We start from the raw sequence: 72,089 nt of genomic DNA, 5'->3' as shown, positions 1-72,089 counted from the left end.
TGGGAATGGGAGTCGTGGGGAAGGGCTGCTCTTTGAGGAAGAAGCTCAGAAACTGCAACTCAGAGGAAAAGCTTTGTCCTTGAAGGCGGCGCGTGGTCCAACCAGACGTTTTGCACTGCTGAATGGTTGCCACAGGAGATGAAAGGATTTCTCAAACATACATGAAAGAACCAAAGCAAAACTCCAAGTTGCTTTGGTTTTACATGATACCGCCGGCCCTCTAACAGGCCAGTTTTGTGACTTATTTTGTACCAGTGGAATTAATACTGATTTGTTCTGGATGATATCTTCATCCCTCAGACATTAGACTAGAAAAACTTCTAAACAAAACAGAAATCTGGAATGGAAAGAAAGAAAGAAAAATCAGTTTTTGTGATGTGATCACTGGGGATGATCTCAGCAGTTACTGATGGAGGTAAAAGGTCGGAGTAGCACTTTCATTGAGCGGAAAAGACTCAAAGTTAGCCGATACCAGTGAGCTGCTTATCAGAGGAAGCAATTTAACTTTTTATGATGTTCATTGCAACTGCAAGTGATCGAGAGAGAGCAGGACTTTCTGAAGGTAACATGAAGTCTTATGAACAGAGTTCAGATATTTTACATGAACTATATTTACTTGCCTCCTGGAAACAAACACAAATAATGAAGTTGAATGGAAAACAACATTTCATTCCTGATAGTAATTACTGCAAATTTTTTTTAAAGTTTACAAATCTTTCATAAAATAAACTTAACAGCAAAAAGTTTTGGGCCAATGCTGTTCTGACTGTCTCTTGCAAACAGGAGTTTTTTTTAATGTAAAATAGATCAGAAAATGCATCTCCACCTGTTGGTGATGGAGCACAGGTGGGACCACCCAGAGGATTACTGTAAGATATTTTAGGGAAAAAAAACTCTTTTATAGTTTGTAAGTGATTCTTCCTCTTCCACGCCTCACTGAAGGCGTTTTAATAACACGTCACGTTGTTACTGCATGCTTTGCACGTTATATCCATTCTAATCTAATGTACAGCGAAGACATGAAACTCCATACTTATTATCCCATAATCCTCACCATATGGTGCGCTGTATTAAAGGTTTAGACAAACTGTACATGCAATAACCTTTATTATGTATTGTGAGCCGTGTTCGTGTCTGTTGAAGTGTTCGTTGCTCTGATAACTTTGCAGTTTGTTTAAAAAAATACACAAATAAATCATTTTGTGTAAGAAAATTAAATAATTACAAATTTCTTCTGTTTTAAAATGTAGAAGTAAGAACGACTCAGGAATAAATGATCGTATCGTTGTATTATATCTGTGTTATAAAACGCAGTGGGAAAGATAATCAGAACTTCAGCTAGAACTGGAATGATTAAAAGGATTAATCGATTTGGTAATTGATTAATAATAACCAAAAGTAAATCAATTCTTCAATAGACGAAGTACTGTTTGATACCATCTAGTTTCCTCAGACTTTGCTTTTTCATAAGTTTTTACAATAAAAAAGTGCCTACAATGCGTACATTTTTGTAAAAAAAATAAAAATAATAAAAACTATCAAACAAAACCAACTTGATTTGCAATGTAAGAAATAATTGAAAATTCCTTTTTAAGTAAGTAAATAACAGAGTGATTGCATTATTGCTTCATACACCTACATTTTATTTAATGCAAGGATCTCCTTAGAGTGGTAAAACTGCAATTAAGGAAGAAAAACACTCAAAAGTTCAACCAGTTAAGAAAACAAACCTCCAGTCACCACATGCCCCTACAATCGGCTCTAGAAGTCTTTTTTCCTGCTTGAGAGTTTTCTAACAACCTGGCCATGTGCTGAAGCAATTGAGCGCCTTTCGAGCAATTCCCTCCTTCCTCCACTACAAAAGCTGCAATCCATCATCCACTTCCTGTTTGTGCAGCGGCTCGTTTTACACCCTTTCCTGTATGATCCAGAGGACTTCCTTCTGGCCCCTCAGAGCTCACCGACTCCTTCAGCTCTCTGCTTATCTCCGCAGCACACCGTGACACAAACATGGACTCCAGAGTCTCTGGTTCACACAATCATTTAGTGAACAATCAGGCTGCGGCCCGGACCAGATAGGGAAGAGCTGGAAATTCAGAGTTTAAATTGTCTGACTGACTGTCATAATGGCTGGTTGAGAGTTTTATGGTTAAACTGGGATTTCCAGACGGTTTCGGTGTTTGTAGACCCCCTACGGTGGAGGGGAACAAGACAATTAAGGTGACAAGCTGAATTTCCATTGACCATATAATTGCACAAATTGGAATTACATAAATTTGCCAATTTCAAACAAATTCTTGTTTTTCTATAAAATGTTTTCGACTGTATCAAAATTATGCTGCGTTCAGACTGAATGTAAATCAATGCCTTAAGTTGGGTACTTGTGTAATTTGAAGCCAGGTGCTTAACATCAAGCTTCAAAATCGCTCTAGACCTGCTGCGTCTGAGCAAAGAGTGGAATGATGCAAATTGGGAGGAGCCTAAACTTTTAATTTTCCTCTTCCCGTCTCTTTGGACAATGGCAGATGAAATATTGAGAAAGTGTCTCGGCTTTATTTACTGAGCGGAGAGAATGTTGCCACTGGTCGCCTCCACACCATGTTTAACTTCACCAAATAATTCAGGGGTGTTGTGAGTTTGGTGAGTTTCAAAACCTAACTGCACGCTGACTTGGGTTAGCGTCAAACTGAGGTCATCAAAATGAGACTAGAGTCTCATTTTGACGACCTCAGTTTGATGATCTGCTGACCCACATTGGTACCAACAATCTCCAACTCTGGCATCTGCTGCTTTGGACATGCTTGACTATCGTTGAATGCTTGAAACGTTTCAACCACGCAGCACATCAATCACAGCGAGATTCTGGTCAAATCCCATACGGTCTGATCGCAGCATTAGTGTATTTCGTACATGAGCCACATGGTCAACAACCGAATGTTACTACTGGTGGAAAAGACGAAGAAGATGACAGGAAGTAGTTGGAGGATTACGGCACGGCATGTTTTTTAATCACTTAGTGTGTGTACAAATTTATTGACATGTTTTTAATTGTGTTTCTTATTTAAAGGAATTTTTAATGGCAAATTTGTGTTTTTTTGGTGTTAGCTGAACATTGACAAATTTTTTGTGCACATTTGTATTAAAATGGCAGCTAATGTTGGTCTTTTTAACACACTCCTTTCCCTCCTCTCACCACAGACTCAGAGGCAGCCTTTGTATCTGTTGACACCGACACATGATCCCAGTGCTGACAGCGGTTCATTCTCATGTTCAGTTACTGGAACCACCAGCAGAGCCAGCCAGGACCACCAGCAGCACCTCCGACACAGCCGATTCACGGCGCACCAAATTCTAAAGTTATGTGGGAATTTTAAAGACCAAAATGAAAATGGTTCACATAAGCCTTCAGTTCTTCATTCAGTGAAGTTACTCACAGTGGGTAGACCATCCAGACATTTTACTTCATAATAGGATTAAAAATAAAGTAAAAGTAAAAATTATAACAGTAAAAACACTCCTAAGTAAATTTTTTCCCCAAAAAGCTACTAAAGTAAATGTGACAAATTTGTGTTCATCTCAAGCAGTGACATCTTTAAGACCCCCAATGTGACACCATTAGCTCCACCCGATACCCCTTTAAAACTACAACTGAAGGGGGTCCAGCCATGGTGAGGTTCAACTGTATGGGCCGCTTTTAAAATGGAAACAGACCAATCATTGACCCAATCTGTATCACTCAGTGGAAACGAGGCTTTAGAGGGCATTAGAGAACCAACAGCATTTCATGAAGTCCAAGGAAAACATAAGACATGTTAGGAAGAAACAAAAGTTTAAAGCAGTGATGGATAACCTTTATAAACATGTTTTTAAAAAATATTTGTTAAAATTTTCACTATGTTCTGATTGTATAACATGAGACAGATAATCTGGGGAAAAAAATTTAACTCCTCTGGCTCCTCCCTGTAGTCCTATAGCCATCTGCAAAAATACACCGCTCAGTCAGAAACAACCAATCAGAGCCAGGAGGAGGGTCTTAGCGCTGCCAATGATGCTCATGTGCTAACGGCGGAGAAACAACGTTAATTTTCTCCACCATTAGCCTGTAGATAAACTGTTTATCCCATCCTTGGTTGCCATGCTAACTAGCCTTAGCATCTGTGGAACAGAAAGCTTTTATTTTCCATGTACTCCACAAATCTGGTATCAATCAACAGTGGCTAGAACAAAGTCATAATTGAAAGAATAACAAAAGAAGAAATGTTTACCTGGTTAAGATCTAATATTTAGGAGTTACTGGACGTCATCCAGTCAATCTCCAGCTGAACAACAATGGAATAAAGTCAAGAGTAAACTCAAGATTTAGATCAAATTAAGAACTTGACATTATTATTGCTTATCAATAAGATGATCTTTAACAATGACTTTAGAAAAATGAAAGTTTGTACAGTAATCAACGGTGGATCTACACCGCATTGCATCTCTTCTCAGATTTTCATCTAAAAAACATAAAATCCGTCTATCATTTACCTCCACTTCACAGTTATAAACCCCCAGACTCCTGCGTCTTTCTGTCAAATAAAATCGCAATAACTTATCGCAATTGAAGACCCAGTTGGCCTGCAAACTGCTGCAACGTAAGCCCTCTCCTGGCTGAGACGCAGAGATGTTTTATTCATGACGAGCTTACGACTCTCACCAACGCTATGGCGCTGGAGCGACTCCCTCACCACACGCCACAATGTGCCCGCCCTAAATTATTCACCACTGGACAGTGATGACACGAGCGTAAAAACAGAAAAAGAATGAAGTTAACGGCGGGGCGGTTTTATTTTTGCTGCATGAAAGGCCCTACTTGGCAGCTTCAGGCTCCCGTAAAAACGTACTCAGACATTCATAAAGGACTCATTAAATGTGATATATCCAAAACTCTGACATTAGCGAATTGGATCAACTGTAACTTTCATTAAATTTCATCACTTTTTCTTTTTTTAAAAAATAATGGCCCAATTTAAGCATTAACTTGTTACGGTCGGCGTCAAAAGGAGCAGAGGCAGAAAATCTGCTTTTATCTCCGAGTCTTTGAGCAGAACTGCAGCCTCTTTTAAGTCATTGTTTAGAGTGAGGAGATACATATTTATTTATGTTGTCAGTATTTCATAAATCTCTATAATAACAGTCTTAAATTATATATAATTCACATCAGAATCATAGAAAAACATTTTCTGCCTCATGGAATATATTATTTCACATTCTTTTCTGCAAACATACAGTATTTCCTGTAAAATCATAACAGATTCATGTTTTGCCCGTTTTCTATTTTATGACCAGTCTAACGGAATAACTTACCCAGTCATTTATATGACACTGACTGTGAAATATAAGCATCATAGGTTTGGAAATCAGTTAGCTGTTAGTTAACTGATGGTTAGCTGTTAACTGTTATTTAACTGTTAGTTAGCTTTTAGGGAAAAAATCTACTAGGAAACTTGGCAATAAGCATAAACGTATCAGCAAAAATTAATTACAAATAAAAAAAAAAAATTTAAAATTACAATTTACCAGTGGAACTTGAATGATTGCCATGGGAAATTAAAAGATTTCTCAAACACGTATAAAGCACTCAATGCTTATTGTAAGACTGGATGTTAAGTATTTTTGTGAGAATTTCTTTAGGAATAGTTAAATTGTTAATTATGTCTTTAAATATATCCTTAAAAACTTTTTTATCAGGACAGATTAAAAGAAAATCTTCCTGTTTCTATTGGTATTTCTCCACAGCTAATGGAGTCTTAAAGGTTTACATCATTTTTGTAAAACTGTTTTTTTTCTATAACACTAAAGATGAAGATTAAATGTGAAGACAGACGATGTGTCGCCCCACAGGACAAACCGCCCTGGGCGGTGAGCCACATTTCTCATATCAAGTTTTGCCACAACCCACAGAGACATGAAGACCGTCTGTATCCGGAGGTTAAATGCATCCATCAGCACAGGTCGAAGGTCGCGGGAGCTGTTTGACGTAAATCTGCTCCACGTCTGACACCTGATGTCGATTTCCAGCAGAAAATCAATCCTGTCAGCTGTACAGCAGACGATCATGAGGCACAGATCATTGTCTCTGGGTGGAGACAGCTGGAAGACACATGGTTGTTTCCCCTGACGACGCCATTTCCCGAAAGTTAGAGGAGCCGAAGCACAGCAGCAGCAGGGAGGAAAGGTATCCAGCTGAGGTTAAGGGTCACGACCCGCCCTGACAGTCGAACCACAGGCCCATCAGATGAAGACCTCCCAACTAAAGCTCTTCCCTCTATTCTGCTTCTTGTTTCTCAATTATGTTGATTTAGTTGTTGTTTTTTTTAGCAAATATATTTAAATCTAGATATGCAAATATGGCATTTTCTGTGAGAGGAGACGTTTGTGGTCACACGTGGAGGAATGAGTCAACTCCAACCTGTCATGCGTTGTGATTTTATCTACCACCGCTGAGCTCACCAGGTCAGCTCTCGGCCTTCCGACCTCGTGGGTTTTGTCCTCAGCTGTCAGAGGACAGACTTATGTCCCCCCCAAGGCCGCTGCGGCGGCGCTGCGCTAATTTCGCTGCACCTTTCCTACACGGTGATGGCGCCGTGCTATCTCTCTCAGGCACAGCAGGTTCCCTGCGGAGCTTCAGCAAGATTTTGTGTTTTTAAAACAAACTCGGCTCAGATGAGATGTTTCTTCTTTATCTGGAAGCACAGAACGTCTGCATAATGACAACAACAGAGGATCATTTAATCACTAACAAAACCAAAGATTATTTGAGTTGAATAAATATACGGAAATTTGCTGTTTAAAAAACAAAACTTTAAAAGTGTGACAAGATGATAAAAGTTTGTCACACTGGAGACTTTTACTCTCAGTCTCTGGTCTTTTTTTTTATAACACTGATTTGATAGTTTTTGTAGTCAGAAAGTGGTCATTATTTTTCTGTCAGATCTGCAGAGTTTAAAATTCTGCAGGTTAGTGCAGCAATCTTTAAAGCTCCAGTATGTGTTTTTTATTTAAAAAATGGGTTTAAAAAAAAAACAAAAACTGGCATTATGTCATGTCTGTATAATTTGAGAGATAATCTCCCTGTGGTCCCGCTGCCATCTGCAGAAACACACCGCTCAATCGGGAACAACTAATCAGAATGAGGAGGAGGGTCTCACCGCTGTCAATCATCCTTCTGTAAACACTGCTCAACCAGGAGCCTCTTGTGAATGCTAAGGCTAGTTAGCATAACCATCAGTGCCGATGGATAAACAGTTTTTAACAAGTAGTTTCTCCGCTGCAGCATGTACACCAGCATGACTTAGACTCTCCTCATCTATGTGACCTTCTAGAACAGTGTTTCCCAACCCTGGTCCTCAAGGCACACTGACCTGCATGTTTAAGATGTTCCCCTGCTTCAACACACCCCATTCAGATGATTGCAATGCAGCAAAACCCTGTTAATCAGCCAACAATTGAAATCATGTGTGCTTACATGTTACATGTTGGGAAACACTGGTCTAGACTCTAGAGGGTCACGTAAACAGAACCTTCAAGAAAACATTTGTGTACTTAAATATTATTTTATCAATCAAATCAAAGCTGTATTCTGCCAAATTACATCAATGTGAAAAGATGTTTGATATTTAATTTTAAGAAGTACTCACCAGTACTCCTTCAGTTACATCAACAACATGGCTTCCACCCCCTAGCTGAATCTGCTGGTATATTAAGGAACGCGCTGGGACCACGTGCGCTCCATGTTGACATGAACTTCCGGGAACACAGCCCCGTTACACGCTGTTCAGCCTCGGCTAGCGATAACACACCACTGTCTATTTTCAGCTGGCTGAACTGAGCAATCTGTCATTCTAGAGATGTGGCTGAGCTGACAGGAATGTGGCGATTGTTTGGACTGTTTGGATGCTGGGCTGATGAAAAGTCTTTTTTATTTTAAATCATTATCAATGCTAAACTTGTATACAGTATTTCTTAAAAATATGGAATAGTACTTTTCAGGCCATTCCTTGCATCCCCCATGACAGTATATGATGAGAAAAAAAAAGAGCAACGATCCTTTCTTTAACCTGCCTCATGGTTTAACCATTGAGGTCAACCCAATCGCACAATAATAAGAGTGAAGCCGTCAAAACGTACCACAGTATGGTCAGACCGCTGAGCCGCTCTGGCTTCCTCCAATTCACACCAATTAGCACACTGCTCTCTCACCCCCTACCCCTCAACGGTTCATTCATGTAAACAACATAGGTTACCTTCATCCACATCGTCCACATGGAATCTAATGACTGAGTGCGACATTTAGGCCAAGTTACACAAAATGACTGTCTGGAAACTGTATTTTCAGATGTTGGGGGGGAAAAAAACACGTTTAGACGAGACCACAAAGACACCGTGAGTCCGCTGCAGTAGTCTTGCCAGGCCACTAGATCTCCCTGTGATTTTATCATGTTGTCGAAAAGCGCTGTTTCCATGGAACGATGGCTCATGAAGTTCAAAAAGAAGTAGATGCCCTGTAGTTGGTTTGTTCCATGTTCACACCAGAAGCGAACCGGACCATAATTCGTTTGAAACCCGACTGAGACCACCTCAAAAAGTGTGTCTTAGACTGGTTGTTCAGTCCGTATCAGGGTTATCTTAAGTTTATTCACACCTGCTCAAAAGGTCCAGACCAAGAGGGGAAAGCAAACTGCAAAACCGCTCAAGTTCTGTCGGGTTGCTAGCCACAAATCTGCGACAAAAGGAGTTGAATATTCATGTAGTCACTTGTTTCATATTACATGTTTTTATTTCACTTTTCAGAAACCAGTTTCCACTTTGACATTAAACATGTTTTTGTACATGATCAGGATTGATCTGTAAAAACAATAAAAGGGGGACATATTCAAGTGAGTGAATACTTTTTATAGGCACCGTCTAGTGCTGCAGAATTTAGATTTTTTAAATAATTTTTAACATACATTGTGTACATTTCTAATTAAATAATTTCACTTTAAAGTATAATAGCATTTTTTTTTCATATTGATCCTGTTTGTTTTGGTCCATAAAAATCAGTGGTGAAATTGACTCACATTACTTTGTTGAAAATAAAGATTAATTAAAGTCATTGCATTTGGAAAAGTACAAGAAAACAATGTCCATTTGTCAAATTTCGCTTTATAAACCTAAGAATCTCTGGGAGAGATCAACCTGTTGCTGGGGTTGATGTAACTTTACAACAGGATGGAATAAAACAGTTTTATTAACCAAATTACCTTTTGATAAACAATCCTTTTCAGAAAAGATCAATTTGATTGATCAACAAATGCAGCTGAGAAGTATTGAATTTTCTGCTTGGATTTCTTTAATAGCGGTTTAGGTTAGGATGACCTTTGGGAAGCTGACTGACCTCAGCTTAAACTCACTGTATGTGGAGCCGGAGCGCTGCTTGAAAGCAGACACCCAGAGTCACACTCCGCCTGCCACCTTCCCTCCTCCTCCACCGGAGTTTCAGTCGAGCTGTCAGATGTGAATTTAAAGCTCAGAGATAAAAAGTGGGAGCGCTTCCAGCCTCACTGTGTCCAGGCCAAACCCTCTCTGAACTACAAAAAATAAAAAAAGTTATTTGGTTTCTGAACTGATAAATAGTTCTGTGTGTGGGTGAGCAATATAAACTGTTAATGGCACTGTTAATGTTTAATGTGAGTGAGTTTACCTTTGTGTGAATGGAATGTGTGAATCATGCCTCTGTTGAGGAACGGTGTTGTAATCACCACAGTTTATCATGAGCAAAAGTGCAAACAAAATAGAAACCGGAAGGTAAACTTTATCCAGCATTAAGATGGCCGACGCTCTTACCGTCGATATTTAATATAAATTACTGATGTGGTTGTGTTTGCAGAAGTCCTCATAAAAATTGTTTTTTCTTTGGGACAGAGATGTAAATACCAGAGTCAAATTATCCACCAAAAGAGAAAACTTGAAGTATGTTTTTTATTTATTTAATTTTTCGGCATAATGTTTCATAAAGAGAATCACTGTCTAAATCAGGAGTATTAAACTTTTTCTCATTTTGAGCCACATCAAGATCAAGAACGTTCTTAAAGTACGGTTGTGGCGCAATGTGTTGCTATGTTTTGTTATTTTTATGTTGCTATTTTAAGGCTATGTTGATACATAGCCTTAAAAAACTGTTAAAGTACAAATAAATAAATGTCTCTGAATTCGATGAATTAGATTTTTGTTGTTTAAGTTCAGCAACAAGGGCAGGACATTAGTGACTCTTCTAAAGAGCAAAACTTTGAACTGGCAGCACCTCTGACCCTCCCGGATGTGGACAGTTCACAGAGGTCAAACGTCCAAACTGGTGAAATGTTAGAGGAGATCAAAGGATCAACACCACATGTCCCAACAGGTTTTTGCTCTGGGATTTTTCTTGTAAATTTAGGACTTCTTAATCACCCACTGAATAAAAAACCCCTCAAAGTAAAGGTTGGATTTCAAACCAATTTATCAGTGTAACATCTTGTCCCGGCAACGGGATAAATTTAAGATTTCTCCACATCTACACATCAACACGTCAGGAGGGGTTTTGAATTTCATCGACATTCCTCGGTCTGATTTACGGCGGCGGCCTCGGCCTCAGTAAACAGCCGCGTCCTGCGACAACAGGTCTTGAACGTTCGCCGTGTTTACAGAGAAAACAAAGCATCCAGTGGGCAGGAAGTGGCGGGCAGGACGTCACCCCGCTGAAGTGCCACATCCAGGCTGGTTAATCCACTGGAACGGCACGGTGCCTGAGAGAGGAGCACGACGACACAATTAGAGCCGTAGGTGATGGAGGACTCCCAGGCGGCCCATCAGGATGACACACCACCGCCTGATGACTAAACTCATTACCCGGCTCAGCTGACACCTGCAGCCTGCCTAATAAAGCTTCCTGATGACGGACGAGGCAGCACTTAAACTGTCAGTCTGAAATAAAAACTACTCTGGTTTGTTTCTTTTTTTAATTTTATTTAGGTGTTTCTTTTGAAATGAAAAATGAGAAATTAATGTTCTGTACAAAGCAGCAACGTTCAAAGCAGAGCCTAAGGATAATTAAAGAGGAACGTTATGTCTTTTCCAGACACACAGTGCCATTTTACAGCGCAATCAAGTAACCGTTACCTTCTGTTGTAAAAATGTAAAAATGCTGTATATATAAAATATGACTTAAAAAGAAATTTGACATCACAATCTAATGCTTTGAAATTGGGCCTGTGGCTCTTTCAAAAGGCGGAGTTTCAGAGAGAAAACTCCGCCTTCAGGAAGTCATCACAGCATCGTTCCTCTATTAATCCTTTAACGAGTTCAACTGATGTTCCACCAGGTATTTGCTCATTTCTGCTGACTAGTCTGAAGGAGCAGAGTGAGGGAGTCATGAGGGAAAGTTGTAATCTCCAGCTCAAAGGAGGAGCTTCGTCCTCGAAGGCGTGGCTTGGGCCACCCAGGCGTTTTGCACAGCTGAATGGTTGTCACGGGAGACTAAAGGATTTCTCAAACATGCATGAAAGAACCAAGACAACACGTGATGAGGGAATAACATTAGAACATGATGTTAAAGCTAAAAAAAGTAGATTTTTAAAGCGCCATTTCACTACTTTTAAGGACTCTTGATTGTTTTCAGTCCAACAACGAATCTCAAACCTGAACTTCGACGTGGTTTATTCAACCTTGAACCAAGTACTGTTAATATAAAATGAATGTTTCAATAAACATTCATTTGGGGAAGCAGAATGAAAGGACATAAGTGTTATCTTTAATGTTTTTAATTTAGACCCCATCAGGCCTAAGCTCACCCAGATTGAGTTCTACAGCCTTCAGTGCTGGAGTTCTGGATCCAGTTCATCAGCCATGGAGACAGAGAAGAGGCTGTGGACTAGTTTACTGTGGGAAAAACTGAGCACAGAGTGATAAAAAAGTGACAGGGAAGGCTTCATACAAAGCACTGGTATTAGAAAGCAATAAAAGTAACAAAAAAACTTTTTATGAAAAGCATCAGACCACAGAGACTGGAGTTTCTCCCAGGACAGAGCAGTTTAGTGTCGGGGTGGAGGATGGAAAGATCCTCCACCCGTGCAGCACTAACGAGGAGCCGTTTGTGCTCCACGTCATTCCCGTGCAGGAAAACACGGATGTATGTTTTTTTCTTTGTTGTTGTTGTTGAGCCTATCCTTAACGAAAAAAAGACAAAGCACATCTGGAGTGGCCTCAGCCGTGGGGCCAAACGCAGCGCCAGTCCAAGAAGAGCCAACACCGCAAACACTCACACGGAAACACACACGCACAGAAACACACAAACCTCCTCTCTGTAGCACCCAAAAATGCTCCTGGATGGTGACATCAAAAGGGTTTCTTTTTTGTTTTACCCACTTCTAATTTATACAGAAGTACTCGAACTCCTAGAAGTACACTGAAGAAGTAATTCAAGTACTCGTACTTAGAGAAACTGCTTTATTTTTGACTCATCAATGCAGGAATTGAGTTGCTCCACTTCTTAAATAATCCCTTTCACTTAAGTGGAGCTCCTTAAATGAGTCCTGAGAAATGAACGTGTCATTCCTCCCTCGCCGAGAGAAGGCGGGCCCTCACACACGCTAATTGTTCTCAGCCTCTCTGACCCAGCCATGCGAAATCTGGACCTGGTCCAGCCGGTCTGTTTCTGATTAGCACTCATGTGACGACGGGATGCTGGAAAAATAACGGCCAAGGTGCACTTTTATCAGTTTTAGAGATTTAAAATTGTCATCATTAAAAAGGCAGTGTTATGTGTTTTCCACGTACATTGTGCCATAAAATTGCACAATCAGGAAACTATGTTAACTTCAGTTGTTCTAAAACTGTACATATATAAAATATGACTTAAAATAAATTTAACTTTGTAATTTAAGACCTTGAAATTGGGCCTCTGTCTCTTTAAAAACTCCTGCTCTTTCTGAATCGCCGCCTTCAGAAAGTTATCACAACATGGCTCCTCTATTAACCAACAACATTTTTACCACTAGTGCACGGAGAAGTAGCTCCTATAATGAGGTCAACAGATGTACAGTTCCACCAGGTGTTTGCTAATTGCTGCTGGCTAATCTGAAGGAGCTGAGTGAGAAAACGGAAGATCAGAAGCTTGGAAACTGCAACGCCAAGGAGGAGCTACCTCGTCACAGGCGGAGTTAAGTCCACCCAGGCGTTTTGCACAACTCAATGGTTGCCATGGAGATTAAAGAATTTCTCAAACTTACATCTTTACAAAAAGAATCAAGGCAATACTCCAGGTACATTTTTGATGAGAGAATGATATTATAACATGATGTAGAGCACAAATTTGTTACTTTTACATTATACTGCCCCTTTAATAGCTACCAGAAAAATCTCTCCCTCTGGCTGCTGATATTTGAAGATTTTAAATGTTGTCTTTTTTGTTTGTTTGTTTGTTTTTGTTACCTCCGTGGAAGTTTTTGCATTATTTAACAATCCCAGGTGTCTGTTGGGAAGGATTTACAATAAAAAGAAAATAAATTCCAAAACAAAATGATAGCTACATTTACAGTATTGAGTCGTGCCTTAACTCTTATTCAGTCCTAAATATTTTTGGTTTTTTTTTTTTTAACCACATTTACCTCATGCAGTTTCCTTTTCATCACCTCATAATCACTTTACTTAGATACGGGGAAAAATTCTGTAAAAGCTGCTGAGAGCATGAGTCAACGTTTTATCGACTGAAAGGGTCTGAATGTCTGGGAGCTTCATATTCTTCTGTTCAGTTGCAGATATTGGAAAATAACATCCTCATGTAATAAAAATGTAAAACTTTAACGAAAAGTTTGATGTGCAGTCTGAATTCAGCTGTATTCTTTGTCTTTTGTTTGGTAATTTGAATGCTAAGCTAATGTTTTCAACTTTTACAAAGCTTTCATTTGTCAATCATCCAACACATCCAGTTTTTATTTAACTGTTAAAGTGTTTCAGGAGCCATTAGAAGTTTGTCTAACTTTGTCTAAGTTTTGTCTAACTTGACAAAACTGGGAGTATAAACCACGTTGGTGATGGCAATGTTTAAAGCCAACATTTTGTTTAATTTGACCTCTTGTGACAGACACAAAGGAGCTGAGATGACATTTTTCTCAGCCCCTATTATATTTTTGCGCAGTTATGACTGGCTGAGAATACGTAAGGGTGGTGATTAGTGTAAATCGGGAAAATGTGGAATAAACAGAACTGCAACAAAAACACAAATTCACAAAACACCAACAAAAGGATAACTTAATCACAACAGTCAAAACACTAAAAACACACCACAGTAAGCTCATATACATAATCATATGCTAATATTTAGCAAAATATATTTTACCAAGTTACAGAAAAACATGTTTCTGTAGCCAACAAGCTTCTGGCATAACTGGCTGGACACTTAAGCACTCATCTTATTAGACGTTGACCACAAAATTTCCTTTTCTTCTTATTTTCAACAAATGATAGCTAGCTAACATATCTATCTAGCTAGCTCAAGACTAGTTTGCTAGCTAGCATATCTATCTAGCTAGCTCAAAATTAGCTAGCTCAAGATTAGCTACCCAGATAGCTAGCGAGATACCTAGATACACTTGGCTAAATTTAAAACTTTATTTTTTCTGCATACACACAAAAGTTTTCCTGTTCATACCCAGGTTATGAAGGCCATATCAAAAACTAAGGATACACTGAAGAAAATGAAATCTCCAAAGAGAAATGTGAGCTCATTGTTTTTCCATCTTCTTCATAAAGTTAATGCCCCACAGAAAACTCAGACAGAAAACACTTTATTAAAAACCGGGAGGATCTGTTTGCATGCATGGCTCAAACATAATAAAGCATCTGAGAAAAATGCACACGTCGGCGTGAGCCGACGTGTGCATTTTGGTCTGGATCGGTCGGCTCAAAACAGCAAATATTTTTACCCACCTGAATGGTGAGAAATTAGCATCACCACTCAAAAAGAGATGGAAATCAACATCTACGGTTCAGCATAAGTAAAAGCAAGTAGTTCAGTTGGTGCTGTGTTAATGACAAATGAACATTTTTATAGTTTTATTTTAGTTACTTATTTTTCTGCGGGTCCAGGAGGGTGAAGAAGAAAAACCCATCTAAAACAAAAACAGATACATTTATACAAGGAAACAGTTAACACGTTAAACATTAAAGCATATAAAAAAATTGTAGTTCTCTAATTCTGAGTGAGAGTGAACACAGTCACACGCCTTCTGTTTGTACGACAGGCTTTGACTTGCTATTTTACCCCTCCGGGGGCCTAGCCACCCTTTATGTGTCAGTAGCAAATTCCCATAAGAAACATGCCAGGTACCAACAGGATTGCTCTACAACCTGCGTCCCGACACACACGCACGGATGCATTTATTCGGCCTGAAGCGTCGCATTTAGTCAAGTTACACCCACAAACTTCAGCTGGGATTTTCTGTCATAGACAAACAAGATCAGAAAATAATGTATTTTTATTCTTTGAAAAATTGTGAAATTTTGATAAATATGACTTTTTTTCTCCAGTTCTCTTTGTTCAGTCTTAGTCAGACTGGATGGAGAACATCTATTACCAGCATTTTCTATTGCATTAGAATTTCACTATTATTTGATCTAAAGCAGTGGTCCCCAAGCTACGGCCCGCGGGCCGGATCCGGCCCGCCGCCACATTTGGTCCGGCCCCCTGAACAATACCAGAGAGCATTTAGATTTTTTTTTTTCATATATTGTATTTTCCGGTTTATATGTGGATTTTTCTTCAACCACCAGGGGGCTCTTTAGCAGGAAGTGTGTCCTGTAAACTGGGTGTTTTGTTTTGCATGGTGCATTGCTGCCATCTGTTGGACTTTTAGGGAACTGCTTGACTTTTATGTTATTTAATCAGTACGGTTGTTTGCTAGCGGTAGAGCAGATGAACACACGTGTTAGTTATGAACGCCGCATTCCAAGTTTCCCTCAATTAAATATATACTAGTCAGTCCCAGTGACCGTTTCACTAACGAGTTTTGCCCATGTGCTTTCTGGGTAAAAATGAATCGAGAAACGAATAGTTTCAACCTTCAAAATTTTGAGCACACCAAAATCACAAAAGGTCCAAATCACTAAAAAAAATTATACTATGATGCGATACTCCTCCAATATCATTTGGTTTAAAATCTGCTAAGAATAACTGTAAATAAAAAATAAAACTTGTGAAAAATAAAATATAATCTATTTAAAATGTTTTCTTGTTTACTTGACTTGCTAAGTATTTTATTTGGAGTCAAACAACATTTTAATGCAAGCAGTAACTGTTGCTGTGATTTATTAAAAGGAACATTTACATCTTACTGTAGATTTTCTGCTAATTTATCAAAACAAATTAAATTTATTTATCTAGCACATTTAAGAAAAGCTGCAGTTGGCCAAAGTGCCACACACAAAAACAACAAATAATATCAATTCCAACATAAATGAAAATATGTATTGAAATAGAAACATAAAAGTTCCAACAAATAAATCTCTTACACCGTATTAAAAGCCAGTGAGTATAAATGTGTTTTAAGGAGTGACTTAATAAGCCTGTCTGATATGAAGGAGCAGCTGGTTCCACAGTTTAGAAGAAACCAGGATTTATTGTGAAAATTAGATATGAAATGATTCACATTTATACACTCAAATAAAATCATCTCGTGAAAAAAGGAACTTTCTGAACCTGACGAGTGATCTTGTTGCTCATAAACATGAGTTTTGTATCAGGACAGCTTGGCCTGGCAACAAAATATCAATAGTTTCCCATTGGCAGAGTCTACCTCCTTCAGTGGAGGCTTCAGCCAATCAGAGGCCAGCTCAAGGAACTCAGTTTGTTCTCTGTGGCAACTGCGCCGCTCTACCTCTGCTCACTGTCAGTCCTCAGACCGTTTCTGTAAGAACGACACCGGTCCACCGAAACCGGCCCACTGCCCCACACACCCCACTGCCCTGTTCCCCTCTCCCCATTCCCGTTTCTTTTTGAGCGTCCCGATATCATTTAGACAGGCGAGGTTATCTCCAAGGGTTCAAATGAGTTAAACATGAGATAATCTGAGAGTTTGTGGAGAACTGAGTCCTCCGCCTGCAGCAGATGCTGGTGGGGGGAAGGAGTGATATTTGAGCCACGGCACAGATGTGGGAACACGGCTCGAGACAAGTGTGGGTGGTGCCGAGCGTTTTCAAAGCGGCTGGGCCAGAAAACAAACCTCGCTTGTTTGAGCAACCCTTCCCTGGCCACATGTAAGCACACGGCAACAAACACGCAACGGAGGTACACAGGGGGGAACCTGCTCACTGGGTGTTTATCCTTCGTCTTCATAGAAACGCCATGATGCCAAGGGCAGCTGAGTGACAGAAATGGAGACATGTTTAAAGGATAATCTCGGCCGGGCCATCTGGTCAAGATTTTCCCTGGATTTTCCCCAGGATCAGAGCAAAAACATAGTCCTCTTGTAAGGACATCGTCTGATTTACATCTCTGAAGCGAATGCGTCTTGGTGGCGTTGGTTGTAGGAGGCAGCAGCTTGTTCGCCAAACCCCAAGCCAGCGGTAAACCATATAATCTATACTTATGCTATCACTGGTCACTTCCAGTTCAGTCAGCCCATCTGGAAGCAACGGCAATCCCATTGCTCTCCCAGTTTAATCGCCGCTGACACGGGAAATTTAATCCAGAAATCTTGGTGATTAGGAAAGTGGTTGTAATAGGATTAAATGCGGTTGACACTTTTGTGACATTGCTTCTATAGTCCCTGCTGAAGAAAACGTTGTCACTGATGGAGGGACGAAATGTTTCTCAACAGCTGTGTTTCCACCATATTTGACAGTTTAAAAATGTATTTGCTCAAAGGAAACACGGCAATATCGAAGAATCTCTTGGTTGTCGATAAAAGTTTTGTCACATGGATGAGGTGGCCGTTTTTTACCCATATCGAAACGGTTCATCTCACAAAACTGCAATGGAAACTCACGAGTCACATGATTCGACAGAAAAGATGGCAACCGGATATTGGAGAGAAGGTGAAGGGTAGTTGTTGGAGGACGATGGCATGGCATGTTTGTCAATGACTTATCATGTGAGCAAACTTATTTATGTGACTATAATTGCTTTTCTTAATCAATAGAAACACGCCGATTGTGAAATTGCATTTTTCTTTTTACATTATCAGAATAATGTCAAGGTTTTGTGTACATTTGTAATGGAAATGTAGCTAATGTCTACTTTTTAAAAAAAAGTGATTGGCCACAAATCTATTTTTTATGTTGCCAGATAAATCTCAGAAGATTAGGAAAGGTCTTTCTCACTAAAAGAGAATATCACCCCAAACTTGTGCTATACGACCTTGATTTGATACATTTTGAAGTGTGAGCTTCTTATGAATTTACCATTCAACAAATTTGAATTTTATGACGGCCAATACATGGAATATTTTCCTTTCTTGTTTGTGTTTTTACTGGAAGAGTTGATGGACTAGGAACAGGTGAGCGGGATGAACAGGTAAATAAATAAAACCAAATCATCTAAAGCTGCTTTGAAAATTAGCATAATATGTTTAATCCCTTCTGTTGTTATGCTGCATTTTGTCACTTGAATAAATTTAAGGAATTTAAAAGTTGACAATGTATAAATGTAAGTAATACACCCGTACATTGTGTATCTAGTGAAGTCCTTTCCTCATTGTATTCACAAAATAGCTTGGTCAGGTAGAATGTGAAGTGATTTTTAAATCTGGCAACGGATTCTCAATTAGACTGGACAAATATTTAAGGCTGCATGATGTTTTCAGTCTTTGTACTCAGCTCTGGCTCAAACTATAAGACTACATCGCAGAGTTCAATAATTCACAGCTCACGATTCCTGTCCTTGTGATGCACGACCTGCGGTAGCCATGAAACTACAAAGAGGAAGAAAAACCTGGAAGTGAGGAGGCGCTCGCCGGAGAAGAAGACAATGCCCAACAAAAACAAACACTTCCTTTCCGTTCTGCGTAGAGAAACTTCGACTTGAGCTTCCTTACAGTTTAACTGCAGTCACTTTGTGTTTAAAAACATATTTATGTATGCTAATGTGAGAGAGGATGAGTGAACTTGAAATTAAATATGCAAGAAGAAAAGCTTGGGGAAAAAAATATTTATTTTCATGTGGCCTTGAAAACGTCTGAAGTTCATAAACTGTAATGTTTAATTTTCTGCCTGTCTTTTTTTACTGACAAGTCAACTTTAAGCAAACAACATTTAAAGGGCCGGTATTATGTATATTTCAGGCACATCCATTTTATTTATGTTACGTTCAGATGTTATAAAAATGCTGTATATATGTCAAGCGTAACTTAAAAGAAATTTCTTGCTTTAAAATTGGGCTTCTGACTCTTTAAGAAGCTCCAACTCCTCCTTCTGTGCGTCGTCACAACAATGTTTTTCATTACACTGTTAATTGTTTTCTATATTTCATTGCTTGTTGCATTCAATTACAGTAACCTAGGTTGCTAATATTTTCTTGAGTATCATTCCTGAGTGTGAGAGGTTCAAGTACAGATCACAAAAATTGTTGCGCATGAATTATAGATCTAACAATGTAAAAACTTTGTTGACTTGTACCCTGACTGTGTGAACAAATAGAATTATAACAAATGGATGCAATTAGTAAATGACTTTTAAGTGCCATATTGAGAAAATGGATCATATTTCTAACTGGACGACACCTTCTTCAGTAGTTATTTATAAAACAGGCAGCTAAAAATAGATTTTAAAAAATGGGTCACAGTTCTATTTTAGTCTACATTCTTTTTTTCCCTCTTTCTTGACAATCTGCCATGTAGTCATTGAGCATACAGTTAGATTACGGGCTGCATGATTGGTGCCACCGAAAGGCTTTACTTATGAGCTAAAGGCTGGAATTAAGATTACATGCAGGCCTGTTGGCCAGCGGGATCCGTTTCCACTGGCTTGTCAACACAACAGAGTGTTTATCACTGGGAGGATTGCAGGATGGAAACAGTTGAATTAAGCTAATTGTGGTTCGGTGAGCATTTTGGCTAAGGACATATTAGAAATCTAATGAGAAGGTTTGTCCGTATGTTCCAGGTAAATATGTTTCATGGTCTTTACCCCAGGGCAAAAGAGAAATCCTACAGCCCCTAAAATCTGACCCATTTTTGTTTACCTTTTGTGAAGAAGGAAGTTGCGCTTCGGAGGTTTTTGTGTTGTTTCCTTCAGTAGTTTTGGTGCAGCGCCGGCCGTCCTTCGGGGGCGGGGGTGAGAACAGATTTTTCAAAGGGTTGTTGGAGACAGTGTGGTATGAAAGCAGCTGAAAATGTACCAAATGTTGCAGTTCTTAAAAAATATTCATCCTCATTAATTTTCTTACTACGCTTTGGAATTATCTCATTTAAATGGTTACATACATTTTAAATCCATCCATCCAAATTACTAAGCTACTTTAGCCATCCATCCATTTTTTTACACCCTTGTCCCTTATTGTGGTCAGGAGGGTTGCTGGTGCCCATCTCCAGCTAATGTTCTGGGCGAGAGGTGGGGTCACCCTGGACAGGTCGCCAGTCTGTCACAGGGCAACACAGAGACACACAGGACAAACCGGAGTACTCGGAGAAAACCCGCGCACGCACAGGGAGAACATGCAAACTCCATGCAGAAAGACCGGGGCTGGGAATCGAACCCAGAACCTTCTTGCTGCAAGGCAACAGCTCTACCAACTGCACCACTGTGCAGCCCGCTACTTTAGCCAATCATTGCAAATTTACAAAACATAACATCATCCATGTGCACACAAACCCACCCACATTTATGCTGATTGTTCAGTAAGGTAGGGGATGTGTAATGCTGTGGGCTCCACTCATATTCCCAATCCAGCTGTATTTAAAGCATTTTACTTCATCACAAAGATTAAAAGGCTGTACACAATGCATAAAAGCAATGTCATTTCACACACAGAGTTCTAAAATACTAAATACTTTAACCAGACATGCAACAAAAACTATAATAAAACACCCCCAAAACCCTGAAAACCTTCTTATTATTGTGTCTTTAAAATACCAGCTTTAAATGGAAATATGAACTGGACAGCCATTGGATGATGATCTAAATCTAAAACATCACATCCACACAGAAACACACAAATACATAGAATCTGCATACTTTCATCCCAATTAAGCATTTTCAGTTTAATTTACATTCCCATGCTTATAAAAATTCCAGTGAAATCTTGATTTGTGAAACATTTATGTAATATCAATGCAGTACTGTACAAAATTTTTACAAAATTTGTGAATGAACCATTTTTTTCATAACCAGATATATGGTAAATATGTCCTTACTGCTCTTGAAACCCTTTGTTGGAAAATAAGATGATACATTTCCCATGATTAAATGAAAAGACATTACAGTTTATAATAGCAGCTAAAAAAAACAATAGTATTGTTTGTTGTTGTGTTGTTTTTGTTGTTGTTTTTTTCACTCCATGTTCCTATCCCTGATTTGCAGCCTTAATAAAATAAAAATAAAGAAACCTGTCGGTCCGGCAGGTTGATTTGTGTTACAACTCTCATATTTGAGCGAACAGAACTTGGCGACATTAGCGACAGATGTTTATTGACTGATGTTGCAAACACACTTCTGTTTTTCACAGGTTCTTCTCAGTAGCTGACTGCTTTTTGCACCTCTTAGTGTTTACATCTTCTCTGATGAATCGCCCTCACAGACGACGCTTCGCTCCGTGAGTCTATGGAGTTTTTGAGAAACGTCTTTCATAAAAATACTGTCGAGATCAATGGCTCATGTTCCGCGTGGATTTGACTGCAACAGGTGGAAATAATAAGAAAGACAAAACATGCTTCCTTGATTCAAGTAAAAATAAAAAAAAACATGCTTTTCATAAAAATATTATAACACATAGAATAAACATTTTGCCATGTTTGAGTTGCAATTCAGTTAAATTAAACTTGGTCTATTTGTACAGGACTAATTCAAAACAAATGTCCTCTTGAGGCAACTTACAAAGAAGTCATTTCAGTTCAATCACACAAATATTCCAGTTGATTCTAATTACCAAACAGTAAATTTAGTTCAAGTCATCGTTCAAATGCTTTTAAAGTTCTAAGGAAACCCAGTGGATCGCATGAAGTCATTAGCAACTTGTAGCTGACAATCTCTTTGCGTTGTGTCGTTGACTTTATAGGAGGAATTCCTCATCCAGCATGTATGTAGCGACAGTGGAAAGGAAAGACAACCTGCCATCCAACAATTTTCTATTTCACACATTTATACCTACAATATGGGCAATTTGGAGAGGAAGAACCTGTATAAGAGCAATAGACGCACAGAGAAAACATGCAAACTCAGTGCAGAAAACCTCATATGCTGTAAGGCACCAACGCCAGCAACTGGACAGCTGTCACAACCACAAATATATACCTTTGTAAGTCATGAAACCACGATAAAATCCAACTTTTTGTCTATTCAGGAATACATTCCACCTTAATATATGTATTGTTTTTACGTTTGTGAAGGTCAGACATAGATCTTTTCTTGCAGATGGTGTCTCAAGGTATCACCAAGTCTCAACCCTTGGTTCAGAGTGTTATATCCACAGTTTAAGTTATTTGAAAAGTTTTAATTATTGCTCATACAGTAGCTGTTCCTTGTGGTCATTTCCTGACTTCTAATGGTCAACTCTCATCCAAGCTAATCGAGAGAAATGCTGTCCCGTCTCCTCTGTGTTGTGTCACATAAGACGGTCATGGGTTTAAAATGAAGCATCAGCCTTAGAAAATAAAACGTTTCAGTAGCTGAGGGGAGGGAGCAGCACCTCTGATCAGGTTCTTAAAAAACATAATTTCAGGTTGATTGCCCCCCACCATCCCTCCCCACTACATTAAATTTGTTTTAAGGCATTTTGCATATCTTTACCAGGTAGGCCATTAAACGTGTAGGTTGGTGTATCTGTAGCATGATGATCAGTCAGAAAGCTTGTTTAGATACGTGGGTGAGCATTTTGTTCATAAAAACCATCTCTGTGTTTGTTTTGGGTTTTTTTTTTTTGGATTAACCCAGAACAGTAATTGATCCATGCCTGGCAGCGTTGCTACTGGCAGACACCCACAGTGGATCTCACTGACCTTTGACCTGGGGTCATAGCTTCCAGTTTCCCAGCTGAACTTTATTATTCAGCTGCTGCATGGATACATAGAAAAAATGCAGTGGATGTTGGACCACACTTTTTCTTTTTTCCCAAACCTTTCATGATCCGGCTGGAGACCTGAGTGGACCTGTGTGAATGTTTGGAATGTTTTAAATAGACCTTTATTATCACATTAAGTAGTTATGGCATTTTATAATCCACAACAGGGATTATAAAGTTTGGGGTATGAGTGATATGCGTGTCAATTATGTTTTATGCCACTGGATCTATTGGAATGAGTCAAAGATAAGTAGGATAATGTGAGTGACTCATTAGAGGGACGGGTTGGGTGGAGCCTTGAGGCACAGATAACAACGGGAAATGAGAAGATCTGATAATCTGAAACCTTTCAGTAAAAACCGTTGAGCGTCTGGCAGCACTTTCTCATTTAAAGGTAGAAGTAAACGGGTCTCCACGATTATTAGACAGTTGAGGAATAAATATATTTAGATGTGTGTTTTTGTTTTATGCTGTTAGAAATGTAACGATCTGACTGTAACGCTACGGCAAAGCTGTCCAGGTGGTATCAGCTATTAAACTCTACTATTGAAGTTAAAATAAAACATGTAATAATAATAATAATAATAATAATAATAATAATAATAATAATAATAATAATAATAATAATAATGCAACAAATTAATACAATATGCAATAAAACATAAAATAAAAAAAGATTCTCCATAATTCCAACATTTTTCAGTTTTTGACCAACGAAGCTCCAACTGTTGATGGAGTACAACTTCATTATCTTTAAGACAATTCAAGTTTTCAGGTGAATTTTGGTGAATTTTATGACCAAAAGCATATTCCTCATAACTCTCAGTTCAACCTACGCAACATTTAATCATTGATAAATGCCACAGAAGCAGTTTCTCAGTCATTCTAAGAGGCTCCAATGCTTCTGCACATCTATCAATTGTTTCTACACATTTCTTTGCTGCTTTTAGACATTCTCTTTTGCTTATGTCGTATTTGTGAAAATCAGTTATACTTATGAATACTGTTGATTCCTTTGATGCAGACTCTGGGCCCAGATTCTGTCTCCCTAGTTGACTAAATGTTTTTCAGCTTTTACAATATATACATTTGTTGAAACTGTCACCAAGATATGATAGTATGGTATGAGCTCACAGTATGTGAAAAAAAAATATAGCTCCTCCGTCTTCTCCCAGTGCTAAAGAGAAGCAACAAATCAGAGCAAGGAGGCGGGTCTTAGTGCTGTCAATCATCCTTCCCACTCTCTCTGCTACGCTGCATCTAGCAAAGAACAGCTGTGAATGCTAAGGCTAGTTATCATGGCCGGAGGAAGACATATTTTTTCCTCTGCCAATCGTTTCTCTAACATTAGCAAAGTGAGCAGAGTACATGAGGATGATTGACAGCATTAACACCCTCCTCTTGGTTCTGATTGGTTGTTTTTGGTAGCAGCAATAGTAGCTGAAAGATGAGGTGGGGAGATCGATTTTTTTTCGGATTATCTGCTTCACTGTCAATACATGGTGACATCATTCTTCTTAAAATAAAAGTTACATTCTGGCATTTTTATTTATTTTTTTTAAATCAAATTGTCATTTTCAGGTCAGCTGCCAGTGCTGATACACATGCTGTGAGTTTTATTCTTTAGATGACTGCTCTGACTCATCATGTTAATCTTCCAGGGAGGTTCTGGTGTTAATCCAGGCACAGATTTTCTATAAAGCCGCCATGGGACACCACCTTACTCATAAACCAGCCCGGTTCGCTTCGGCTCTGTGAGGCGCGATTGTTAAACTTCCAGTATGAGCAGCGACAGCCTGGCACCGCTTCACGAACCGCAGCTTCCCTTTGATGTGCCGGGTTTCACGAGGCAAGGAACGCTTCACGAGGAGGTCGGGCTCTTCTCCATTTTCACCGCCTCCTCTTCCTCCGACCCCGCCGGCATCTTGCTTCTTGCTTCTTTTTTTTCCCAGTGTGTATTTTGGCCAAAGGTTACGTTTTGTGTGCTCACAGTGTTGGGAATGTGACTACCTGCAAATGATTTACCTGAGGGAACAGAGGGTCACTTCAGAGAGCGAAGCCAAACGACGGGACTGTACGCGGCGAGGCGCACGTGACTCGGCTCCACATGGAGAGCGGGGGGGAAAAACTCTTGCTAACATGTAATTAGCCTGTTACTATTTTGATGCTACCGTCGCCCTGAAGGAGCAACGGGGTAGTTGGTTGTTCGCTCTATGCCAGGAATCCGCGAAGCTTTCAATTTAAAACTAAAAACTTTTCTCTGCGTTATTGAATAACTGGCTCTTGAAGTGAAAAAGAAGCCCACTCCTTCCTTTTTTTTTTTCTTCTTTTTTTTTTTTTTAAACAGATGTTTTTATCTTTGAGCCATGAAATGAGTACTAAGAGAAGCGAGATTATAGCTTTTGCAGGACCTTGGCCAGCATTTGTACAGTAAGCGAAATGCAAGACTGTCCTCTTTAGGGGTTGCAGAGAGATTTCGATATTAAAAGCTCACTTTCCTCTTCTGCAATGTGGCACCAGAGCCAAATGGAGAGTTGATGCAAACTCCTGTCTGTCTCACTGCATCTGCTGCTTTAATTCTCACCATCTCTGGCTGGAGACATTGGAAAAAAAAAAAAAAAACTAACTTGCAAAACTACAATGACCCCTGACCTAGATATCTAAATAGAAGCAAAAGAAATTGGCAACACAACAAACTTGAGACATTTTTGTCAGAAAAACTACTTAACCGAATAAGCGTTTTGTAATGGTTTAAGTCAATAGAAGATAAATATTGCAACTGCTTTAATTTTTATAAAGCAGTCCCAACAGGACAGATGGCTAGATGAGCTTTATTGGTTTTCAGTTTCATTAAGTATTAACATTAGTGGTATAGTTAATCAATAATTCAGTGAGGCTCCAAGTATGCTGATACTTTAAAAGTAATGGTGGCGGCTAATGCGCTGGTCTAATAATTTAAACAGTTTGTATTTCCTGCACACATTTCTGTCAAACAGTCATCAAACTCCTGGTCCACCGATAAAAAAGTAGCACAATATAAATTCAGAGCAGATTTAAACTCCAATCTTCATCTACGTTATCTATCATTCACAGTATTTTGGTCGTTAGCTAACTTAAAGTCAAACAACTTAGGTATTTTTAATTAATTTAAATACAGTTTCAAGAAAAAAACAGCAATAAAACTAACTGGGGGACTTGTTATATTTGGGTTAAACTACTGCAGTTGCTAAGCTAAAGTCACTGCTTGTTCATGGGGACTTTTTATTAAACCACCACCATTGCTAATAGAAGGCTTTTAATTAGCATCATGAGAAGCCAGGGACTCATCAAGTGTGGTATTGAAGTATGGGAACAGTACAGTCACGTCTTGAACTATGTAGTCCTCTGCTTTATTTTTTAAAATGTTCAAATTCAAAAGAACTGACTTTAACCTGTTAGATAAATTAGTGATTAAGATGTACATCTAAGAATCAGAGGTCAAAGTTTTATCACCGTTATCCATTTCTCTATGTTTCCTTTTATTTAAAATCAGCTTGGATCGAATTATTAGATAAGGAGGACTGCCATATTGCTAAGAGGTTTCCTGATCGTTTTCCTTTAACCATCCATGTCATAGAACTAACCAAGGACAGGCAGCGTTTAGTTTTTGTAACGTGTAACTTTAAGACCAACTCCCAGTTTTAAATTTTCATTTTAATGTTTCCTCTTATGCAAGTGTTCTGTCATATTTATTTTCACTGTAATTTTCTCTCCATTTCTTTTATTTTTTTGAAAAGCACACTCGGTGCTATGCAAATAAAATTACATATTGGAGGCCTTTTTTAAAATGAAGCAATTAACATAGATTGTGGAGCACAAATGGAAATAAGTAAAACAACTGATATATGGTATTTTATTTTACATAAGAAATTGACAAGCACTCATCAATCAACATAATAAAACATTTGTGCCACCAGTCTAGACTCCGGATGGCTCCTTAAAATAAATACTTTTAAGAGGAAATAATACAGACAGAACAGGCTCAAACCACACAGACAAACGAATTATTCAAATGTTCAAAAGACGAATGGGTCTGAAAACTCCCAAAGTCAACCCCGACTCTCCAACGAAAAGAGCTTGTATAAAACAGTTAAGTGTTTTGAAAAATACAGAATCTTACAAAAAAGTTGTTTTTTTTCCTTTGTTTTATATCCTTGCCTTTTTGTGTCACTGTAAAATATCAGCTGGTATTCATGACAAGAAATTAAGAATTCCCCCCATGTGTAATAATAAAAAGACAGAATGTGCTTCTGCATGTTTTTTACATTAGTATTCACATATATCATAAGTAAACTGTAAAAGTCTTCTCAGCTCCTTATGGTGCTTTGACGAAAACGCGCGTACAGCATGGGGCTGCTTGTCGTCGTCATGTTGTGTGTTGAGCTAACAGTCCCCCATTACAGCGAGCCTCTGAACGCCTTTCCATTCCCCACGTGTGCAAAACACACCAATATCAAATGTTCATTGTCTTTATAGGTTATGCCACCAAGGTTCACATTTTATAAAAACAAAATCAGAAAAGTTGTTTGTTTTTTTTTGACAGTTCTTGTCAACTTAAAAAAAGAGCAAAAAGTCATCAACAAATGAGGATTTCAAGAATACAGCTTACATAAAAAAAAAAAAAAAAAAGTGAGAACGAGGTTTTGACACAAAGCATGCGTTTGCCTGCTTACCTTTAAAACCCTCATGCGAAGACATACTTTGTAAAAAAGGCCACATGGCTTTTCCTTCACTCTTAGATTGCGTGTGTATTCTGATAGTGGACAAAAGGTACGGTAACCTCTCTTATTAGTGTGAGGACTCTGTAAATATGGACCCAGTTAGAGTTTGTGTGTGTTCAGTACACCAGAGAGCCCCTGACACTTTGATCTGGTTACTACTTACACAAGAGCGCAAGACAGTTCCTGCTACGATAACGACCAACAGATATTCAGCATTCTCGTGTAATTTGTTTCAAGAGTCGTCTTGGTTTTGGCAATGTTTTTAAAAAAGTACATAAAATCAGACTCTCTGTTAGAGGATGCAAGTGAACAGATGTTTGAATATTTAGGGTAAGCTATGCTAATAAAAATTGTTAGCAATCGTTAGCCTAAAGGGCTATGCATACTACACAAGAGCAGAGAAATTCCAGGGCAGCAGGAAATTAATGCAGAGTACTCTCAACAAATCACCTAGGAAAACCTTTGAAATTTAAAAATTATATAGGACGTGCTTAACGGGGAAAAGCTTTTGCTGGAGTCCCAAGAGTTGTGCCATTACTTTTCTGTGAAATCTTGACACCTTGAGAAAATAAAAATCTTTCTCAGTTCTTGCGAGTATGCAAAACCCTTAAAGGACTGAAATCTGGAACAAACTTGTTCCAGAATTTGTTCCATCTATAGGTGTGGAGGAATTACATCTTACATCTACTGCTGGGTGGTAACTGTTCAGTACAAGCCATGCTGGTTCTTACGTTTTATTCAGAGTTAACCTAAACTTAGCAATTCAAAGATTGCCTTTAGCTGTATAATTGCAACAGTCTTGCTTAAGTGTTTTTGGAAAGGTAAAAACAAAACTCAAAATGGCTTTTTACTGTTACAAAAAGTAAATGGAAATGTATGTAGCTGTCAATGCAAAGCTATGCTAATAATTTGTAGTTAGCATAGCTTAGCATATAAACACAAAATTAGAGCAGAGTTTAACGGTTTAGGTCCAGGAGTGAGATTTACATCTAGTAAATCTGGCTAATAGTTGTTCAATAAAAGTCAAGTTGGTTAGTCTTCAAATATTTAAATTAAACCTAGCCATTTGAAAACGTATGTTAGTTTTAGTTTTAAGTGTTTTTGTCACGTTTTAGGGAAATAAAAATATGTTGTTTTTTTTTTAGAGGTAAATGAAAAGAGGTTTTATAAGTTCTTCCCGGTTCTAGTTCTTATTAAGGATATTTCAGCGTGTCTGAAGCCAGCTTTAATTTCATTATCGGCACAAATGAATTTTCTTTCTAGTATAGTAAAAACTATAAAGCCTTAGTTATTATGTCTTTTTAATAAGTCTCTGGAAGCTATGGTCAGCATTCTGCTAAAGGCCAGACATGCTAACCTGAAATTCCAAGTTCGGTGGAGGTACATAAACCAGAAATCAATAAAACAGGAAGTTGCTTAGTCTTAAGTTTGTGTCTAGATTCAAGATTGCAATTTTTTATCTGTGGTTAGATGAATGTTTCCTTAATAAAACCATTCTTTTTTTCAGGCTTCAACTCTGTAAGGTAAGTTAAACAAACAAGAAATGAAAACTTCACATTTAGCATATCGTAAGAGTTTTCATGGCCTAAGGAGAGTTATGAATTGCCAAAGATATTTAATTAAAACATCTAGATATTTAAGGTCGCCCAAAAGTATTGTATGTTTGTGTTTATATAAACCTTATTGGTGGTAGTTATGTGGGACGATGTGTTTGTTAAAAGATCACGATACTGTCTGAGTGTGTAAACAAAAGTCAGTTGGGTTTGAGTTTGAATCTGCTAGGTCCCTCTTCTTTGGGGCGGTGCTGAACATTTGCTTCTTTCCCCTCACAGATGCCCTTCCAACCTTATATATCTATATCTTTACCACATTCTTATTGTGTTGGTACTGCAGAAACAAAAACAGAAGTATAACTCAAGATAAACACTCTAGGCACTGTTTGATTTTAAAGGCTTTAAGTTGCAGAGGGTGATCAAAAGGTCAGCAAACGCATAGAAAAAAACAATGTAAAAAAGGAACGTCAACAAGTGACAGCTCTGCAGACCAAACATTTCTCCCCCTCTCGTGATGCGAGTTCCTCCAAGTCAGCTTGCACAAACCAGACTCGTTTCAAGCTCTGTGGCGGAGAGGCTATCAGGGGAGGAAGGATCTAAAGGGTCAACGTCTAGAAGTTTTCAAGGTTAAGCGTCAGTTCCAGTCTTTAACCCATCTTCCTCCTTCATGGACAGAAAAAACGAACACTTGGGTCTCAACCCATTATCTTCTGGGGAATATCTATAGAGGCCTTGATGAAGATGCAGTTGTCTCGGATGTAGTTCCTCTTCTTGATTTCCTCGTGTGAGATGAACTTGGGGTAGCCGAAGCCCAGAGTGCTCTCGTCCAGCGAGTTGCGGCTGCTGCAGGGCTTCTGGAAGTTCTTCCAGTTGGGGTCCGGGTTGAAGGTCTCTGTGATGTGCTGGGGTTTGGAGAGGGACGGGTCGCTCTGGTCCAGGATGGAGAACGTCACCTTATAGGAGAAGGGCCACTCCAGCAGGCTGTCGTACTCTCCCGGCAGGACGCGGATGTAGACGGAGAGGTGGGAGCCCTCGCCGCTGCCGTTGCCGTTCAGGAAGGCCGACACCTGGAGCTTGTAGCCGTAGCGGTGCGTGTAGAACGGCGGGCTGAAGAACTCGTGGTTGCTCCGCAGTTTGGCCTCTTGGAGTTTGCGGGAGTAGTCACTGAGTTTCCAGATGAGGACGCCGTCTTGGCTGACCGACAGCTCCTCCATCTCTCGTCGCAGCTCCAGGATTTCTTGCCGTTGGCGACCGACCAAGTTACACATCAGTGTGAGGTGCGACTTGGTGGTCTCTTCCAAGTGACGGCTAATAGCCAGCTTAGGGCACTGCAGGGAGAAAACAAATCGCTTCTGTTTAAGAGTTCATAAAATACAGTTAATTCTATACTGAATATATTTGATTATTTTTCATGAGTCTTTGTTTAGTGAAAAAAAACATTTTGTTCATCTGACTCAATCAAACAATGCGTCAGGTTGATTTGAAACGTGATAGGTTAATGGGTCAAGATAATTAATTAAAGTTTCCTTGTAACTTTATCCAAAAGTTTCTTTTGATTAAGAGGGAAGTATTGTGTATTTTGTAATCACATGGTGTCATTTTATAGCACAACCAAGTAATTATGTTAACTTCAGTTATTATAAACATGTCATGTGTATCAAATATGACTTAAAAGATAATTGATTTAACACATTGAAATTGAGCCGCTGTCTCTTTAAAAACACTTTGTATTTTCAAACTGCAGCCAACTCTGGAAAATGGGGAACAGCAAATCTAAATCAACAGAAGACGTACACTATCAGGTTATTAGCTTACATTTTGAAAAGTTGCAAGTCTACACCCCAACATTATTAGAACTCTTGGTTGCCTTCATGATTTATAAAATTGCATTTATTCATATCAGAATGTTCATGAACCAGTTTGTTTAAAAAAAATGTTGCATCTGATAATTCTTCATATTTACCGTATAGTCTCTATTTTACATTTATTATTATTGCTTATGTGTTTCTGTTTGCTTATATTTGAGGCTTTCTTGACTCTCAGAGACTAAAAAAAGTGGAAAAATGACATCACAGCGTTTGACGTTTCCACATTTCCAGACTTTGGTAGCTTTAAAAAAGACACAGATATATGTGTCAACCTGTTTGTGTCTGTTCTCTTATTAGACAACAAACTGGATCTTTGTACCTGGTACCCAAGACCACAAAGTAAAGATTATGTTTTTTTTTTAAAAAAAAAAGCTTCCTGGCTAATGATTAGCACAACAATGGGCGTGTTAAAAGAAAATTCCTACGGAGTCAGGAGAATTTTAATGAGAACGGATGCAGGTCAGTCTTACCCTGTGTTTGCAGCCGGCGTCTTTGAAAGGACAGAGGACGAGTGCGTTGCCGCAGTTGTCCTTGACGTGGTTGGCCAGGTCCTCCCGGGCGATGTTGGGAGTACCGCATTGGTTTGGACACTGGACAGGGAAGCGAGGGCAGTGATACTGGTGGTTCTGCGTCCAAGAGAATGGGAACGGAAACATTATTTTGGTTTGAATGAATGAAAAAGAGACAATATACTTTCCATTCATTTCAGCCATCTTTGGGATAAATACATATCGTTTTGTTCACTTTTGATGAGATGACAAACAAAGGTTCAGGCCCACTAGGTTTGCTGCAAAGTCAGTGAATTAATATAATCATCTGGGTTTCCATAAATAGGAAATATTTTACAATTTGGCACTTCAAACTGAATTTGACTGCACTGTATTCTAACCAAGAATGAAAATAATGCATGGAAGTCTATGGAGGGGTTGATCTGACTACATGTTTTGTATAAATCAGATCAATTTTGTCTCATATTCTGACTTTAGATGACATTTCTGGTGAATTTGGGGTAAATTATGAATTTAAAAGTGATTACGTCTTTGCATGATCAAAATACTACAATTTGCTTTTTTTATTGCAATGCTATAAATTGGAGTGATTTGGTTAAATTAGCTGAAAAAGCTAAAAGTGAAGCAGAAATGCTTATGGTGGTCCTGAACGATAAATTGTCCCAAAAGTTATTGCGATAAACAATAAAATTGTTGTTTTGAAAAATGTTTTTAATGCACAATAATGCAAGTACTTCTACTGAAAGATGAAGCATAAACTTTAATTTCTACTGAACATTTAAAACTGGAGTAAGAAGACATTTAAATACCCAAAATAAATAAATAAAAACACCCGGATCAACAAATAAAATGGATACTGAAGTCGCTGTAGACAAAGCTTTAAAGAACTGAAAATAAATTCAAAAAGATATTTAAAAGTTGCATCGCTTGCCAACAACAGAAGAATTGCAGCAACTTAATGTTTGGTGTTTCTCGCTCAAAGAGGAAAAAGTGTTTCAACAACTTGAAAGCTTGTCGGTGTTCACAAGTTAATGAAAATACAGGAAATCAGCTGTTCAGCACTGCGACCCACGTTTGGTTACTTCAGCACATCTTGACAAAGCATGTGAGAGGAGGGGAAAATCACAGCTCTGCCTTTGTCAGAGAAGTGCTGAGGGGAAGAGACCTCAACTTAAAAGCATTAATGGCAGCGGCTCACACCGCATCCAGCTGGAGCAGGACACGGACACCCTGAATGGAAACATACTGCTGCTGCTGCTGCACTTCTTTGTCCTGCGCTGCTCAGGCCTCAGACAGAAAGCAGCTGCAGGAATACTTAAATGAAAATAAATGCGTCTCTGCCCGTTGTGTCAAATACAGGTTGGTTCTGTTTTCTTACAATTAGCATTTTCTTTTTTTTTTGGCTCAAGCGAAACTCACCTGGATTGTGTCGAAGACGAACTCTTTGCCGCAGTACTTGCAGGGTTGCGTGCGTTTGGGACACTCGGCCATGCTGTGCTGGGACAGCAGGCGACGCATCATCCTAGCTCCGCATTTGTTCTCACAGTAAACGCTCTCCTGAGGACACACGCCCTGGTGGTTCTGACCAAAACAAGCAAACAAACAAAACAGAAACAAATGTGATTAGAGAAATTATTGATAATTAAAAAAAAAAAAAAATCCAAATCCAAACTTTGATTGTCCGCGCATCCTTAAAAAGTTTTAAATTCACGTATCTAAAACAAAGGTCTTAAAATGTCTTAAATACATCACAATAATGTGCATTGGTCTTAAATATGTTAATCACAGGTCTTGCATAAAGCTAGAACTTTATGTCTATCATGAGTGACAGGCTTGATGAATGATTGAGAAAGGAAAAAGTCATCGCCAGTTGCTGTGAAACCCAACTGATTGGAGGCGATACGGAAGACAGCAATAAAAGTTTTAACATTTTTCAACTTTGCTGTGTCTTGTCGCTAGCTCTTGTGTGCTCAGGGTTAGCCTTTCTGTAAGGGTTCCAACAGGTCTCAGTTCTTTATGCTTATTGTAAAATGTAACATAATAATAATAGTAATGGAAGACATTTACACTTACAGTATAAGATGGAACCCATAAAACCAGAGACAAAAAGGAAGAGGGGAAGAAAGGAAAGGATAAAAGAGTGAAACACAAAAGGAAAGAAGGCAGGACACAATGGCAGAAACAAAGAAAAGAAAGAGGGTAGATAGACCAGAAAGATAGTAACCTTCATATAACATTTCTAACAGTTTTTTTTTTTGTTTATTTGAAAGTGAAAGGTAGTGGTTCTGGAAATGTGTACATAGGGAGAGGGAGAGTAAACAGAGGCGAGTCGGGACCAACAGAGGTGTTAGTGAGGAGTGTAAGACCCCTCCATTCAGTTGCTGATGAAAAAAAAAAAAGTTGTTTCCTCTTCCATCATTCGTGCTACCAGAAAATATTTTCCTAATACGGTGACGCACAGGCCAGAGTTCTTCCAGCTGCTTACAACAGGTATTTCTTTCATTTGACACCATGAGTCATCTCTCTCCAGGTGTTTCTTTTTCCATCAAACTCACACAACCACGACAAAAAACAAACACAAACAAAAAACAAAAAAAGCAGTGTTTACTTCGTAGGCCTCGCCGGTGAACTCGCTGCCGCAAAACTCGCACTTGACCTTGCGCTTGGGGCAGTCGTGCTGCAGGTGATCTGGCAGGTCGCGGCGCGTCAGCTTGACGGAGCAGCGGTTGGGGCAAGGGATCACGTTGAAGGCGCAGGTGGAGAAGTGGCCCTGAGGGGGGAAGAGAAGCAGCCACAGGTTCAGCGGACTTGCCCCCTTTGTCATTCACTTGCCTGAAGCAGGTGAGTGAATGACAGAGAGAGAGAGAACCAGGAGCTTCTTCTCACCTGCAGCTGCTTCATCTGTCCGGTCCAGCGGCAGCCCTCCTCGCTGTGGATGCAGCGGATGGGCAGCGCCAGGATCTGCTGCTCCAGCTCCGGGTCTGGGTAGATCTGAGGGCGACAACGTGGCATGAAGTCAGGGCGGACAGATGCAGACACCTGCTGCTGTTCACTAGCAACGGTAGCGTTTTGAGGAGTGTCATCTGTATCTGGTGTGTCCTGTAAGACTCCCTCCATCTGGCTGAATGTGACACTAGCGTAAAAAACGTGTGTTGATAACACTTAGGATTTATTTGCTAATTATATGAGTGAAGAGACCAAATAGTTAAGATGGATCATTTGAGTCTCAGTGAGGTGTTGAAAATGAAATTATGGGAAGCAAAGAGATGGAAACTTCAAATTGGAAGCTGGGTGTTCAACAATATGTCTGCATATCATACAGGCTGCAAGGGAGCAAGAGAGAGCAAAACTTCAAGAACAAAAAAAAAAAAAAAGCTGAACAGCAGGTAAGGTGCTCTGGTTATCCATCTGCCATGGAACATTCTGGATCTGGAAATGTTGGCCACCTTTCAAAAAACCTCAGAGAAATCTCTTTAGATTATGCTAACTACTATAACTGTGCTAATTCCAAACAAAGGGTGCTAGGCAAATGCTCAGCTTTTGCTTGACAATGTTGTAAAGCTTAAAAAAAAAGATAAGTATGCACATTTCGAAGGAATGAACATAAACACTGCTCGTTTTGTAATGTTTTTTCACCAATGTATAATAATCCAATTTCACAAATGTCTTTGTAATTTTTTGCAATCAATATCCGATTTTGTGGTGCTACTTTAGAAAAATTTGCAAGAAATTCTGCACTTGTGTGACAGCAAGTGTGACTTTTTGATCTGTTTATTTTCCATTAGTTTCCACGAAAAACTGGAGGGACTGATAAGTAACTAATGACGATTTGTAGTAGAAAGGCTGGAAAATAATATTTTAAATGTTAATTTCTAAAGATGCACTAATGTGAAAATTTGGGATATTTTGGGATATCAAGATTCAATATTAATATTGCCGTTATGCCCAATAATTACATTTACCTATATATATATATATATATATATATATATATAATTTCCTAACCTTTCAACACAATGAATAAAACAAATAACGGCCACACATTTTAGTTACTAACCGAGCATCAGGGCACAAGACCAATAAAATTTTTTTTTTGAAAATGTAAAAAGTAAAAATTATTTGAGAATTAGCTCTCACAGTTATATTAGCAAAATTCAGAAGTTAATTTAATTTTCTGCTCACATGTGAGCTTATATTTAGATTATTTTCAGCTCTTAAGCCGTCACATTTTTAGGAAAGTTTACATATTTACCTGATTGATGATAAAGTCACTCTATTTTTGGACTTTGAAATGTAATCGGTCTAGTTTAACCAGAAACAGTTACAGCCTGGCAGTAAAGGAGCAAAAAAAAAAAAAAAAAAAGCTTACGTGAGAATTCTTCTAGTACCATTAAACATCCCCAACTGAACTAAAACCACAAGATTGTCGGCAGAAGTAAAAGTTACGCTGCGCCAAAACGTTGGAAAGGCGACACTGTTTGCACTAAGCTGAACAGAGAAATGAGGGAATTTCACATCATTTTTTTTTCTTTTTTTACTACACTGCAGCACTGAGTCAGGCCTGCCACTGCAGTGATAATGAAGAAGTTTATGACTTTATGGGACCTCAGAGAGAGAAATAAGCAGTAAAAAGGCAGAGAAATATTTATCCGTGGTCACTGAACAATGAGGAAGAGGCTGCATTCTACTAAAATCCCCTGAAATCCTCTCCATCAAGTCGCTGTCCTGAGGCCTTTAAGCCTCCGTCCCCCCACGCAGGGGGAAAAAAAACCCGGTCAAACAAGAAAAGCCACTTCCTAACAAATGTCACAACGGCCCTCTGTAGCCTGGCTGTTGAGTTGTGATTTGTTCAGTCACGTGCACCCGCACTGAAACATGAGTAAGCGCGGTCCAATCAAAAACACAACGCACCTGGAAATGTCTTAAAATAACTCGGCTCACTCAGGTCATGTTGAAGTTCAGACAGATATGTAAGCTTTTCAATCCTGTCCACAAAAGATTTTGCTGTAATAAACTTCTTTTTTTGGGGGGGTGGGGGGGAACAGTCTCTCATTGTTCCAGTCTTAGAATCTGCTTGGAAGGCTGCAATATGACCTTTTAATAACTTAGTCCCCGGCTCATCGGGGAGAGGTTAAGCTCTTCTGTTCAAGTTGGGGGTTTATTCTGTCTGCAGCAGCAATTTCAGCCCCTCACCATAACTACAGCAGCAGTGGCAGCAGGACAATCCTTTAATGACGGCACCGCTGTTCTTATGTGGTTGTGTTTGTGCATTTTTATTTTTTATTTTTTGGAAAGGAGGGACAGCGTGCAGTGAGCGTTACGATAACCCTGACAGGAGACCACCAAGATGGGGGTAATTTGCAGGCGACTGGGAGCGCCTTGGTAAATAACAATGTCTGACAGGTGTGCCATGAGCGCCTCCCTGCCCCCCTGGGGAGTTCCTGCTATTAGAGGCGCCTTCATCACTCCCTGCACCGGGCCCCGCTGATCATGCAACAGTTCAGGTTCACTGCTGAACGTAAACATCTCTACTTTCGCTTTTTCCTCATGTTGTGTTGTCCAGTCTTTGCACATCTCAAGCTTTCAGGGTGTCGGTCACATAGCTGAGGACATCTAAGCCAGACGTCCCCTTCCCTTAATTCTTCATCCTGAAAACACTAAGTGTGCATTCACGCCTGTCCTGTTTGATTAAACGAACTAAAGTCTAGAAAGTCTGGTTTGTTGGGAAGGACTGAATGCGCAATCAAACTCTGTTGTAAACCCAAAAACTGAACTCTGGTCCATCTACAAACTGAGCTCTCAGGTCGGTGGAGGTGAACTCTGATGTGGTTTGAATGAATATGTGAACGCCAAGCGGACTGGAGACCGCTCCAAAAGCGGGACACTGCAGCGCAGTGCGTTCTTGGTAAATGCAACCAAACAAACATGGAAGCCTAGTGCTACTGGGGGAAACAGATCATGATTTTTTACCTAAGGAGAAGTTATTAAATATTTTTCCAAAAACTGCTTGCCACTCAAGATACTCGAATAAGCAGTCTGGATACTTTTAAAATATTTGTTTCAACACTAAAGTAAAACAGAAAGGGACCCGATAATGGAGCCTTGAGGAACATCACGTTTGTTCTTTGCAGCTGAGATTTAAACCATCAAACAACACATCATCACATTCTGCCCAATCATATCTGCACCAGTTTAACTAATTAACTGTGTCCACTATATAGCACTGGGATTCATGAAAAACAACACAAATATTTAAGATTTATTTACATCTCTTCAGCAGTGTGGTGAGGTATCAGAATGGAGAGCGTATATTTAAGAGGTCTGCAGACATTATTATGTTTAATGTTTTTCTTTTTTGTGATTGTGGATGTTGCATATGTTGTTTAAGTCTTGTAGACTGAATAAGACAAAGTCTAGCATCAAAGAAATATGCCAAAAGCTGTAGCATAACAAAAAAAGAGAAATGATCCTTCCGTTTCCCTTATCCCTGAAATGCAGTTGCTTTGAAAAGCAGAGATCATACATGAGAGAGTCCTGACTCTGCATACGGTCTTTAAACCTCCACTCCCTGAGCACAATCTGATTACATTACATTTGGAGGGAAGCTGAAATTTATTTCTCAATCTGCTCAGGGAGTGACTGAGTGCAATGGTTTTAATAAATGTTCTGGTGTAATGAAATAAATTGCAACCTGTAAGTTGGGGGCGAAGACGTGTTTTACTGCCTTTATGCACTACAGTAAATCAGAGACACAAACCCTCAGGTTTTTATTTTAACAACGTGAAGTAAAAGTCACAGCGTCTAACCAGCTGCAGTCTGAACCTGTCAAAACCTGATGGCTTCGTACAAGATACATAAAGCAATACCAGATGTTTGCAGGGTTCGCACGAGTTCACGTTTTCACATGCACTAGATTTGTTATAATAACTGCTCGTCTCCTCTGAGATGGTTTATTTGTCCTCGTAGGAGCAGATGATAGCAATTTTTTTGGAGGGGGGGAGACAAACATCCATTTTAACTGGATTAGCTTTGTCTTGTTTCTAACCCACTTTTGTATTTGTTTCATGTTGGTGATCTAAAACGCTGAACAGATTTGATACCGTGCTCACATTAAGTCATACAACAGCAAAATGCAAAGCAGTGCATATTTATTCAGTTAAATGTCTCACTTGTAAACATTTTGATCTAAATAATGCTGATGGATGCGACGTCTGTGGGACCGTTTATTCGTTTGGAGATGAGGTTCTAGAGGGCGGAGGTCAGTATCTTGGGTTGTCATTGTTATGCTTCTTTGAAACTAAAAGCTAGATTGTGGATCCTATGTCATAAACTTAAACAAATTTACAAAGTGACTGCAAAACAACTGACAAAGCAATGAACTGGATAGCTAACCTTGTAATTTTGGGGACCAGAAACAACAAATTCTGTCTTTTATGACTTAAGTGAAGGAAACTCTAGCTCGTCTAATCTATGATATTACCGACACGCACACTCAGTGACAGAAATAATAATAGCAGTCATCTGGTGACACAAAAATATAAAGTTGTGTGTCATCAGTGTATGGTAAGAGACATTAGAGACATTGACAGCAAGAATGTAGATATTGGATAAAGTGGGCTGAGAATGGAGTCTTGAGGAACTCCACATGTGATCTTTGTTCGCCGAGATTTAGCACCGCTAAATGACACAAAGTTGTCATGTTCTGTTAAGCATGTTCTGAACCAATCTACAATAGGCTGAATACAGAGTCATCGACTGGAAAAAAACATAAAAAAATCAATGCTGCCTTTGGGTCACTGCTTATTGTTTTGTGAACATGCTTTTAAAGGGGGGTTTAGTATTCTGGTTGTCAATATTTTACTGTTAGAGTTTTCATAGAATAATGCATCTAACGTCCACATGTTCATTCTCACTGCCTGTTAGCTTACTCAACTTGACCATCTGCTATAAAAGAAAAAAAAAACAACAACAATTCAGCAGTTTGACAATATGTCCAATGTAAAACACAGAGAGAGACATGATGTGGAAACTGAAGGGGCCTCAGAGTTATGTTAAAAACAAACAAAAAAAACAAACAACTTATGCTCTACGTTTATTCTAATTTTCTGGATAAATGCTTTGAAACCAGCATGTTTTACTCAAGGTTGTATTACTCCAACAATCCTGTAGCAGTCCACGCCTAAACCACAGACAGCTACATCTGTGTTTGTAGAGTATCGAACAGACGGGACGCCTCACTGTTTCAATCTAATACATGTTGCTGCTTGTTATGAGTGTAAATATTAAAATTAGGGTTGGACTGCTCCAAGACTTCCAGGGAATATGCACAAATGCATACAAGTTTGTAATGCGTTGTTAGCTCAATAACTCAAGAGTTTGTGGTGTGAATTAGTGTCAGGCCGGTGTGTCCGACGTACCTTGGCATAGTCTAAAGGCAGCTGATCCTCTGGACATTTGAAGACGCCCTCACTGTAAAACAAAACAGAGGAAATGTTGGTTTATGAAAAACAATGCAGATAATTATACAGTACAGGTATTAAAGAACCACAAAGTGCTGTCAAAAAGTCAAAAAACCTGAATGAGCATCACTGCAGAGCACAAAGTTTTAGTCTTTTCAAGCTCACCCATACTCTGAAAACTAGTCTGACTCATCAGACTGCATGACGTACAGGGAACACACTTTTCCATGCGCCATGAAGCAAACTGACTTTAATAAGCTCTCTTGGTTGGCTTGGGGAACAAAATTGCAACATTTGTTACATTTTCAGCTGCTGCAGTTTGCTTTCAAACTACACTACGTCAAACAAACCAAAACCTTTGAAAAACCTGTTCACCTCCAAACCTGTAGGGGCACTGCACCAAGAACCACCGAAAGAAACGACACAAAAACCTCTGAAGAAGACACTGAGCAAAACCTTCTTCGCAAAATGTAACCAAAAATGGAGTAGCATCAGATTTTAGCGGTTATAGGATTTCTTTTTGTCTTGGGCAAAAGACCACAAGCCACTTCTACCTGTAGTGCTAGACTCTTATGTTTTTGTGGTTGTATTTACCCAGAATGCCCTGCTTTATAATCCAATTCTTACTTTTGATTGGAGCAGTCTCCTGTCAGCTTGGTATTACCGCACCACACACTTCAACTGAACCAAGACGTAGATTTTTAGGCAGACCAGTTTGTTATTTTTGGTCTGCATCAGAGTTCAAATGTGTACGCCTTCGCAATCGACAGGTTTGTCGACAAACCCAAACCAGAGTTTGATTAAAGCAGACTAAACGGGGTTGGTGTGAATGCACCCTAAGAAGCTGTCCTGAACTCATTCTCGTCTTGGAAAGTTTGCTTTAAACGTCTCCACGACTTCATCCCTGACTTGTCTGCTGTTTTCCTCTGTCTTTATGAAGCTCATTGTTCATTAATGTTCTGTAACAAACCTCTGAGGCCTCAGATTAACTTATTCACTGATAGACTCCAATCTGCCAACTTCTGAAGGCAATTAGTTGCACTAGATGTTTACCTCTAGGGGTATCAGAGTAAAATGGGACGAATATAAATGCGAAACACAATATTCAAGTTTTCATTTCCCCTATACTTTAGTTGTACTTTGCTTTTCACATAAAATCCTAATATAATGAAGTTAGTGGTTTTAATGTGAAGAAGTTAAAGCAGTGTGAATACTTTCACAATGTATCACATATGAGCTCCATATGAGATACATTGTGTCTTGCGACCATGCCTCTGTTATAGCTAAACTAATTAGGGAGCAGAGCTGTTCAGAGAGTTTTTTCTTTTCAGTGCTTTAATTCGGTCATCAGCGTCACCTGACCTTAGGTCCCTGAGGCACAGGAACACGTGACAGGATGGAAGTGTGTGTGCACTGCCATCTCCATCTACCCAGCTGTGAAACGCGCCTGCTGATGCTGACGGGAGGGGGGATGGGAGCAGAGGTCAGGCCCGAGAGCGAGCGAGGGAGGGTTGATGGAAAGAGGGGTGGAGGAGGGAGGTTAATGCATGACGGGACAGCAGTAATTCTTCTCCATTAGGGTTACTGTGTCAGCAGTGAGCCGGAGACCAATTAACAAAACCACAACGGGCTGTGAGGGAGGGTCGATCGATTGGAAGCCTGCAAGAGTCCACTCAGCATCTCTTGTGTGAAACCATTTACTGAACTCATCGTCATCATCGCCGAAGAGTGCGCGACAGCCAGCCAGCTCTGAATGTCCCGCGACCATAGACCCCGAGAGGAGATGGGAAGTGACAGGGACTTGGCTTGGGATGGGGGAGACGCAGAGGGACGGCTCCGGGCCCCCCCCCGTCCAACTCTGAGACACGGAGAGGCAGAAAGGCGAAAAAGAGCCGAGTCACAGAGAGTCAGGATGATTTCCTGTCCTGGCTGCAGAGAAGATTACGTGTCTAGCACCACTAGCAAACAACTGCACGCAATTCGCTCATGGGTTGAATTCACATCGACTCGGTGAAACCACAATGACATGTGGTAGAGCTACGGTTTCATTTGTGTGTTAGAAATCAGCAAATGGCCAAAATTTTTCCTGATCAGTGTTTCGCCTAAGAACCCAAGTCTCAGTTCGATCCAAGTTAATTCTGGCGCGGTTCAAATGCATATGTGAAAGCAAAGTAGCCAGAGCTGGAAGTCGACTAAAGAATGGGGCATTCTGGGTAAATACAACCAAGACAAAACAAGTCCTCCTGTGTTAGCAGGAGAAATAGCTTGTGGTCTTTGGTTTAAGACAAAAAGAGAAATCCTACAACTGCTAAAATCTGATGCCACTTCTTTTCTGTTTACATTTTATAAGGAGGAAGTTGCGCTCAGTCTCTTCTTGGGAGATTTTTGAGTCATTTCAACGGTGCTTCTTTGTGGATAGGAAGAGAAGAACAAGGTTTTGAAAAGTTTTGGGTTGTCTGATATGGTACAGTGTGGAAGAGAACTGCAGCAGCTGAAAATGTTACAATTGTTGGAATTTTGGTCCCTAGAACCGAGTCTAAGGGACTAAGGCTTCTCTTCTCAAGCACTTCACTACTGACCCTGGAGTCGAGACATGGCGTTGGATCACTGTGTCCCTATGAACGTTTCATGCAGCAAATACGATGAGGAATGCAGTATTCATCTTGTTTTATCTCAGTATCCCTGCAAACAAATATCTTACATCTTTTAAAATTTCCCAATCCCAATCTGCTCATCTCTGATGTGATCAGTACCAGCAGTGCTAGAAAAGCAACAGATAGCACAGCATTAACACCTTGCATTAGTAACACTGTCCAATATTAAAACACAGGAAAACTGAGTCTGAAATTATGTTTATGGATTCAGGGGAAAACCTCCCCTGTCAGAGCAACTCTATGCAGCACTCAATGGTGGGTGATTAAAACAATAAGTAGTTGGATGAAAAGAGACAGAAAGTTTCTGTTAGTCTGATGCAAATCAGACTTTTTTTAATGATGAAGATTGGTGGTTTTACAGTTTTGCCTTATATTAAGAAGAATAAAAACTAAAGTAACATTTTTGGGTGGTTGAAAGAGGTTATTATTTGATGATGGGGACCCAGAGCCAGATTTTGCCTCAGTGTAAACACAAAGAAGTGGTGTAAGCAAACACAGGCAGTAGTTGAGCTTCAGAACCGGTTTGGTGAAAAAAAAATTTAACAAACAAATTTATGTTTGTGAGTGAGGTGTTCACCAGTGAAGCCAGAGAAAGCACAAATGGTGAAACAGGATGTTATAGGACGTAAATTAAACAGTACTGTCAATATTTTCAATGTTTGCAACTCATTCAGGCTGCAAGTGAGTGAGAGAGAGAGAGCAGGACTTCCCATATAAAACAGGGAAACTAAATGGAGCACAATAAATTTCCTCTGTTGTTTTCGTCTGAGTTTTAAACCAGTCTGTCAGGAAACATGCAGGATTTAGAAATATCTCTACCAAAAATAAGAGTCATGAAGGCTTCAATGGTACGAGATTGCCTCTAAAAACAATAAATTATCTAAACCAAGTTAGGGTGATATGTTAACAGCTACCGATTACTGCCTAGTCAATGAGCATCCTGGGACAAATTCATCAGCAATGCTTCTGTGTGGGGATGAGATGTCACAGGGGAGCAGCTCAGGCTGGACTCTGTACTGTATAATACAATCACCTCATTAAAATTTAACCACCTCTCTCCGTCTGCTCGGCTGCTCAGATACTCACGTTCACATCATATCTGCCCCCTCTCCCCTGTATAACTGCCCTTTCTCTCTCCCTACTCATCCTCAAATCTTCTTAGGCAGCGTCCATTCATCCAGCTCACACCACCAACAAAGCCGTCACAACATCCTTTGGTCCCTCTGTGCAGTGCTCCTGACAGGTAGACAGCAAGAGGTACAAATCCCTCCAGATTAATCTCACCGGTGCAGAGCGAATTGTGGGGAGGCAGGAAAGGGGTTTTTGTTTTTCCAAGTGACAGCAACAGCCCCAACCACACACATGGCAGACGCGTTGGTGACAGTCAGGGACCCATGAGTAACCTTGAAGTGCGGTCTATCGATTAACAGAACAGAGAGACTCCTAAACAAACCCCCATGTTTACCAGAGAGGTAGGAACGACCGACGAGATGCCCTGAACAAACCCAACCAAACGCTTTAGGGAGTGCAAGACTGCAGCACTCCAACGGGCCAAACGTACCGCTTCCATCGACTCGGGAGCCTCGTCCAAACCACCAGTTTACCTCTACCAGCTTTCATCTTTATTATGCTTATGCCAAACTTTCTTGTCTTTCAAGCTACAACTGGGATTAACGTCAATTTTCTCAAACATAAGCTGCCTGCAGGCTGAAACCAAACCCTTCGCTCAGGAAGTTTGGAGAGAAGTAAGACTTCTGGCTTCATCTCACACAGGTTACTGTAATCCCTAAAAATCTGTGTGAAAAGTCCGGATTTCCTCTTTGTCTGATCCTCCCGTTTATAACGATGACGATGGCTGTTTTCCTTGAGAGAGCCAGGAGAGAGGGATGTTTGACAACGGAGTTCAAATGGATACGTAAAATAATGTGGCACGACCTAAACTAATGACGAATAGATTAGAAACGAATCAAGAAATTGGCTGGTAACTGGATTATCACCTTTACATTGGCGGCCTATTGAGCAGAAGTGCCTTAGAAGTGACTTAATATTCCGTGATAGTTTATGACGCGGGATAATTAATAAAGTATATTTTTTCCTTTTAAGTTTTCTCTTTTTTTGAGCTTTCAATCTGTGTAATGGAATATGATGGACTTGCTAACATCCATCCCGTTAGTAAGTCCACGCTTCGGTTTTTGCTGTGATAACACTGCTAATCATGCTAATTCTTAATATAAGATTCTACAGGTACTTTAAAATGTCAACTCTGTTCCTAATTTGTCTTTGTTTAAAATATTAGTAAATACTATTTTTATAGCAGCCGTTTTCTCACACATATGACCTCATGTCACATCTTCTCCTTATATTAAACCATTTCTGAGAAAAACCACTGACGGCAGAAATTTTTAAAAAATACTGCTCATTATCTTCTCATATTTTGGGGTCCCTAGAAAGAAATAGAACTGGTTAAAATCTGTTTAAATAGATCAAAGTTGAAAATTGGAAATGGGCCATAAAATTGCACGCCTCTTTTTGGGTCCGTTATGTATCCTAATCCTTGTACAGTATGATACAGCATACTGTACAAAAGCTATTCTCATCTTTTGTGTCTCTCTAAGAAATGTTTCGGAAGATAAATTCTTGAGGCTTGATTCAACTTTAACTGCCTCAACATTTTGGTGTTCTGTTTGTAAAAGTATGTATGGCATGTTTCCACATAAAAAAGAAAAAAATCTGGGCGTAAATTATACCCCGACTTCTTCCACTTTAATAAAGAGAAACTTCACTAAAAAGAAAGCTACATGTTTTTCCAAAGATTTAACAGTGGATTGTTGTGTTTTCCTAGAAACCTTTGAAGCCATCAGACCACAAACCATAAACTTGTAATTTCTTCCAAATGACACTCAATGAGCTACTGGTTAGCATTTCTTTAGTACAGAGCAAACTGTGACAAAAGTGACCCAGACATTTGTGTCACAGAAATTGAAATGTGAAAAAGTTGTAACATTGGCTTTCGCTCTGCATGCATGTTTTGTTTAACTGCACCGAATTTATTAGACTAAAACTGGGGAGGAGCAGCTTTACTTTCACAGGACCCTATACCTGCCCTTAGGTTGAAAGCAGCTTCTCTTTTTGTGCAAGTTGTCCCTGCAGAATGATGCTGTTACACTGTTCTACGTGAGGGATGTAATGCCTACGTAATGAGCTGTTCACACACCTGTCGTGTGAAGGAGATCATTTCCTGTTAAAGACTAACAGGAAGTCAGAGCCACGTTGCACAACGCAACCTGTTAGCAAAGTATAAGCAAGTGCCAATATCCAAAGATTTAGGAATAGCTAGTCATGGACAAAGGTATTAGTAACAAGCAAACGTTTACATGTTTTTTTTTTGTTTTTTTTTTTAACATAATATTGAGAAAGGTTTTAAACTAAAACTATTTTTTTCTTACTTTCAAAAAGCCAGATTCTCTTGTGATCTTTTAAAAGCTGTAATAATAATCAATAGTTTTCAGGCTCCCTGACAGCCTTTACAAAGTTCAAAGTTTTCGTTTGAACGGCTTTTCATTAATTTTCTGTCCAACTGTTAATATAGGGAATATCCCCATCAGAAATGCTTGTTCTTTGACACATTTGAGCTATTTAGGTCTAGGTGTTTGCAGATGCAGAGTTCCAGTTCCATAATTATTTGAAATCAATGCCATGTTTATCTATGAATCTATGTCCAGTTTAACATAGTCACCAATAAATGTCATTGCAAATGGTAAAAACAACAAAAAAAACCACAAAAACAACACATGACTGCAATGTGATCAACACATTTCAGAACTATGAACAAAAAAGGGACTGTATTTAAAAAAAAACCCCACCAAAATTAGTAGTTTTTGGAATTTCTATACCTAAACAATAAAATCATAGATCAGATTTAAGTGGCTTAACAAGCACAAAGAAACATTCTTCTAAGAATTGTAACAAGAAGACAATAAAAAATTTGAAGGGACAATTGATTAAGTCCACTACAGAGATTCCAACGCATTCTGAGGAGTAGGTGGTGTAACGATAACAGATGGAGGATACTACATCCATGGTTTGAATACCAACTTCTGGAGCTTTGAAGGAAGCCCAGTTCTCTCCGCCAATTCGCAGCCAAACAAAAACAATAATAAAAGCGACTGTTCTCGCTTTTAATTTGGTTTCTGATCCTGTGCTTTTTTAAAATCGCTTTTGTAAATCAACGAAGCATATTAGAAGATTCAAATTAACAAACAGGCTCTCAGTTGAAATTTGATGCTAATTTTCTGTTGTGGTTTTTGACATGCGTATGTTGGGAGCCGGAAATGAAATGACTATCCTGAAATTTGACACCTGCAGGATCGTCTCTGGCCATAAAACCCCCCGTTCCCCGACAGCCGTCTGAAATGAAGTAACAATGGCTGACAGTCTGCAGGTCACGTTCATCAGAAAGACCAAAAAAATCACGTCTGACTCTCTGACGAGCCTGAAAGGATAAGCGGAAAACGATCCGTTCATTGCCTACATTTGTTTTACGTTCATTTTGTAGCTCCTTTCTAGTTCACGCTTCTCTCTCTAGGAAGAAAAAAAGATTACTATTTTTGTCTTGTTGCTTTGGCAAAAAGGGAAAAAAATGATGCAAGTGGAAGAAAGGCACTACTACTAAAGTGTGTGTGTTCATGTGTGTGTGTGGGTGGATATTTGGCCTCTTTCCCTGGCTTCTCTCCCTGCGCCCCATGCAACCCATTCACAGCGATGTGGCTCCAGATAGAAACACATGAAAGGATGCTTTTACTACGAGCTACACACACAGTTTAAAAAGAAAACCGAACGAAATACAAATCGGATTCTGATGCTGGACCCAGAATCCGATTTGATGCTGGATGGACTTTGATTTGGACAGAGAGTATGTTCCGGCTGTGTGAAACGCAGCATTGAGCCAGAACACCTGGGGCCGCGATCGCTGCGTCTGCCGTCACTGCTTATGTAATGAGCTTGGTTTCTCCGTGCCGGTGCACCTCGCCGTGTTGATGTTTGTGAGCATGGGCCATCTGTGAGGGAAAAACCTCGCTTTGCTTTCCTGAAATGTCACCTTTACCAGTTAAAGACTACTAATACTGTGTTTATGTTGCATAGACACACTCTGAACCAGTGTTCAGAAGTTGGCTTTCAGATTCTACGATAAGAGTATTAGGGCCGTAGTGAGAAGAAATAAAAAATACAAAATTACAAGAACAAACTCGTAAATCACGAGAATGAAGTCATGACATTACGGGTATAAGTTCATAGTATTACTAGAAAAAAGTCATACAAGAATAAAGTCAGAATATGAGAATAAAGTCGAAATAATACGAGAATTAAAGTTGCAATATGAGAATAAAGTAATATAAGAATAAAGTTATGATTTTACGACAATAAGGTCATAATAAGCATAAGTTCATAGTATTACAAGAATAAAGTCATAATGTGACAATAAAGTCATAATATTTTCAAAAGTCATAAAATTATGACAGTAAAGTTGAAATGATGAGAATAAAGTTGTAATATGAGAATAAAGTTAAGAAAATTACGAGATTAGTCATATTACGAGAATAACGTCATGCTGTTACGAGAAAGTCAGTATTTTGAGAATAAAGTTAACATATTATGAGAAAATAGTAATAGAATGACTATTCATGTACGACTTTAATCTCATAATATTATGACTTTATTCTTAAATTTTTATTAATTTTTATTTTTCTTAGTGTGGCCCTAATACTCCGTCATAAATGTAATTTTATTTTATCTGGCGATTCCAGTCCTGACCAAAACCCTCCCTTTACTGGACGGCCGTCCTCACTTTAGTGGCTGAAGTCAGTTTGAATTAGTGAGAGGTTAAAAACACGAGTGATAATGCTATGAGAAATGCAGCTCTACGCACGGCTGCGGCCGTCAGTAGACGGAGAGCCACCTGCCTCAGGATGGGCTGGCTCCAGAAATGAAGGACGGGCTGAACGCAAAGGGTCAGAGGGAGGAGGAGAAGCCATCTGCAGGATGAGAGGAAAAGCCTGCGAGTTGGCATAATCCACTCTTAAGTGTGAGTGGAGAGGAGGCAGAGCTTATAACTAGTCATAATCCCCCTCGCACTGTTGTCCTCCATCAGCATGATTGGACTCTGACATGGAGCCCATATCACTGCGGGGATGTTCATGACCCAACGAACTTTATCCTGGTTCTCAGCCTCTTCTGGGAATTTTATGAATTTACAGGACTCAAACTTTTTGACTTCTGGGATCTAAATCCGAGTTTCTAAAACATAAAAAAATAAATAAATACACTCCTCTAATCTACGATAATACTAGAAGATTGTAAGCTTAGTTTGACTTTAGGGGAGCTAAATATGCTAATTTCTAGAGAGACTTTCAAGTTCTGAGTATTATGTCATAATTTACAGTTCAAAAGTTCACAAGTTATTTTAGGCTCTCTGCCAAGTGAAAGATGTCTTGAGAGAATCCCAGTCTAACCCTGTAGAGCTACCCCTTCGTTTAAAATGAACGAGAGAGCCGATGAAACGACACATTAAAACAACAACTAAACCCTATCAGGAAGCAGCGTATGACATAGAAGTAGAGCAAGAACCCCATATAAAGAGATCAATTCCCAGCCTTGGTAGCTTTGTGACCTTCAAGTCTCCAAGTAATCTGCGTGCCATTGACACAATTTCTACCTTTTCAGTTTGTTTTATTAACACGCTAATTAAGATGTTCCTGTGAAGCTCTGGTGCCATATTCACAGAAACCTTGACTTGTGGCTTTGTGATGAACAAGTCATAATCCCCCTGGCACCGTTGTCCCTTCATCAAGTGAAACTGGTTGCTCCTGCGATTGGTTGTTCAGTTTCCATTCAGCAAATGTTGCTGAATAATGATCAAATTCTTATATGTAGTACTGACAGGACTTGACTCAGCAATATCAGGAAGCACAATAGACACCACCCGGGATAAACCCTGCAGTCTTAGAGCGATGCTCAGGAGGAGCGAAGAAAATGTCAGTCGTACAGCGGGAAAGGTTGTCCCGTCAGATCATCAGTTTCCGAAACCACACACACACGCACCCGCACGCACACAAACCTGCACATGCGCACACACACAAAAAAAACCCTCGTAAAAGTGCATAGTGATCAGTGCAGAGTAAAAAAAACTTGGGTGGTGCAAATGCCTCCGTCTGTTAAGACTGCGGGAGTGTTTTACGATTCCGTAATCGTACTCTCTGTTGCACAGTAAATTGCTCGGCAGGAAACAGTGTTCACATGGAGATGATTTTTTATGCGAGCTGTCAAAGTTGAGTCGGCGCAACTAGCATAATTATCACTGTGTGCTGCACTGATGGATGTGTAGTGGCCGCCTTAGTGGAGAAGAAACAAGGCTAGACGTTTAGCTAGCTCCTTAAACTTGGAAATGACAGAATTTGTCACAAAAAATCTAGGCAATTGGGGGATTCAACGACAAAATCTGAAGTGTCAGAGGACAGTGTCCATGGCGTCCACATGACTAATAGAGTTAGCATGGTACTTCCAAGTATGTGGATGCCTTTAGCCTTTAGTTGTGAGCTCTGACAAACAAAGATCGCTTTGTATGTGGTAAGAAAATAAACACATAAAACAGAAATGTACTACATTACTGGTTAGAGAATAAAACCATGCAGTCCTTTGCAAAATAGGTGAGCATGAGAGTTATGTAGCCTAATAATGGTATCTTCCCATTTGAGTGACCTATTTCTGTCACGAGAGACTTTAAAAAAAAGAAAAAAAAGCTCAATTTAAAGCAAAGGTCATTTAATCACAAAGTCTTAATGCATCCAAGAAACAGCTTAAAGTTTTTTTTGTGAATACCTTTTTTGTAATGATTGTGGATTCTCTGCTTTTGGATTAAGCTTAGAGTATCAGAAAACCAAATCCTTTTTTCCCCATCGTTGCTGATCCTAATGGGTGTGTGGATGATAGAAAGCAAAGTCCCATCCGATGCGTGAGAGCGATCACCCTCACCCACACGGTAACCAGAAGAGACCACCATAGATGCTGCGTACCCACGCAGACGATGGTCTGCCCTATGTACATGAAAGGAAAGGAAGGCTTGAAAGGACGCACTTTACATCTGATGTGGTTGAAGAGCGGTTAGTGGAGGACCAAATCTGGAGATCAATGAAAAGTCCGTAGCTCTAGCATGTCAAAGACGTGAGAAGGACCTACTGGCCCGCAAAGAAGTGCTAAAAGCTGCCGTCAAGGTTGCAGAAGGTGTGAAACATCCCACTCTCGATTCTACTACTCACTTTCACACTACTGTGAGGATTCAAATGCTACCAAAGAGTGTTATTTAGCGACAAATGAAAGCGTTTACAGCCTATAAAAGTTTATTTTTCTTTCATGCACATGTAAATTCTGGCTGGTTTAATCACAGATGGCTGTTCTAATTTTAGCTTCGCGTCAGAGTGCAGATATCTGCAGAAAAGGACTATCTGCAGTGAAGACAGTCGGATTTAAATGCCTGCCATGAAATTAAACGATCTAAGAATCTCTCAAAAAAGAAAAAAAAAAAAGTGTGGGTTAGAAAAAAAGGGAAGCCGGCTGCCAACTGTATGCTGCATATGGTGATGGGGAAGCAGCAGCAAACACAGTCACGTCGTTTTTCCTCCGAGCAGCTTTAATGAATCAGCTACTGGAGTCACAATCATCCAGACGCGCAGCATGAAATCGCAGCTCTAACACAGATTAAGTGTGAAGGGGGAAGTGTATTTCCAGCTTCTGCTCAAGCTGTCAGTCAAATCAAGAAAGACGAGATGAAATGCATTTTTTAAATCGGTGCCATGTCTCTAAAATTAATACGTTATGTAAGAGGATGCAAGCTGAACACACCAATGTTGAATTTCAAAATCTTTCTATAAACCACCTCCACGGCATTTATACAATAACTACAAGATTTAAAACACTGCATGATGTTGGGTGACATTATTGAATATTTTTATTTTTTTAATTTGCTGAGATTGGTTCAGTTTATATTGATTCATTGTAGCTTGTTGCAATTTAGCTTGGTTTAGCCTTTTGTAGCTTGTTTTACCACAAATACTATAACGAGAATGACTGCCAGTGTTGGATTACAGATTTATTGTATTGGATAATTCCAGATTGGTTGTATTGTTTGCCTTTTTTATAAATATTCTTTTTGAAAAAGGGTTTACATTATATTAGTTTATTTCATCTGACCTTATCTTAGCATATCCCGTTTTATTTAATTTAGTACAAAAACTGGGAATAAACTAATTTGTTAATCTCGGATTACGTATTAAGATGACTCTAGGTAGACATTTTGCTTTATTCTCTTTTTATTTATTAAGCAATTTGTTATCCTTATTTTAGGAAACACTCAGCTAGAGTTAGCTGTTATTAGCTTAGCTTTGTTTACCATGTCTTATTTTGACAAAGACAAAATAAATTAACCTGCAATTATTAGAAACTGCTTTAGCTAAAGCTTTAGAAAGTTAACTATTATTAAATGGATTATTTAACAAATTGTTTGATCACTTTTAGAAAGAGGTTAGCTTAGATTTATTTAGCATTGCACAACTTAGCCTAGCTTGGCTTAATGTAGAAAATTAATTATCAATTTTAGAATTGGCTTAGCTGAATTTATTTAAGATCATCTTGGTTGAGTTTAGCTTGTTTAACATGGCACATGTTGCACATTGATACATTATTTCTTATTTGATTATTTAATTAGGAATTGTTAAAACTTACTTTATTAAGTGTAGTTCACTTTAGTGCAACACAAACACAATTTAATTTGTATATAGGTGTGCTATGCTAAAGGCTCCATTCTGTTCTAAATTTTCATCGTAGGTTAAATTAGCCAGAGAATAAAAAACTTCTAATTTGCTTCAATAATAATAATAAAAAATCAGTTCATAAACGCCTCTATTTAACAATCTACCACTACATATTCTGTCTGTTCAATCCTTACAAAAGCCTTTGTACAAAATCAGGTCATTAACACCTTTATGTGTTAAACAAAGCTGTTAGCTGTAATGTTAGCCCCATATCTAGCATAAGTGGTATAAATCCTCTGACCTGTTTAGATCTTCTTAACATGTGGCACACAGCACTGCCATTTAATGTTGTCAAAAGACCTGGCAGATGGTGTATGGAATAGTTAGGAACTTAATGCCCACTAAGTCCAAAGAAAAGGATTTTCTGATTATAAAATATTACAAAATTTGCAAACTTTCACTTACTATTTATGATCCCAGACATGAAGCCATTCTTCCATGAAAACAATGGATTAGCAAAGGATTCAAATCTCACAATAAATCCTGTTATACAGTCAGAGCGGGAGATGCAGCCCTGAGTTAAAAGAAAAAGCTAATCGGTTATGAATTTAGCAAAAACGAAAAAATTCTATGATTATCTAATGCAAAGTAACACATTTTCTATTTACATATAATTGTGTTAAACAGCATATTTGCTACATCAACACACACACACACACGGATCTTTTATTTCCGTCATCAAAATCAGCCAAGGTTAGTTCTAGCAACAAAACAAACCAAGAGGGAAATATTAAGAACATTTTATTTTAGGCTTGGCCAACAGCTGTGACATCAATCAAAGGCCACTTAGAGCAAAGGTTTTACAATTTAGCAGCTCCAACAGACAAGAGTTTGTTTCAGGAGAGGAACGGGACGATGAGCTGCGACTCTCATCATAAATCACATTAATGCTACAGAGAAGACTTTGGTTTGCTTATTTATGGGGCCGACTTTCACTCCCGAAGCTCAACATGGACAAAGACGACTGTTGTTTTTTTTTATGCGTGTAGGTCTTCTTTATGCCGAAGGGGAAAAGGAGCCTCAGAGAAACACAGCTCTCATCGTCCTCCGGTTAAAAAAAAGTTCTTTGAATGCTGCATGACTGAAACCTCTTTGAAAAACATGCGCAAAGAAGTGTGTTTTCAACAGGCTGAGAGAAAAAAAAAAAAAAAACAGCAGACCACCGTAACGTGTCGTGTTAAATGCTTGAGTAGAGCCATTGTTGCTACATCCGCCTGTCTCCAGGGAGCACTTACAGAGCTGATAATACTTTTTACACACAAATCAAGTGCTTTCACCATATGCAGGTGAAAAAAAAAAGAAGAAAATTCGTAAATCAAAGATTTATTAGTTTTTAAATATTCGGAGTTGCAAATAATTATTCTAGCTTGTTATTTCCGATAAAATTACATTGTGACCTGCAAACCACAGACCTTTCTGCAACTGCGAGTTTGGCAAGATTTTGCAATATTCAAGTGTGTTAGTTGTGTGTTAGTTAAAATGATGTAGTGAATCAGTGTTTCAAAGGGAACAAACATATGATACTTTGCTAAAGGGTAGGAGGAGGTTTATTCGAGTCAATGAGACACGTGAAGGTACTGCTGTGGATTAAAGAGTCTTTAAATTGTGTTAGTCAGCATGCGTAGGAAGACAGCTCGGTAATAGGAGAGGTTAGGGACAAAATTGCTAGCCAATAGCTAAAACCTGCAAATACTTGAGACCCCCCTCTAAAAATGCTTAGTTTTTTTTACTTTTCAAATAGTCAGTTATAAGATTGACTTATTGGGGGTGTGTCTAAAAAAATGATTCAAATAAAAATCACAATTCTCTTTCACTAAAATTTATAATTCATATAAAATGCTCAACAATTGATTTTAAAAAATAATATAAAAAGACTAATTCGCTAGCTGTCGGCCACCATTGTGCAACAACGTGGGATGTTGTGACGTCAATGTAGAGCCCAAATATCTATAGACACGTTGCAACGTGACGTAACGGGCACAACGTCCCGTCCATCAGCTCCCTACTGGAGAGGACAAAACTGCAAAAATGACAATGATTACCATTGGTTTTCACTGTCAAATTGTCAACATAACGCAATAAACCTTAAATGTACGAGTGACATGCAAAAGAAACTAACTGCTACCAAATGTCAATACTACAACTAGATCACAAGGTTCAAGGGAATAAAAAAAAGTTTTAATTAAAAAAAAATAAAAAAAACATAGCGAGAGAGAGGGCAGTAGCTTGACTTTGACAACCTTAAAATGTAGATATGCTGCAGAATTCAGTGTGTTTCATTAAGCCTGTAAACATAGCCAGCTGAATGTTTTGTTCTTTGCCTTTTTTTGGTGGTGAAATGTAATACACTAGTGGAGCTGTGGTCAGTCAGATGCTATCATAATGGGTTTGCATGTGGTGTTTTGAGAAAAAGAAGAATATGAGTGGTTTTGAGTTGTTCTTCAACATGTTTTTCTGCTTTCTTTTCCCTTTGATGTGGCGCACTGCACTAAATTAATAATACCTACATCTCCGGGTTTCATTTTAACGGAATTGTCCCGCCACTGCAGCAGTAAAAGAATCGTCTTAAGACCCTCCAGTGTTGTACAAATGTGCACATTTTCCAGATGTTAACAATAACACGGAACATGTCTATAGAGTGGGTGTGGACAGAGCACACCCACCCTATATGTGTGGTAGAGTGATCTGCCACACATATTTCTGGTGTGGCAGGTCACTCTACCACACCAGAAATATTTGGGTACAAGAATGAAGCTAACATGATCAATATTTGAGAATTTTAGAGCAAGCTGGCGATTTCTGAATTTTTGAATTACGCAAAAAATCCCACCAGAGGCAAGAAAAGAAAAAAAAAGTAATAAAAGTAGTGTAGGAGAGCAATGTGCCGGTTGATGCCGGTATGAAACAAAATGCTCCAAACAAAATGTCCAATGGCAGATGGCACTGCTTTGAACAGTACAACACCACCAGAACAATAGTATAAAATGTTGAAGGAGCAAAGTGACTAAAATCTTTCCATTCCCGTGAATAGCAAATGTTCATAACAAGACCTGAAGCACGTCGGTGCCAGATCTGCACAATCAGATTGCAATCGTGTGAGCAATATTCTAATCAGAAGGGACTACTTGGATGAGATAATTAGTGAGATAGAATATTTCAAGTGTCACTCCCTGTAATGTCCTTTAATGTTAACAGGAGTATTTATTTAGGGCCAGATATGCTCAAATCCATGGAGAGCAGTGGGGAAATTGCATAACTGAAAAGACAAATGTTTCTTGAGACTGGTTGATTATAATAGTTATTATTATCACAAATAAACATTTTTCTAAACAAACACTAGCCCAAGTTTTAAGAAAAGGTCCTGGGACACAAGGTTCTGGTCTGTCCTAACTTTGAAATTTAAATGGTTTTTATGGAGAAAGTATGTGAAATTGAGTACATTTGAAGTAGATTTAACAACAAAGCTGTTCAATGGCACTTTCCTGCTGAATGAACACAACCAGCTGGTAATTTAAAAAGCCAAACATGTCAAATTGTGCGTTTTTGAGTATTTGAATGTGTAAGGGCACAGAGATTCTCTAAAATCCCCGCTTACATAAGATTGCTGGCTTCCGCCATCATCCACGAGTCATCTTCGTTTCCCGTTCTACACAGGTTCGTATCGCCGTGGAACGGGAAACAAAAACAACTCTGCACGAAGGCGAACCCGCACCTTTTCCAGCTGACCTGCATATGAAATAGCAGGTGTGAATAAGCCGTTATCAGCTTTCCTGTGCAGGCAAACTGTTCTGGTCCAATCCCAGAAGCGCACCTTTGGCCAGATGAATTAGTGAGGGGGCAGCCAGTCCAACCCATACAGAGTTTATGAAGACATACACAACGATTCAGCCTCTATGCCGGTAAACTGATAAGCACATTTGTTACTGCATCACATGACCTCAAAGGTGTAGACTTCCAGGGTTTATCATTTGGATTTTCCCCTGTCAGAGCGTATGATCTGCCAGGCTGTGATTCAGCCTTATTGCAGCGGCGAGTGCTGGCGGCACAGCTGTGAGTCCGTTGTGCTGTGAGTCACTCTGGTTCCTCTCGGGGAAAATAATAATAATAATAATAAAAAGAAAAAAAAAAACTTTTCCTTCTCGGCAATGTCTGAACTTTGCCTCGTCGCCGCTGTTCCATCCCCTGGAAGAGCGTGGCCTTACGTAACCCGAACATCCGTCCTATTTTGAATTTTGCATAAAGGCTTCTGTCGGTGATTCGATTGACGCCCGAGAGGTGTGCAGGGGACAAATTTAGATTTGTGTCCATGGAAACAGGGAGGGAAAGGGGATGGCTTACACACACCGGTGGGCTACATGAAAAAAAAAAGAAAAAAAAAAGGCATGGATCAGCTGGTGTAGTCACATCTCAGACGTGCTGCAGGCCAACCTGATCAGCCACCGTCTGCGAAGACTCGCACGCACGTGACGCAAGACCAAAACAGCGCGGAGAGCCGCGCTCGCTCTAACGCCTGGCTGTCCTTTTTGCTGTCCACCTCTCTGCTTCATGGATGCGGCTCCTTTGTTCGGCGAGGCGAGGGGGGCTGACGTCAGATCGCCTCCTTTGTTTCAGAACGCCTCAGCTGCATTGTTCGCGCGAGGCATGAAATTCTGCAACCTGCCTCCTCCCGTTTCCAGGAGCAACAATGAGGTAGATGACAAGATTTTTCAGTTGTTGAATAAAAAACAAACAAAAAAAACAGAGCAATGGGAGTAATTAGCAACAAACAGAGATGTCACCAGTCTCTCACGGCAACTGTCAGGAAGAAGTGCTTTTGCTTTGAATCCTAGCAGATAAATAACAAGCCTCTTCGGCTGCTTTAGGAGCAACACGGTGATTTGAAGCAGCAAGGCAGATAAATAAACAAAAGGTGCTGCTGGTGGGTTGCTGACATTGCCACAACTCACAATAACTGCTTTAAAAAAGAAAAATGTTAAGGGTCCTCAGCTTTAGGCTCATTTTGGGGTTTTCTTGGCCAATACTGATTCTTTTTACTAAATACAATAAAAACACAAAAGAGAAAACTGATGTATGGATGAAAAGAATGAATTGACTTAAATAACTGTTGGTAACAAATGTTGCAATTTTGGTCCCCAATCAACCTAATCTACTCAAAGAGGAAACACCCAAAGAGGACTTTGTAGTGTTACATTAACAGTGTAATACAAATGTTGAGTTAGAGCAAATATCAAATGTGTACACTGCCCTCTACGTTTATCGGTGCCCTCATAAAAACATGTAAAAAGCCATAAAATCACCTTCATCTTTGATTCTTGCAGCATAAATAACATTTTAAAGTAAATTAACTACCATATTCATTCATCATAATCAGTAGTTTATCACTAAATGTCTCCCGCTTCTCAGTATAGATTAGGAATATAGTGGCTCTATCCTGACATCTGGAGCTGCACCTGACGGAGCACTTCCTGTGCCGTCCTTTCATGGGATCTGCTGCTCAGTCAGGAAGGAGGCGGCTCAGAGCGCTAAAGCTATTCTGACTGAGGCTCTCATTGAGCTGAAGAGAGCAGGACCAAGGAACCTTGGCAGGAAGGAAGCAGTTGTCTGAATTCAACGGGAAAAAAAGCAAAAAAAAAAAAAAAAAAAAGCACGCAACTGGGCACTGGCCTTATCATTGATGAGGGCCCCTGTTGGATAAATGGCTGATTCAGTGAGCGTTGGCCTTTAGTGAGGGGCTAAACGTCTCTGCCGACACCTGTTCAGCTCCACAGAGAAGCCTTTCACTGAGGACAGGTGCCTCGGCAGCGAGCCGCCCGCTTTCCCTGGTGCTTCCTGCCCCAGCTGCCCTGCTGTCAGACACACATTCCTCACGTGCCTTCCTGCCACCTTAGGAACTGAACAAGAGTCACAGGATGGTTTCCTGACACAAACGTTGGGGGTTAAATGTCGCATAAGCTTCCATGAGTAACGGTGGCATCTTTGTTATGAGTTGGATTCTTGAGAAGCAAAGGATCAAGGAACCTGTTGCGTCATCAGGGTAATTTCTCAAAAGTTTATTTATAGTCAGAGAAACGGAAGAAGAAAGCCGCTTTCGTGTCAGGCCTTGTTAAATACATAGTTTACGAAGTATGAAGGAGTCGGTGGGGAATAAAGTGAGACGAAAAAAATCTCCGATAAAAAGGTTTAAGAAATAATTTTAAAATTTGTTTTAGGTTGAACAAAACATAAATTAGGACTTTGTACTGAAAATATGCTCGTTTTAACACATTTTAAGGCCTGATATTAACATGATTTAACTTTTATTAATGACATTTCAAAACCGGTACTAAGAAAGCTAAAGGAGGGTCACTCATCACTCCTATTTAAGTAACTGTTTTAAACTACGATTGTCATAAAATGAACTGCTAAGCCAACTGTTGTAAAAATAAATAATTAAATAAAAAAGCCATAAAGGTATGTTAATTTGATTTAAAATCTGGATGTAAATACCATTAAACCAATTTGTTTTAATTTAAAGTTATGAAACATTCAACTTTCAACTAGAGAAATCTTTTGTTCCATCAATTATAAATTACTTGACTTAATTAATTAATAAGCCCACAGAGTTCGCCTGAAGGCGTCTGACTGCAATGTCCTCTTGAAACGTACACTTTTATATCCTGAAATCAGAAGTCATTTGTGTGGGAGCTCCAGCACGTGCGTGTCCGTATGCATGTGCAGTGACTCTGCTCGGTGACCTGTAAACAACACAAACGCGGTCTGAAGGGAGGAGTAGAGGGAAGCGGAGATAAAGCGCCACGAAACATCTAAAAACAACCGCAGCTCCGGACACAAGCCTCGACTCGCACGCTGTGCAATGGGAAACAGGCAGGGAGCATGTGCGCCTCAACAAAACACACCTCTCTATCTAGGCTACCTCGTCGCATAACGTGCATACCCGAGCATGTGGAAGCAGCCAGCCACGCCGCTCGGCAGATCTGGGCCAGCTGGCAGCGGTCCAGCAGCGGGGCTGGTCAGAGCCGAGGCGCTTCGTCCCAGCATGATTGCTGAGCGGAGGGGAAGGTGGTTCGGCACATAGCTGGAATGTTTCACGCCTTTGTTTTTAACCAAAAAGGCAACAATATTCATTTTAAAAGGAGGTTTTATAGAAAAGTTCCAAGTCGAGACGTGTCCAGACTAGACTGCTACTTTTACTGGGGAGATGCTGTTCACTTCGGGGGCAGCAATCTACAGCCAGCAAGGAAACACTTCAAGTAACCAAAAAGCTTTTCTACTCCTTGATGAAGGTTACTTAATATTTAAAGAGACCAGAGGGACTAGAATATCAGTAAAATGTGCATGCTGGAAAATGTTTGGTGGGGAAAAAAACAGAAGGAAATGTCTGACTTTACCCCCAAAATCAGATAGTAAGACACATACTATCCTTAGGTCTCGTCCACATGCAGCCTGGTCTTTATAAAAAATAAACATACTGCCATATCGTTTAAAAAATAACACCGTACATGGGATCGGATTCAGAAATGTTTTCACCCACATGAACCCGCACACATCCGCCCCTCAGCGTTCTTTTAAACATGCCAAACCCATAGGGGGCAGTGTAGCGCAAAGCTGAAACCTACGTCGGCCAATCGGATTGCTTCAAAACGATCACAACTTGCTGTTAGGAATTACACATAGCGACAGGAGGTTCATTTATGTGAACCAATATATGTTTTAACTACTTTTACATAGCTTGTTAGAATAAAAAATTGTTAAAACACAAGACAATTGGGAATCATGTCAAAGCAAATAGATCAAATAGATCTGCCATTGAAATCTCCGTTTTCAATGTCCACATGCAGACATATTGAGTTTTTTTACATTTTTACTATGGTTGGATATTTATTTTTTAGAAATATTTGTTTTTAGTTAAACATGCTCATTTTTAGGCTAAAACGTATTTAAAAAACGTTTTCCCACAGTCTTAGTACATTTATCTACTTTCTTTTATTTTTTATCCAGAAATCAGGAACAGATTTGTTGGTGACAAAATCCAACTCAAGATAATTTTCATTGAGGTACAGTTTGTAATTCTGCTAGCACCAATCCAGTCAAGCTGTTGCCAAAGCTTCAAGCTAACGACTAGCTGAAGCAGGTGATTGACTGAAGCAGAAAAACTACTTTTCCATCAAATGGTTACTCTAGAAACACTTGTTCTACATCTTTTAGCAACAAAGTTCTGTTCTCATGACCCGTTTCACAGGGAGGCTCATTGGTGTTGCACCGGCTCATAGTTGGATTTCCAAAGAAAAATAATCGGCATTCTCTGCAACCAGTGCAAACATGTAGCCAGTTTATGCTTTGGTTGCTGCCGGCCTCAAACCAACTTTGACATCTGTGACCAATTCATTTAGATTTAAGCCAAAAAATTATGCCATGAAAAATTGGAGGAATCTTTTTAACCATGACAAAAATTCACAATTATACCTTTAAGTTCGAGATGGATCAATTTGCTGAAAACTACACAGAAACAGTAAGCAGTATAAGAATGCTTTTCAGTCTAGGCTTTAAAGTAAATCTTCCTGGGAAATTTTTGGGTTTTTTTACCTTCAGTATCAATAAAGTACTATTAAATTTTATAGAATTTACACGAGGTCAAGCTAAAAACGAAAGACTTAACTAATAAATATGCTCAAGAAAAACAAGATACCTTGAACTGCCTCCTAATTACACAGTACAGCAAACTTTATGGGGATAAATCAAAAAACATCCGGAGAACTGGCTCAACCCGTCAGATGTGTTCAGTATCAAGTGATTAAAAACTAAACAAAACGAACTAAAAATAGTCTTACTCGTCTTCTTCCGTCAGCTTTTCATTGAATGTAATGTGAAACAAATCTATGTCATCCAGGTGTAAAGACAGACTCACATTCTTCCTGTAAACCACTAACTGCCTTCATTATGCCTACTTACCACAAATGGCAGAGGATGCAAGTATTTCCATGCAAACTCCGGAGCCACAGTGGCTCTTCAAACTTTCCAAAGTGGCTCTTGATAACTTTGGCTAACAATAATAAAGAACTAACTGATGTTTTTAAATGTAGATATAATAACTAATGCAGCTTTCAGGAGCTTCTCAATCAGTAATCAGATTGAATTTTTACAACAGAATGTTGCTAAAATTAACAGCAATAGTTTTTAGATCGACTTCTCTTGTCACTGGGTTGGAAAATGTGCTTTTTTACACACACACATATACATATATATATATATATATATATATATATATATATATATATATATAACATTTTCCAGAAATATCAACATCCCACAAAAGAAAATGCTTAGATTTTAAATTAATATTTTAAAACCATAAATTACTAGCAAAATGGTGCTCCTTTTAAAACTGACAACAGAATCCCCATGGCAGATATTCAGTAAAAATTATAGGTCATCTTTTTTTTTTCCACCCCGAGAAGTAACGCACCATTTGTGGCTCTAAATGAGTCTTGTTTGGCTGAACTGAGGGGAAAAAACGGTTCTTTGGACTGTCAAGGTTCACACAGAGCAAAATAAGAGTCTGACACGAAGGTTTTGTCAATTTTGCATGAGGTTGCCCTCATTCGTTCACATCCGATGCAGAAGTGGGCTGGCACATCTTTCTTGTGTTCGGAGCGTCTCCGCAGCTGTGTGAAATATTTGGGGTTGTTTTCTCTCATCAATGCAGCTGCATCTTTAAAGCCTCTCTGCTTCCTCTCAGGAGACAATCATCTAATCCCAAAGCTGGCCGGTTTACATCCGTCAGTCTCTTTAATATATGTCGATGAGTCCATAAAGGCTTTAGCAAGTTTTACATCGAAAACCTTTAAAACCGACGCAAGCTACAAGCATTAAAACACAAATTCAACAGCTAGAGTTACAAAACACAGAAATAATGATTTACATGAGGTTTGAAACATTTTAGCATACGCAAATAAGTTACATTTTAGACCTATGTTGGAAAATCTTGACATATTCCAGGCTTTTTAAGGCATATCGTCGAGATGAGATAGTTCTGCGAAAACCAAGTTTTTATCCCAGAAAAAGCTGGGAAGAGTTTGCTTATGAGAAATGCAGAGGCATGGAAACGGAAACAAAAGGTCACATTGAGCACAACGGTTCAGATAGGAAAACTGACAAGAAAAAAATTACATTTTAAACAAGATGCTGCAGGTTCAAAACGCAGTTTTTCAAACTAAACATGGATAACTGGGATAAACATCCACTCCACAAAACCCTGTAATCTGGAGGTGTTTCCGGTTGTTTCTCTGGACTTTCTCTCAAAACAAACGGACTATTTTTGGCTCCAAGTTGTATATTAAAGAACTTCATAGAAAAAGAAATGATAGCAGTGAAACATGATGACATTAAATGCAAGTAAGTCGCTCCAAATGAAGCCGTTAAAGCTGAAATTGACCGAACTTTTATGCTATTTGGCTGCAGTTCAGAAAGTAAACATCAACGGAACGTTGCAGTGCAAAGTCCTTTCAGTCTACCGACATCGTAGAAGCGTTCCCCTCTTTAACTTTACAGGTAAATTAAGGCTTCTTGAAGAAAAAGACGCCCACTTATCTTAAACCCTCTTTTTCTCAAACAAGCACCGCTCTGTTCCAAAACCTCTCTGATCTCCGCATGCGTCTGTCGCTGCATTGACCGTGCTGATATATACTGGGCCACTTCCAGCTCTGTCGCCCCAATGTGCAGATCGGAGGCCCAAAAAGCCTCTCTGTGACAAAGAAGGACAGAGCTCTCCGGATCTGGACGTGGGACGCCCGAGGACACCTGCAGAGACTCTGTGCGTCTCTGTGAGGACAGGGAAGGATGAGACGGCGGTCTTTCATCAGCCCTCCTTGGCGTTGCCACCATTTAGACACAGATACCCACTGAGATTCAAAGGCCCAGCTGCCTCGAAGTGGCAGACGTCTACACAACACCGGGTGCTGATGAAACACAAACTCCATTCAGGCACTTTGAGAAATGCCCAAACAACGTTTCCGCACAGCACTTTGGTGTGTGGAAGAAGAGCTGTCGTCTCCTTATTTGGTTCATTTGAGGTTTTATTCAGCAAATTTGAACTTGCGCTGGATTTTCATGTGGTTAATTTTGATTTAACAGTCATAAACAAATAATCACACCCCCACCAATAGTTGGCTTAATGCCTTTTAGAAAGTAGCGCTTCAACCACAAGCGTCTTGGAGCTGTAAACGAGCTTCTGGAGAAGTTGTGACTCGATTTTTGAGGGGGATTTATAGAAACTGGTTGGTTTCCTTGTCCAAGAATGGCTTCCAGGTGCAGTTCATTTGTACTTAATCAGGTTAAGGTCCAGGACGTTTATCCAAGCCTTCAAAACCGGTTTTGATAAATCCCTGTCTTGTTGAAACACTCATATATGACTAGAGCTGAAACGATTAATCGGATTAATCATGATTAATCAATTTTAAAATAATCTGCAAAAATTTAGTAAGCGATTAATTAACAGAGCTTAAATGCAAAATGTATATGTAATATATACATTTTGTCTGAATTATGTTCTGATTGTCTTGTTCTTTCAGCAGTTTTTTTTGAGTCTGTATACTCTTAAATTCCGATTATTAATCTGTTAATCCAAAAAGTAGTGAACATATCAGTCCTATAAATCAAACAGAAAGGGTTGGGCTATTCACTGCTGATGCATCCTTTTCTACAAATGATCAAGTATTCACTAAATGAATGCCATGTTACTACATTTTTAGCAATAAAATTTTTATTTTGTTATTTTTAAAAAAGGTGATAAATTATTTCTTAGCATCTTTTTAAGCATGTCTAATGTTGTATAAGTGGCTAAATGAAAAATGTGCCAATTTTTTATCCAATTAATCGATTAATCATCAGATTACTAAAATAATCGTTTGTAGCAACCCTAATTATGATGGACCACCTATTGTTTGATCCAATTTTTCATCCTTATAGTAAAAGAAATTAGATTGAACGTTCAAGAACAACACAAGAACCACCATGGACCTGGAACACCGCTGTCACTTGTTGTCCCTGAGGCCAGTTTAACAACAACTAGAGGCTACCGGCTAACATAGAAGCCCCAGCTTCAAAACACGATGACGAGAAGAATATATGGAGAAATCAAGGTGAGTGAGGTTTTCAAACCAAAGTGTGTAGTACAAATTATCAAGCAGAGTGGTGGCGGCATCATGCTGTGGCACTATTTTGCTATTGGTGTTCCTGAAACTCCGTGTTGCTCCAGCTGGATGGAACACAGAAAGAAGGCAAAAACTAAATTCTGCAGTTTCACCTTCAATAAACTAAGATTGATATAAAGACAGAGATAAAGACAAAAACATAAATATGAAGACAAAAAGACAAATATGACAGACAGAAAAATAGAAATTCAGAAAGCTATACAAAGACAGGACAGAAATACTGACATATGGAAAGACACGTAGACAGAGAGAAAGACAAACAGATGTAGAAAGACAGAGATAAAGACAGAATGACAGAAAGATAAAAAGAAAGATGGATCAACAGACATAACTGCTATCTGTAATTTTGACACAGTGGGAGGTTACATAAAATCTGAAATTGAAATGAATTAACCTAATTCATGTTTTCAAGTGGATTATGTTAATTACTTGTAACATCAATCATTCCGTTGAAATCTGTATGCAAACTTATGAACGGAACTGTTGTAACTCTGGCAGTGTCAACCTGGAGCTCATTCTATGCTGTTTAAGAGAGTTTGAACGAATTAAAAGAAAATCTCATCTAAACAAAACCAGTTCGTTCCATTTCATTTATTACAGATACTGAAATATAGAGGCAGAAGAGGGAAAGAACAAGCAGTTTTTCCATCCGTGTACCTCTAACACCAGAACATGGAAGCAGCATGAGTAATGGATGCAAACGTTGCACCACACATAAGAGCAGCTGCAAAGTTAAAACATGAAACTGAATCTTCCATTTATTCCAAGTCAGAGGGCGATTGAGGCATAAGAAAAGTTTGTAGTGTCTCAGTGCAGAGAAAGTCAGCAGTAGCTGAGCGACCCAATCCCGTCCCCCGTCCAGGCCTTCGTACCCACAGCAGGCACCACTGTCACACCACGTCTCCGTCGAACCCAGCGTACATGGCCCTGAGCTAAAACAAAGGCCCGCCCCTCACGAGCGCTGAAGCATGTGACTCATATTTGATCGTAGAGAGAGTCGAAGCTGGGAGGCAGACCCACTCTTACCATACGACTCTCCCTGGGAGCGGGGGCAGCCTGCAGGACTGCTGCTGCTGCACATTCCTCTCCGCTCTGCTCCGAGAGGAAATGCAGTCCATTAGCATCACATGCTAACGGAGGCGCGCGGACTCTGAGAAGGCAGAACCACTCACGTGTTGCCTCCCGAGAGCCAATCAAGCTAAACATTAGCTAAAAGGGGGGAAAAAGCTGTTCTTTAGCCTTTTGAAGCTGGATCTAAGTTGAAATGACATTATTTTTAAGCGATACAAGTTTCAGAATGTCCTCCAAACTACAGGGACTGTGTGTCGTGTAATAAACTGAATGAGAGCTAAAGCAAATAAAGCTCTTTAACGTTTTCACATTCTGGCAAATATAAATTTTAGATTTTTTTTAATGATTTTCTGAGACAGACCAACATAAAAGTAGTGTATAATTATGAAATGGCAAGAAGGATGCAGGCATTTCAACTTTTGTTTTAACAACCTCTTTGGCCCTGCTGAAGAAAAACGCAAATTCCCAAGTGTAAGGTTGTAACATGGACGAAATGTTAAAAAGGTTTATGAAGACAAGTGCCCAATCAGTTGTACGTGTGAAAGTTTCCTGACTGGGTTGGCAAGCCTGGACTGGTTGTGACACAACCTTTAATAATTAGAGGGAAAGAGGTTCAACTCGTGTTTGCACAATGGGCACGGCATTCGCCAACTACTGTCTGTCAGTCTCAATAAACCTGAACTCCACTCACAATGGGCGCTCCCCGGCTCAATGGCCTCAACCGGCACACTTCTTTAATTAAAGACGTGAAAACGAAGGTGGCTGAGTGAATCTGTCAGCACCCATGAGTCTGCTGCCGTTATTGATGTTTATTATGTATGTATATGTTGGCGAAGTGAACCAGGAAATACATTGTTAAAACGAAAAATGACCTGTGACAGTTTGACCACTTGTTATTTTCTGGTTTGTCCAGATATCTTAAAGCAACTATTACTGATTTTCTTATTGATATTTTCAACCTATTTATTGGTTATTTATTGCTAAATGACAGTGGAAAAAAAAGACTAAGCTGTGGTCAGAGACTTTCAAGCTGTCTTCTGTTCTGTCATACACCAAGATTTTCTGTTCATAATAAATTCTCACTCCACATATACAATAGACATCTACATGACGTCTGTCATGGAACATGTTGGGAACCTTTAGGAAGTGTGAGTTCAGGTAAGGATCTATTTTTCTACAATAAGCACAAAGAAGCCATTGTTTTTGTGATGTTGACATTGCTAAGCTAGTCTGACTATTACCTTTCTACGCAATTCCGCTGGATTCTCATCTCCCTTCACTGGGATTTCTCCCATTGAGCTTGAGTTCCCTGGTGAACATAAGGAGAAGTTTCAACTTTTGGCGCCATTAGCTAGCTAATCGTTACACATGTCATGGTCAAAACATTAGCAATGAGATCAAATTTAAAACTTCATCAGATTCCATGCCTCTAGGAAACGATCGTTTCTCTATGGCCGAGGGTCAAAACATATTTGGTGTTTGAACTATTAAAATAGGCAGTTATGAGTGTCTTTAGAGAGGGTCTTATGTATTTGAAGATTTCCAGTTTTTGTGAGTGGTTGTGCTCCGTAACAAGAATACCACAGCTGCACTAGGTACTAGTAGGAGTTTGCCCAATTTTGCTGCTCAAAGACTGTTCTAGTTGGAAGTGAGGTCAAGATAGAGCTTTGTGTGTTACACACATCTCACCAAATCATTGCTTCTTTAGGTCGTGTCATCCTCTGTTGCGACACCACACAGCAGCACAACTTCTATATACTAAAACTTTGCAAAGTTATGAAACTGTAATTTCAGTCAGCGTGTGGGAGGAGAAAATGGACCGTAGTCTGAAGGAGGAGGCGCATGGAGGCGAGCAGGATGATGCAGACAAAGCGTCGGGCAAAACTCATTGATCAGAAAAAAAAGCAAAAGAAAACTCTTCCTCCCTCGCTCTCGCTTGTTCTTCCACTTCTGTTTCACGATGCTGCTGTTTAATAAACCAGAGGAGGCTTCCTGATGACTCAAAAACCACTGCAGACCGGGAACTCACGACCAGATAATGTATTCACAGCGTCACTCCACCGGCAGACGCACTTGCTCAGAATTATCACCAAATATAATCTTCCTGCTTTCCTTAAAAGACAGTGGAGAGTTTAAGAAAAGTTCTGTTTGCTGATAAGCTTTTTTTCTTCATGTTGCATCAAGTCAAAACTGAAGACTGCAGATCATTTGCAGGGTTCCTAATCAAAATACTCTCTCAATAATTTTCCAGACTCAAATATTCAGATTTATCTGCCAAGTATTTAGCCAATTAGTAGATTATAAACTAAAAAGTATTTAAAAAATAGAAAAAGAAAACAAGAATTACAAATAAAATGTCAAATTTAACACCTCTCAGTTCTGTAAACATCTTGTTTATGTTTTCTGGGCCAATCCTTCTAATCTATCACTGACAGTCAGATATGAGTCAGCACAGGTGAGGTCTATAACCCAGTTGCTGGCATCTCCCTACATATTGTGCACAACTTATCATTTTTGTTTTAAGTGAACGAGCTTCCTAAAGTGGAATTCAAAGTTAAAGTAATTAACTGAATCAGGACATAGCAATTTATTAGCATTTTATTTCATACGAGAAGATTTTCTGTTTAGAAAATGATTCAAATTACACCGTCTGCACATCTATACATGACTCATTCAATGAAAATAACTTGTAGATGCTTAAAGCTCAACTCTACGATGAAGACTTAATAAAGACTTGGTTATTCGAGTGGATGTTAATGACGTTAATAAGTTGTTTGATGCCCATGGTTCGTCCAGGCTGCAAAAGAGTGAGAGAGAGCAAGACTTCTTTTGAGTTTTCTATCTGTATTTGTTATGGAGCTTGTTAAATTAAGAAGACATTTTCATATGTCAAAGTTAAAGTGAGGTTCAACATTTTCAAAATTATCCAAAGCAGTGACAACTGTTAGCAAATTAGCCCCGTACTAAATGTTCTTGTGTCAGCCAAATCTGTATCTACAGGTCAAAGCCTGCGCCGCAAAACTCAAACTCAAAAATTTGGTTTCTGGGAAAATAAGATTTGACTCTAACCACAACAAAGTTGTGCTTTTCCAAGAGTTTTTAAGAGACTGAACCGAGCCTTCATGCAAGGAGACTGGGGGGGGGGGGGAATAAGCCTTTAAACCCTCCATAAAGACAAACAAGAAGTCACATGTGCTCCTTCTATAACAGAGATGTGCTGACAGACCGATGTGGCGGATTAATGTGAAAAGGGACACATGTGAACTATACGGCTCTAGTTCTAGGCGTAATGCTACCGTAGTCTCCTTTAAGTGTAGAGAGATAATTATTTATTGATGGTGCCATCGTAAAACTGTTAAAACAAAGGCTGTCTTTGTAGAAGTCTTAACACAGACTTCAGTGTGGAGCAGATTAGGAGGGTGAGGAAGTCTCTTGTAGTCATGGCCCCAAAGTGAAAGGTCCCCTCAGAGTGGCCCCTGCTGACTCCCCCCTCCTGAGGAGAAAAGATCTTGTCTAATTTCAGATACAGGGACTACTAACTGAGCCATCCTTTGCGAGGGATGAGGACACAGGGGCCCTCTGCAGGACACAAGCACCACAACAAGAGAGCTGCAAACTCCAGAATCATCTCAACCTACAGATTATATTGGCAGAAATAAAATCCCCGGCCTGCCGCAGCGCACAATAACTCAGGAAAATAGCTTATTCCAGCTATTTTGCACATGTGGGGGGAAAAAAAATCAATCAAAAAATAAACTGAAATTACAGTCGGTTGCTTGCTCACCGGGCCTCGGGTTGTCCAGTTGCTTTGTGCAGCAGAAGCACAAAAGACTAACTATAAAAATAGGTGAGCAGGACACACCTTCACGAGCCTTTATTTACCGAGGCTCGCGCCAAACAGAAGCAGGGTACAATATCACCTGCAGACAACTGGATATATATTTCTCTACGCACACATATAGGTTATACACACACACACGGAGACCCTACCTGAGGAATTCTTGCAGACAGGTGTCACAGAACCGGTGTCCACAGGTGGACACTTGGACGGGCTCCCGCATCGCCTTGCTGCAGAGCGGACACTGGAAGCGTCTCTTCGGCTTCTCCAGGAACTTGTAGTCGAAGCCGGGCATGTCTGCGGGGCTCGCGGTCGCTTTTTCTCCCTCTCTCGGGGCCTTCGGTTAAAAAAAAATGATACAGCTGATGCCCTCTTGTTTTGTTTTTCCCTTCAGGGAGCAGGGAGCTGTTCGGGGGGCCGTTTAAGCCGAAGAGCAGCTCACGTCAAAGCTACGGAGCTCTCGTCCTCCGCCGCCGCTCTTTCCCGATAGAGGACAACCGCAGCCGCAGGAACGATACCTTCCCTCCGCTGGGTTTGTTTTGACCGGCTGGGCCGCTCTCTTGACTGCGCTGCGTGCAGGACTGACACACTGAACACAATGCATTACCCTCACCGTCTGTTTAGGTGCACATGCAGCTCCTCCTTCGCCTCTTCCTCCTCCTCCAAACGGGAGGAGTCGCCTTGTACCTCCGTTGTCTCTCCTCCGGGATCTTTAGACTTTTTTTGCTCATTTTCACCCGACGTACAAGGTCATATACGCTCACCTGTGAGAAAACGCAGCAAAAAACAGGTGAGAGATAAAGATAAAAAGCCAGGTTTTGACTCAAATACATCCATGCAGACGTTAGAGGGACAACTACGCCCTCTAGTGGCGGATGCACACACTAAATATTAATCTTTGTGATTTCTGTTAAAATCCAGCACCTGTGCGCTTTAAATCCCCTCCAGTTGACATTGCTACAGCTGATTTAAAACACAAACACCGCAGATGTGAGGTGGAGGAACAGGGGCAGACCAGCGCTCAACCCCACACATCTGGATCTTCTGTCACCTGCTGCATTGGCTCCGGATTACATCACCATTACATCACCGGGACAAGGACAACAATGGCAGCGGGGCCATGTCCTCACAAAAAGAAGGTGTTTCCGAGGAAGAACATGAGCCTGACAGCTGGGAGAAAGATTTCATATCAGTCAAAAACACACACCGCAAGCTTAGGATCAGTAAATGAAAATTGTGTGGCAATTTGTCCGATGCGTTGCGAAAATATTCATACTTGAACTTTTTTACCTTTGTCGTATTAGGAGCACACATTTAGACGTATTTTATTTGGGATTTTATACAAAGGAGAACCAGGAAAGTGTAAAAATCACATTATATTTTTTCTTTACAAAAATAATTAAAAAAAAAACAAAGTCTGAAAAGTATTCAAACCCCGATGACACTATGCCTCGCCAATCCAGCAAAGATTGGTGAGATGCAGCATAATTGCCACTGTCACCAAATAAATCCAGCCCATGTCTTAGTCGTTCTGCGAAAACCTCAGAGGTTTAACACCTGATTTAGCCAGTTTGGGTACCCTATTAACCAAGGAAACATTTATTTATTAATGCAAATTACAAGACATTGTAGTTCCATACATCCGCGGGTATTTATTTATTTATTTTTACCAATAACTCCATGTTCTTACCAAAAAACTTGACTGTAACTTCATAATTTTCAAATACTTGAATATTTGTTGTATTGTATATATACATAAAAAATCCTAAAATAGCCAATCACATGATTTAGGCGTATGAGTTTTATACACAATGTACAATGTTTATGAAGCACCCATTCATCTAAACAGCAACAAAAAAGATAAGAAAAATTTTTGGAGCCCCACAAAAAATGAAACTATCCCTGATAGTCTTCAGCTGATGGAAAGAGTGATGGAGCTAATTACTGGGTAATGGTGTAAGAAAACCTGTGATAGGAAGCAAAGAGCTCTGAAAGCAGAGCGGAGTACAATGACCCTAAACATGCAGCCAGAGCAACAA

At 39.5% G+C, this 72,089-nt stretch overlaps 1 protein-coding gene across 1 annotated transcript; it reads right to left on the bottom strand.

Annotated features, from left to right (window-relative positions):
• Positions 1-27,144: 27,144 nt before the first annotated feature.
• traf4a (tnf receptor-associated factor 4a) lies at positions 27,145-70,657 on the bottom strand. Its single transcript, XM_017308360.2, has 7 exons — positions 70,203-70,657; positions 40,374-40,425; positions 34,843-34,947; positions 34,565-34,726; positions 33,376-33,537; positions 31,918-32,073; positions 27,145-30,907 (listed from the first exon to the last, which is right to left on the bottom strand). Exons 1-7 carry the CDS (start codon positions 70,343-70,345, stop codon positions 30,275-30,277), a joined length of 1,413 nt encoding a protein of 470 aa, XP_017163849.1. The 5' UTR covers positions 70,346-70,657; the 3' UTR covers positions 27,145-30,274.
• Positions 70,658-72,089: the final 1,432 nt, after the last annotated feature.

The sequence above is a fragment of the Poecilia reticulata genome, chromosome 13, assembly GCF_904066995.2.
Source record: "Poecilia reticulata chromosome 13, P_reticulata-male-v2, whole genome shotgun sequence".
NCBI lineage: Eukaryota > Metazoa > Chordata > Actinopteri > Cyprinodontiformes > Poeciliidae > Poecilia > Poecilia reticulata.
Note: the sequence above shows the minus strand (reverse complement) of the source record. Positions and strands in the feature narration are given on the sequence as shown.

Excerpts from the sequence above, each read along its gene's own strand:
- traf4a (XM_017308360.2), bottom strand. The coding sequence starts at position 70,345 with ATGCCCGGCTTCGACTACAAGTTCCTGGAGAAGCCGAAGAGACGCTTC. Across the intron at positions 34,948-40,373 it reads TGCCTTTAGACTATGCCAAG|ATCTACCCAGACCCGGAGCT; the intron begins GTACGTCGGACA and ends TGTCGCCCTCAG. Across the intron at positions 33,538-34,564 it reads TCACCGGCGAGGCCTACGAA|AACCACCAGGGCGTGTGTCC; the intron begins GTAAACACTGCT and ends TGTTTTGGTCAG.